We start from the raw sequence: 72,089 nt of genomic DNA, 5'->3' as shown, positions 1-72,089 counted from the left end.
TTGTAAAGCCCTAGCGTCATACTGAGGGCTTGGCAGAGGCGGAAAAGGGTTTCTGTTCCTGGGAACTGGCTGATCTCTGCAGCCATTTTTCTCTCCCTCTGTCACGAGCAGAAAAGAGGAACCCTTTTGTCCGCTTGCCAACCAGGACTGCGCCTGATAATACGGCGTCTTATTTTGAGAGGCGACCTAGGGTACATCCCCTTTTTTAAGGCAATACTTCCAAATGCCGTTTGGAATCCCTGACCACTTTACTGGTAGAATACAACGCACTTATACTTGATGCCAGTCGGCAAATATTCCGCTGTGCATCATGCATATATAGAAATGCATCTTTTAATTGCTCTATAGGCAATAATATACTGTCCTTATCTAGGATATCAATATTTCCAGTCAGGGAATCCGACCACGCCAACCCAGCACTGCACATCCAGGCTGAGGCGATTGCTGGTCGCAGTATAACACCAGTATGTGTGTAAATACATTTTAGGATACCCTCCTGCTTTTTATCAGCAGGATCCTTAAGGGCGGCCATCTCAAGAGAGGGTAGAGCCCTTGTTCTTACAAGCGTGTGAGCGCCTTATCCCCTGTAGGGGGTGTTTCCCAACGCACCCTAACCTCTGGCGGGAAAAGGTATACTGCCAATAACTTTTTAGAATTATCAATTGTCATCGGGGGGAAACCCACGCATCATCACACACCTCATTTTATTTTTCAGATTCAGGAAAACTACAGGAAGTTTTTCCTCACCAAACATAATACCCCTTTTTTGGTGGTATTCATATTATCAGAAAAGTTTAAACATTTTCCATTGCATCAATCATGCAATGTGTGGCCCTATTGGAAATCACGGTCGTCTCTTCACCGTCGACACAGGAGTCAGTATCCGTGTCGGCGTCTGTATCTGAGGTAACGGGCGCTTTAAAGCCCCTGTATGAGACGTCTGGACATGCACAAGCTGAGTAGCCGGCTGTCTCATGTCAACCACTGTCTTTTATACAAAGCTGACACTGTCACGCAATTTCAACAGTACATCCACTCAGGTGTCGACCCCCTAGGGGGTGACAACACTATTACAGACACTCTACTCCGTCTCCACATAATTTTTCTCCTCATACATGTCGACACCAACATACCGACACACAGCACACACACAGGGAATGCTCTGATAGAGGACAGGACCCACTAGCCCTTTGGGGAGACAGAGGGAGAGTTTGCCAGCACACACCAGAGCGCTATATATATACAGGGATAACCTTATACAGGTTGAGTATCCCTTATCCAAAATGCTTGGGACCAGAGGTATTTTGGATATTGGATTTTTCCGTATTTTGGAATAATTGCATACCATAATGAGATATCATGGTGATGGGACCTAAATCTAAGCACAGAATGCATTTATGTTTCATATACACCTTATACACACAGCCTGAGGGTCATTTAATACAATATTTTTTATAACTTTGTGCATTAAACAAAGTGTGTCTACATTCACACAATTCATTTATGTTTCATATACACACAGCCCGAAGGTCATTTTATACAATATTTTTAATAACTTTGTGTATTGAACAAAGTTTGTGTACATTGAGCCATCAAAAAACAAAGGTTTCACTATTTCACTCTCACTCAAAAAAGTCCGTATTTCGGAATATTTGGATATGGGATACTCAACCTGTATAAGTGTTTTTCCCTTTATAGCTGCTGTATTGTTTATACTGCGCCTAATTTGTGCCCCCCTCTCTTTTTTAACCCCTTTCTGTAGTGTAGTGACTGCAGGGGAGAGCCAGGGAGCTTCCCTCCAACTGAGCTGTGAGGGAAAATGGCGCCAGTGTGCTGAGGAGATAGGCTCCGCCCCTTTCTCGGCGTCCTTATCATCCGTTTTTTTATATGTTTTGGCAGGGGTTAAATGCATCCATATAGCCCAGGAGTTATATGTGATGCATTTATTTTAGCCATATAAGGTTTTAATCGATTTATTGCGTCTCAGGGCGCTGCCCCCCCAGCGCCCTGCACCCTCAGTGACCGGAGTGTGAAGTGTGCTGAGAGCAATGGCGCACAGCTGCGGTGCTGTGCGCTACCTTATCTGAAGACAGGATCGTCTTCTGCCGCCGATTTCACCGGACCTCTTCGCTCTTCTGGCTCTGTAAGGGGGCCGGCGGCGCGGCTCCGGGACCCATCCAGGCTGAACCTGTGATCGTCCCTCTGGAGCTAATGTCCAGTAGCCTAAGAAACCCGATCCACTCTGCACGCAGGTGAGTCCGTTTCTTCTCCCCTTAGTCCCACGATGCAGTGAGCCTGTTGCCAGCAGGTCTCACTGAAAATAATAAACCTAAACTAAAACTTTCACAAAGAGCTCAGGAGAGCCCCTAGTGTGCACCCTTCTCGTCGGGCACAGAAATCTAACTGGCTGGGGCTTGGGGGAGGGTCGTGGGGGGAGGAGCCGGTGCACACCGGCTAGTCCTAGGGCTTTCTTTAGATGTGCCCGGTCTCCTGCGGAGCCGCTGTTCCCCATGGTCCTTACGGAGTTCCCAGCATCCACTAGGACGTCAGAGAAATACTCCTTTAACTGTAAACTTATTCTTTTTACGTTATCTTTGTTGTACACATCTGTAAGAGGTACATCCTGATCTAATCCACAGTCAGCTAAAAATTGAGCTGCGTCGACATTGGAGGGTAAACATGCCCTCAGCAATACCTGCCAGTCTTTGTTATTGGGCTCTAAAGTGTTCCCTAGGTCTCTGATGTATTTCTGGCTAGCAACTAAATCTTTTCTAGGATCAGGGAATTCAGACACTATGGTTCTTAATTCCATTCGGGAAAATGGGCTGTACATGGCAATGTTCCTAACAGGTGTGATTCCTGTCGTGTCAGTTTTCCCATTTGGCACTGCTATTACCCTAACAGGATTAAGTCTACTAACATCACTCTGTGTAGGTTCTACAGCCTGTGGTGAAATGGTTTCAGCATAGTGTATGGTGCCGTACTTACCTGTAGATACGACCTCACCTATCCCTCCGCTAGGGGCTTTTGTTACTAATCTCGTGGGTGGAGCCGTGCCTACTGTTGTCTCTGCTATGGTGGCTGCTAGAGAGAGCGCTGATATTGTTTCCGATTCGTCCTCTTGATCACACTCCTGGGGAAAGTTCAAAACAGGGTACAACTTGCACGGGTTAATACTTGCATTAGTTAACTTATTAACATTTACACAGTTGCTAAGTGTTTGTTACACCCTAATGCGTCATTCTCCGCAACCAATTTCTCTCCTGATATGTATGGTGGCGGCGGGGCCGTCGCTATCAATTTCTTGATAGGATTAGATCCCGCCGCCAGAGCCAATCCTCTCTGTATTTCACCCTCCTGTTGCCATAACTGCAAATAATCATAATGTTGGATTCGTCTCTTTGTTGATTTAATGAGACATATCCTCCTCCTTAAATTTTGCAACACTTCTGGGCTAAAGCTACCTATTCTTGGGAATTTCTCCCCGTCATGCACTGTCATTCTCTCCCATTCATCACATAAAACCTCTGTATGTGAACCATATTTTTCACACATTACGTACCTTGCCAACCCGACTGGTCGGTTTACTGAATCAACCCGAACCGAGGTTGATCGCCCCCTTCCTGAACAATTGGCCCCCATAACTTGCAGGCGTTGCTTTCACCACCTCTGACCTTCAATCAGGGTCTTCAGCGAACCCTTACAAAAACCAAAATGTTCACGATAGGCTGACGGTGGCGGTTTACCGAGTACCCCACTCACTCGCCCACGCCGACCAATACGACCCACACACTGCCTTAGCGCTGGCGTACTCGACCCAGGGCCCCTATGAACCTCTATTTACTGGAACATGCGAGGGATATCCGCAGAACACTTACTCTTTCCAGTAACTATTGGTTGTTGGACAATTCCTGAGTGACCAGCGAACTTCCCTTCAGAAAATAAAAAAATAAGATTTTACTTACCGATAAATCTATTTCTCGTAGTCCGTAGTGGATGCTGGGGACTCCGTCAGGACCATGGGGATTAGCGGCTCCGCAGGAGACAGGGCACAAAACTAAAGCTTTAGGATCAGGTGGTGTGTACTGGCTCCTCCCCCTATGACCCTCCTCCAAGCCTCAGTTAGGATACTGTGCCCGGACGAGCGTACACAATAAGGAAGGATATTGAATCCCGGGTAAGACTCATACCAGCCACACCAATCACACCGTATAACTTGTGATCTGAACCCAGTTAACAGTATGACAAACGTAGGAGCCTCTGAACAGACGACTCACAACAATAACAACCCGATTTTTTTGTAACAACTATGTACAAGTATTGCAGACAATCCGCACTTGGGATGGGCGCCCAGCATCCACTACGGACTACGAGAAATAGATTTATCGGTAAGTAAAATCTTATTTTCTCTGACGTCCTAAGTGGATGCTGGGGACTTCGTCAGGACCATGGGGATTATACCAAAGCTCCCAAACGGGCGGGAGAGTGCGGATGACTCTGCAGCACCGAGTGAGAGAACTCCAGGTCCTCCTCAGCCAGGGTATCAAATTTGTAGAATTTTACAAACGTATTTGCTCCTGACCAAGTAGCAGCTCGGCAAAGTTGTAAAGCCGAGACCCCTCGGGCAGTCGCCCAAGATGAGCCCACCTTCCTTGTGGAATGGGCATTTATATATTTTGGCTGTGGCAGTCCTGCCACAGAATGTGCAAGCTGAATTGTACTACACATTCAACTAGCAATCGTCTGCTTAGAAGCAAGAGCACCCAGTTTTTTTTGGGTGCATACAGGATAACAGCAAGTCAGTTTTCCTGACTCCAGCCGTCCTGGAAATCTATATTTCCAGGGCCCTGACAACATCTAGCAACTTGGAGTCCTCCAAGTCTCTAGTAGCCGCAGGTACCACAATAAGCTGGTTCAGATGAAACGCTGACACCAACTTAGGGAGAAACTGGGGACGAGTCCGCAGCTCTGCCCTGTCCGAATGGACAATCAGATATGGGCTTTTGTGAGACAAAGCCGCCAATTCTGACACTCGCCTGGCCGAGGCCAGGGCCAACATCATGGTCACTTTCCATGTGAGATATTTCAAATCCACAGATTTGAGCGGTTTAAACCAACGTGATTTGAGGAATCCCAGGACTACGTTGAGATCCCACAGTGCCACTGGAGGCACAAAAGGGGGTTGTATATGCAGTACTCCCTTGTCAAATTTCTGGACTTCAGGAACTGAAGCCAATTCTTTCTGGAAGAAATCGACAGGGCCGAAATTTAAACCTTAATGGACCCCAATTTGAGGCCCATAGACACTCCTGTTTGCAGGAAATGCAGGAATCGACCGAGTTGAAATTTCTTCGTGGGGCCTTCCTGGCCTCACACCACGCAACATATTTTCGCCACATGTGGTGATAATGTTGTGCGGTCACCTCCTTCCTGGCTTTGACCAGGGTAGGAATGACCTCTTCCGGAATGCATTTTTCCCTTAGGATCCGGCGTTCAACCGCCATGCCGTCAAACGCAGCCGCGGTAAGTCTTGGAACAGACATGGTACTTACTGAAACAAGTCCCTTCTTATCGGCAGAGGCCCTGAGTCCTCTGTGAGCATCTCTTGAAGTTCCGGGTACCAAGTCCTTCTTGGCCCATCCGGAGCCACGAGTATAGTTCTTACTCCTCTACGTCTTATAATTCTCAGTACCTTTCGTATGAGAAGCAGAGGAGGGAACACATACACCGACTGGTACACCCCTGGTGTTACCAGAACGTCCACAGCTATTGCCTGAGGGTCTCTTGACCTGGCGCAATACCTGTCCAGTTTTTTGTTCAGGCGGGACGCCATCATGTCCACCTTTGGTCTTTCCCAACAGTGCACAATCATGTGGAAAAAACTTCTCGATGAAGTCCCCACTCTCCCGGGTGGAGGTCGTGCTGAGGAAGTCCGCTTCCCAGTTGTCCACTCCCGGAATGAAAACTGCTGACAGTGCTATCACATGATTTTCCGCCCAGCGAAGAATCCTTGCAGTTTCTGCCATTGTCCTCCTGCTTCTTGTGCCGCCCTGTCTGTTTACGTGGGCGACTGCCGTGATGTTGTCCCACTGGATCAATACCGGCTGACCTTGAAGCAGAGGTCTTGCTAAGCTTAGAGCATTGTAAATTGCTCTTAGCTCCAGTATATTTATGCGGAGAGAAGTCCCCAGACTTGATCACACTCCCTGGAAATTTTTTCCCTGTGTGACTGCTCCCCAGCCTTTCAAGCTGGAATCCGTGGTCACCAGGACCCAGTCCTGAATGCATAACTGTGGCCCTTTAGTAGATGAGCACTCTGCAGCCACCACAGAAGAGACACCCTTGTCCTTGGAGACAGGGTTATCCGCTGATGCATCTGAAGATGCGATCCGGACCATTTGTCCAGCAGATTCCACTGAAAAGTTCTTGCGTGAAATCTGCCGAATGGAATCGCTTCGTAAGAAGCCACCATTTTTCCCAGGACCCTTGTGCAATGATGCACTGACACTTTTCCTGGTTTTTGGAGGTTCCTGACTAGCTCGGATAACTCCCTGGCTTTCTCCTCCGAGAGAAACACCTTTTTCTGGACTGTGTCCAGAATCATCTCTAGGGACAGCAGACATGTCGTCAGAGACAGCTGCGATTTTGGAATATTTAGAATCCACCCGTGCTGTCGTAGAACTACTTGAGATAGTGCTACTCAGACCTCCAACTGTTCTCTGGACCTTGCCCTTATCAGGAGATCGTCCAAGTAAGGGATAATTAAGACGCCTTTTCTTTGAAGAAGAATCATCATTTCGGCCATTACCTTGGTAAAGACCCGGGGTGCCGTGGACAATCCAAACGGCAGCGTCTGAAACTGATAGTGACAGTTTTGTACCACGAACCTGAGGTACCCTTTGTGAGAAGGGCAAATTTGGACATGGAGGTAAGCATCCTTGATGTCCAGGGACACCATATAGTCCCCTTCTTCCTGGTTCGCTATCACTGCTCTGAGTGACTCCATTTAGAATAGGTCTCACCGAGCCGTCTGGCTTCAGTACCACAATATAGTGTGGAATAATACCCCTTTACTTGTTGTAGGAGGGGTACTTTGATTATCACCTGCTGGGAATACAGCTTGTGAATTGTTTCCAATACTGCCTCCCTGTCGGAGGTAGACGTTGGTAAAGCAAACTTCAGGAACCTGCGAGGGGGAGACGTCTCGAATTTCCAATCTGTACCCCTGGGATACTACTTGTAGGATCCAGGGGTCCACTTGCGAGTGAGCCCACTGCGTGCTGAAACTCTTGAGACGACCCCCAACCGCACCTGTTTTTACGGCCCCAGCGTCATGCTGAGGACTTGGCAGAAGCGGTGGAAGGCTTCTGTTCCTGGGAATGGGCTGCCTGCTGCAGTCTTCTTCCCTTACCTCTATCCCTGGGCAGATATTATGGGGACGAAAGGACTGAGGCTGAAAAGACTATGTCTTTTTCTGCTGAGATGTGACTTGGGGTAAAAAAGGTGGATTTTCTAGCTGTTGCCGTGGCCACCAGGTCCGATGGACCGACCCCAAATAACTCCTCCCCTTTATACGGCAATACTTCCATGTGCCGTTTGGAATCTGCATCACCTGACCACTGTCGTGTCCATAAACATCGTCTGGCAGATATGGACATCGCACTTACTCTTGATGCCAGAGTTTCGCATATATAGAAATGCATCTTTTAAATGCTCTATAGTCAATAAAATACTGTCCCTGTCAAGGGTATCAATATTTCCAGTCAGGGAATCCGACCAAGCCACCCCAGCGCTGCCCATCCAGGCTGAGGCGATCGCTGGTCGCAGTATAACACCAGTATGTGTGTATATACTTTTAGGATATTTTCCAACCTCCTATCAGTTGGCTCCTTGAGGGCGTCCGTATCTGGAGACGGTAACGCCACTTGTTTTTATAAGCGTGTGAGCGCCTTATCCACCCTAAGGTGTGTTTCCCAACGCGCCATAACTTCTGGCGGGAAAGGGTATACCGCCAATAATTTTCTATCGGGGGAAACCCACGCATCATCACACACTTCATTTAATTTATCTGATTCAGGAAAAACCACATGTAGTTTTTTCACACTCCACATAATACCCTTTTTTGTGGTACTTGTAGTATCAGAAATATGTAACATCTCCTTCATTGCCCTTAACAAGTAACGTGTGGCCCTAAAGGAAAATACGTTTGTTTCTTCACCGTCGACACTGGAGTCAGTGTCCGTGTCTGTGTCGACCGACTGAGGTAAAAAGGACGTTTTAACGCCCCTGACGGTGTTTTAGACGCCTGGACAGGTACTAATTGGTTTGCCGGCCGTCTCATGTCGTCAACCGACCTTGCAGCGTGTTGACATTATCACGTAATTCCTTAAATAAGCCATCCATTCCGGTGTCGACTCCCTAGAGAGTGACATCACCATTACTGGCAATTGCTCCGCCTCCTCACCAACATCGTCCTCATACATGTCGACACACAAGTACCGACACACAGCACACACACAGGGAATGCTCTGATAGAGGACAGGACCCCACTAGCCCTTTGGGGAGACAGAGGGAGAGTTTGCCAGCACACACCAAAAACACTATATTATACAGGGACAACCTTTATATAAGTGTTTTTCCCTTATAGCATTTTAATATATATATATACATATCGCCAAATAAGTGCCCCCCCTCTCTGTTTTAACCCTGTTTCTGTAGTGCAGTGCAGGGGAGAGCCTGGGAGCCTTCCCACCAGCATTTCTGTGAGGGAAAATGGCGCTGTGTGCTGAGGAGAATAGGCCCCGCCCCCTTTTCGGCGGGCTTCTTCTCCCGTTTTTCTGAGACCTGGCAGGGGTTAAATACATCCATATAGCCTCCAGGGGCTATATGTGATGTATTTTTAGCCAGAATAAGGTATTATACATTGCTGCCCAGGGCGCCCCCAGCAACGCCCTGCACCCTCCGTGACCGTTGGTGTGAAGTGTGTGACAACAATGGCGCACAGCTGCAGTGCTGTGCGCTACCTTCATGAAGACTGAAAAGCCTTCTGCCGCCGGTTTCTGGACCTTCAATCTTCAGCATCTGCAAGGGGGGTCGGCGGCGCGGCTCCGGGACGAACCCCAGGGTGAGACCTGTGTTCCGACTCCCTCTGGAGCTAATGGTGTCCAGTAGCCTAAGAAGCCAATCCATCCTGCACGCAGGTGAGTTGAACTTCTCTCCCCTAAGTCCCTCGATGCAGTGAGCCTGTTGCCAGCAGGACTCACTGAAAATAAGAAACCTAAAATCTTTTTCTAAGCAGCTCCTTAAGAGAGCCACCTAGATTGCACCCTGCTCGGACGGGCACAAAAACCTAACTGAGGCTTGGAGGAGGGTCATAGGGGGAGGAGCCAGTACACACCACCTGATCCTAAAGCTTTAGTTTTGTGCCCTGTCTCCTGCGGAGCCGCTAATCCCCATGGTCCTGACGGAGTCCCCAGCATCCACTTAGGACGTCAGAGAAATTACACAAATCACATCAGAGTGTACAAATAGTTTTTATGACCGGGTTCGTACACAAATGGTACTGGTCAGATTAACTAATGTACACAATTACGTGCGGTACAATCGTTCAGCACATAAGCAACTAATCTTATGTACTGAGCGACCAGTGGAATCGAAAATTTCGGCTGCGAATTCCTTCAGCCAGAGCTTTATTGGCCTATATGGGTTTTGCACCAACCCCCTGGGTTGTGCCCTTTTCTCTTATTTATGGCAGACTTCTTAGTCTGCTGTACCTGGACCTCCTGGTCTGTACCTCCTGGTCTGTAGTATGACCTCCTGGTCTACTATACTCTACTGCTCAAATTTTATATTTAACAAGGGATGCCTCCCTCGCCACCATGTACGACACTTACATGCATGTACCTCTGCGAGAACTCGACTTCTTGTGGTTCAACCTGGAAAATTGTATAAACTTATATATACAAAACACTCACTCACCACATGTACACTTTTGTTTCTATTTCTTTTTTCTGCGCAGAAATTTTCTTTAGACCAGATGTGTTGTGAATTTGGAGAAGGATCTGTTAATCTAAATTTCGGACACTAAAATAGACTTGCGCTACTTACCGCCTATTGCGCTATTTATCGCCTGTTGAAAATCAACACTATCGTGTGGCTTGAGTTACGTGGGCGTACCCAGACGCTCCGTTGCGTAATTTACGCTGCGTGCGTCGGCCTTTGAGTTGCGTACGCGAGTCTCACCCTTTGTTAGAGACACGTGTACGCAAAGCAAATATCCACCGTAACACAACTAACACGTTTATCAATGTAGATGATTCTCGATCGTCTACCGCGCAACACACCAATCTCTCCTTATACCTTAGGTAGAGTTGCGTGTGGGCTTTACACTTTAACTATGAAATAGCGACAAATCTCTCTTAGCACGTTTTATCAATTATAAAATGGCAAACAGGAGAGTGATATATGAAAATACACGAATGAAAAAGAAATGCAGATATGTGCCTGCGTGCGTACGCAAGACAGAAATAAACAGTTTTAAAAGACACTAGCGTGTTGTTCTTACCTCCGGTTCCGGATTCCTTCAGCACCCTTTACTAAGCGAAGCAGACGCTTATCCAAACAGCACTACGAGGAATATGACCTCCCGCCCTTTGCTGCTGGATAATGTCTGCTGAAATTACCTAGCAGAGATATGTGAAGGACAGGACGAGCCGCCAATTGATAAAGCTAAATATTTATCTTATTTAAAACCCTTTAAGAGGTCTAAGAACACTGTACGCTATTGACGTATGGAGTACCGTAAGGGTACGCACGTTGCGTAGCAATCGCTTAGCCGAGGTCGAGACGCTCAAGCGTCACGTTCGCTCACGGCCAAGAGATCACAGGCAGGCACACTATTGGCTGCCGACTAACGTAATGATTTGCTATAGCGATGCGAACGCTCGAGACCACGAGGAGATCACCAGCGGCGCAGACGCTCACAATGTTAAACCTTTGTAACTATACCATAAAACAGTGTATTATGCAGTGAACCTTGGTGCAGAGATTGAGTGTAGATGCAACACCGTGTAACCTTATTAACTTAAAAGCTGTTCGAGCGTCACCGACGCTCTGAGAATACTTAACACTATAAGAAATACACAAATACCGTGCTTAGGGTCTAACGCCTAATATGAATGTTATACTTGAAAAAGAATAATACAATTACAAGTCATACACTACAATATAACATAGACTAACTAACCAGATAACTACACAGTAAATACAATACAATACTATTACGTTTAAGAGAATACTAGAGAAAGAGAAGAGAGAGAGAGATATGGCCCATAATAACAAGAAAGACAATATGATTGCGGAGAAAACTTACGCACAAGGGGAACGATCGCATGCGCCTCTGGACATCCAGCTCCCGATTTTCAGCAATGAGAACCGTTGAAGAGTGAGCTGGATGTGATCGGCTTGTCTATTTATGCCCCACACACAATACAATTCAATGGTCCCTACAATCTCATTGTTCATTGGACACAGGAATTCCTCCTCGCATTATAACAAAAGGTCATAGGTTGATTCATACAGGTGGGCTGTGACGATTTCCAACTGCTCAGGTGGGTGGGGAACTGGGTTTCCCGCCGCATGGATAAGTAAGTGCAAATAATAGTAAATGGACATAAACTTCTTATGTCCATAACTATTCGCACGAGCGATTAATCCGCTTCAAACCAACACCGGAATATTGCTAATTAAATACTCTTCCGATGGATGCTAAACACCACTGTATTACTCCTGTCTGACCCTTTGTATCAAACAAAGAGGGATTTCTCTGTCCACGAACATGCTACATTAACTAAACTTTCAGATTCTATCAAAGGGATCATAATCTACAAAATACATTATATAGTGAAAATATGTAACGATTGAGTCGCACGCTACGAACACATGAACTCTACCGTAAATGCACATACTGCGCGCCCGCGGGTGCCCGCAACAGCGAGTATGCGCACACACGGGAGAGCGCACGCATGCGCAGCGCGGACCTGTATGAGGTGCAAATATGGCAGTGTGCATCGTGATATTTTTCTGACTTTGACATCTTCTATATGTATACATAATAAAACACATGATTCTAAACAACAGTGTGTCAATTAAAATGTAACTTTTAAACATACCCCCAAATATTTAATATTCCCATTATACTTTATACATCAAAAATGTGTAATTCTCATCAATTTGTATTTCTTAGAATTTTATATTAATGTTGATCAATAATTATACATATTAATTTGAATTCTCTAAATTTGATATATTTACCTTATACTATTATTTTTGAAATTAATTATACTTATGTTAATGTTTATTATAAAGTGGATTATGAACTTGTAAAATTTAATCTAACAGACTTGATTGTTGTTATGATAAATACTAAACACGGTGAACACACATCCTTCAATCCTCATAATCTATAATCCTGTTTTAATTTAAAAACATGTACAGTAATTGGAATTGATGTTCCATAATATACTGCTATATTCTAATTTCCACTAAACCCCATTCAATTCGACAGTGTCGTTTAGTCCATTCGGCATCATTGTATCTAGTTGAAAAATCCAGTATGCTTCACGTCTACATAAAGACCCATACCTATTCCCCCCCCGTTTAGTTGATGCAATTTGTTCTATGGCTAGCATGGTGACACCTTCAAATTTCCCTTTACAACACCGAGTTATATGATTCGATACTGGATGCTGTGCATTTTTTTCTTATATTTCGCCTATGTTCCATAAAACGCACATGCATAGTTCGTGTAGTCGCCTATGTTCCATAAAACGCACATGCATAGTTCGTGTATGTATACATATAGAAGATTACAAACATGCTGGTGACTCCACTAATTAAGGATAATCCCTGTATGGTTATGTCATGTTACATCATAATGCAATCTAAATCTGGATCGGATAACTCGTTGATATCTATAAAGAACTTTGGTTCTGGACTGGATCCTAGGCTGTGACTTGCGGCACACAATTTGGAACCATAAAGAGGCCTGACACGCAACGTATCACGCGTGAATCAATGAAACAGGAAGACGGAGGGACGGACCCGGCTTATAAGCCGGGTAATGACCGAGAGGCTCTATACACACTGAGGAAGCCGCCGAGGACACATGAAGGCGGAGAAACGCGTATGTGAAAACAAGTGAGTTTATAGCCGGCCGGCATATTCAATCATTCCAGGAAACGCTTGCTGCCTCCATTACATCATCTGTCTCAGTACCCGGTTGTCCGGACCCCAGTGCTAAGGGGGAATAAGGAGGGCTCTCCTTTATCTGAGCGAAATTACATCACAATATAGAGGCTGGTGCGGCACCTGGGGATAAAGAGAGGATCACAATATCAGCTTAATATAACAGCTTTGAGAATACCGTTGTGCTGATATTTGGACATTTTGATACCTGAACTCCCTTATATTTTACACAGAGACTGTTGTTATATTCCGCTGCTTAAAGGAAGGACAGAGTATATAAGATCCGTCCAAATATTGTGCTGTTATCTGCATCTTCAGGACAGCCCGGAACGATTTATTAATCTAAGTAATAATTCACTAATTTTTCTTCTTTAAACTAAACGGACATTATATGAGGCAATTTACAGTGCAGGGACACCTGCGAAGTTATAACTGTTATCAAAGCGGTTTCTCTTAATTAGTGGAGTATACCCCGTTGTGCATGAATATACATTTACAGGAGAGGAATTCTCGCTGTGCGCAATAATCATGTATTTTATACACACCAAATGTTTTATGTATTGACTGTATAATACAAGAAATCCGGCCGGTAATTGTATAATCTGTTTAATTTTATCTTTATCATTATTTTTATTTAATTTTATAAAAAATAAAATAGCTATAATTAAATGCTAAGCGCAGTTCCAAGTTGTTTTTTCTTAGTACCATGGGGATGTACCAAAGCTCCCAGTACGGGTGGGAAAGTGCTAATGTTCCTGCAGAACTGGCTGACCAAACTGAAGGTCGTCAGTAGCCAAGGTGTCAAACCTGTAAAACTTAGCAAACGTGTTTGCCCCTGACCAAGTAGCCGAGACACCCCGGGCAGCCGCCCAGGAAGAACCCACTTTCCTTGTAGAGTGGGCCTTTACCGAACTCGGTAACAGCAATCCTGCAGTGGAATAAGCGTGCTGAATGGTACCTCTGATCCAGCGCGCAATAGTCTGCTGAGAAGTAGGACCCCCAATCTTGTTGGGGTCATAGAGGACAAACAAAGATTCTGTTTTCCTTATCCGAGCCGTTCTTGCAACATAAGTCCTCAACGCTCTGACGACATCCAAGGACTTTGAAACGGCTGAGGTGTCAGAAGCCTTCGGCACCACAACAGGTTGGTTGATATGGAAATAAGACACAACCTTTGGAAGAAAATGATGACGAGTCCGCAGTTCAGCTCTATCCTTCATGAAAAATCAAATAAGGACTCTTGCGTGACAGAGCCCCTAATTCAGACACTCGTCTGCCTGAAGCCAAGGCCAACAGCATGACCACTTTCCAAGTGAGAAACTTCAACCCTACCTCTTGTAGAAGCTTAAACCAGTCCGATTTAAGGAACTGCAACACCACATTAAGATGCCGCAGAAGGCACAAAGGGAGGTTGGATGCGAAGAACCCCCTTCACGAACATCTGGACCTCAGGAAGGGAAGCCAACTGTTTCTGAAAGAAAATGGACAATGTCGAAATTTGGACCTTGATAGACCCTAATCTCAAGCCAGCATCTCCACCTGCCTGTAGAAATAGGAGAAGACGTCCTAATTTAAACTCAACTGCAGGAGACTTCTTGGATTCACACCAAGATACATATTTTCTCCAAATACAACGGTAATGTTTGGATGTTACCCCTCTCCTGGCCAGAATAAGTGTGGGAATGACTTCACTGGGAATACCCTTACGGGCTAGGATCTGGCGCTCAACAGCCATGCCGTCAAATGCAGCCGTGGTAAGTCTTGATAAACAAACGGCCCCTGCTGAAGCAGGTCCTCGCGAAGAGGAAGAGGCTGAGGATCTTCCAGTAATAACTCTTAAAGATCTGGATACCAAGCCCTCCTTGGCCAGTCTGGAGCAATGAGAATTGCTCGAACTCTTGTTCTTCTGATGATCTTGAGAACTTTTGGTATTAGTGGAAGTGGAGGGAACAGATACACAGACTGAAACACCCACTGAGTCACCAGTGCATCCACTGCTATTGCTTGTGGGTCTCTCGACCTGGAACAATATTTCTGAAGCTTCTCGTTGAGACGTGACGCCATCATATCTACTTGAGGAACGCCCCAACGATCTGCTACCTCTGCAAAGACTTCTGTGTGGAGGCCCCATTCTCCTGGATGGAGATCGTGTCTGCTGAGGAAGTCTGCTTCCCAGTTGTCCACTCCCAAAATGAAAATTGCCGACAAAGCTTTTGCATGTCTTTCTGCCCAGAGAAGTATCTTTGTCACCTCTGCCATTACCGCTCTGCTTTTTGTTCTGCCCTGGCAGTTTATGTAAGCTACTGCCGTTACATTGTCTGACTGGATCTGTATGGGACGACCTTGAAGAAGGTGTGCCGCTTGATGAATGCTGTTGTACACAGCTCTCAATTCCAGAATGTTTATGTGAAGGAGTACTTCTTGACTTGACCATCGTCCTTGGAAGCTTTCCCCTTGCGTGACTGCTCCCCAACTTCGGAGGCTTGCATCTGTGGTCACCAGGATCCAAGTCTGAATCACGAACCTGCGTCCCTCCAGGAGGTGAGAACTTTGAAGTCACCACAAGAGTGAAATACTGGCTTTTGTTGACAGGATTATCCTCCGGTGCATGTGTAGGTGCGATCCGGACCACTTGTCCAGTAGGTCCCATTGGAACACCCTGGCGTGGAATCAGCCAAATTGTAGAGCCTCGTAGGCCGCTACCATCTTCCCCAGCAGGCAGATGCGCTGATGAATCGATATGCGTGCTGGTTTTAAAACTTGTTTGACCATCCTCTGGATCTCCAGAGCCTTTTCCACCGGTAGGAATACTTTCTGTGCTTCCGTGTCCAATATCATTCCCAGAAATGATAACCTCATTGTGGGTTCCAATTGTGATTTTGGAAGGTTTATGATCCAACCGTGCTGTTGGAGCACCGTCAGGGAAAGTGCAATGTTCTGCACTAGTTTCTCCCTGGATCTCGCTTTTATGAGGAGATCGTCCAAGTATGGGAAGACTGACCCCTTTCTTGCGAACAAGAACCATCATCTCCGCCATCACCTTGGTGAATATTCTCGGAGGCATGGAGAGCCCGAAAGGCAATGTTTGGAACTGGTAGTAGCAGTCCTGCTCCGCAAACCTCAGGTATGCCTGATGCGGCGGGTAGATGGGAACATGTAAATAAGCATCTTTGATGTCCATCAATACCAGAAATTCCTTTTCCTCCAAGCTGGAGATCACCGCTCTCAGGGATTCCATCTTGAATTTGACCTTTTCAAATAAAGGTTCAGAGTCTTTAGGTTTAAAATCGGTCTGACCGAGCCATCCGGTTTCGGCACTACAAACAGGCTTGAATAAAACCCTTTTTCCTGTTGTGACACAGGAACTAAGGAAATTACGTTGTCTTGACATAATTTCTGTATTGCGTTCAGCACTGTTGCTCTGTCCTGAACAGAAGCCGGTAAGGCTGATTTGAAAAATCGGCATGGAGGGAAGGTCCTGAAATTCCAATTTGTACCCTTGGGATACTATCTGCAATACCCAATGATCCAGATCTGAGTGAACCCAGACCTGGCTGAAAGACAGTAGACGTGTGCCCCCACCCGATCGTACTCCCGCAGGGGAGCCCCAGCGTCATGCTGAAGTTTTAGCAGAAGTTGCTGTTGACTTCTGCTCCTGCGAGCCTGATGGTGTTGTAGATTTTTTACCTCTTCCTGCGAAGAAGGGGGTACCCTTTGCCTTTTTGGACTTGTTGGGCCGAAAGGATTGCATCGTATGAGAATGAAATCCTTTCCTAGGTGGAGCAGCTGCGGAAGGCAGAAATGCTGACTTGCCTGATGTAGTTGTTGAAATCATGGCATCCAGCTTGTCTCCAAAGAGGGCTTCTCCATTGTAAGGAAGCGCCTCAATATTCTTTTTTGATTCCGCATCAGCATTCCATTGGCGGATCCACAGCGCCCTGCGGGCTGAAATCGCCATAGCGGAAAATCTTGAACTCGGCAACCCAATATCCTTCATAGCTTCAACAAAGTAATTTGCCACATCTTTGATATGGCCGAGAGTTAGGACTATTTCATCCGTCAACTGTGTCTATGTTAACAAGCAAGTTGTCAGATCATTTTTCCACAGCGTTACCTACCCACGCACAAGCTATGGTGGGCTTGAGCACCTTTCCGTTAGTCGTATATATGGATTTTAGGGTTGTTTCTAATTTACGGTCAGCTGGATCTTTTAAAGAGGCTGAACCAGGGGCAGGCAAAACATGGGAATGTGTAGGTAAGCATCCTTGACGTCTAGAGACACCAAGAACTCCCCCTCCTCCAGAGCATACACCACCGCCCGCAGGGATGCCGTCTTGAATTTGAACACCAGCAGATACGGGTTCAGACTCAAGGTTTAAGATAGGGCGCACCGAACAGTCTGGTTTGGGAACGACAAAAAGTCTGAAGTAAAAACCCCTCTAGCGTAGTGGAGGTGGTACCGGAACCACCACCTCCGTCTGCAGAAGTTTTTGAATATCCTCTTGTAAGGTACAGTAACGCTTGCTCCAGGTAAAGCTGGTAAGCTGTGAGGAGGGAGCATTTGGAATTCCAGACGGTATACTTGGGAAATGAGGTCCCTTACCCAAGGTTCCCGGCAGGACTCCGCCCACGCGTAGGCGAAGTGTTAAAGGCGAGCACCTACCTGAAAATCGCCTTGCTGTTGGGCCCAACCGTCACGCGGATGGCTTTGCAGCAGGGGATCCGGTGGTCTGGTCCAGGGAGACAGCAGGTGTAGGTTTACGGGACTTACCACGAGATCATCTGGAAGTGGTGGAGACCCCAAGGCCCCTGACTCTGGGTCCTGTGTAAGAATGTCAAGCCGACGCAGATAGGTAGATTTACCCGCCGTTGCTTGGGAGATCCATTTATTTAATTTGTCCCCAAATAAGGCATCACCTGTAAAGGGAAGATTTTCTACACCCTTTTTGGAATTAGCATCTGCTGACCACTGACGTAACCACAAAGCTCTATGCACCGAAACAGCAAAAAGCCGTAGTGCGGCCATTAACCTTACACAACTCCTTAATAGCCTCGCTCATAAAATTTGCAGCATCTTGTATATGTTGCAGTAGAGTAACTACCTCATCCCGGGACAAATGGTCTAAACCGTCAATAACGTTATCAGACCATTTTACAATCACCCTGAAAATCCACCCACAAACAATCGTGGGGGGTTGAGAAGCGCCTGCCGCCATATAGACTGCCTTGTGCATGGTCTCAATCTTACGGTCAGCTGGCTCCTTTAGTGAAATAGCCCCTGGCACCTGCAGTACCAATTTCTTTGACAGTCTGGACACAGATGTATCGACTGACGGGGGGGTGGGGGGGTTCCCATATCTTCCTGTCCCCATCAGGAAAGGGCAAGGTAGTGAAAAACCTCTGGGGAATTTTACATTTATTATCAGGGTTTAACCATGCTTCCCTGGCCAGGGAGTTTAATCTTTAGACACAGGAAAAGTTGCTGAGGTCTTTGGTCTAACGTTAAAATATAATTCCTCATCCGCCTCAGATTCCAGATCTGGTATGTGAAGAACCTCTCTCACAGCAAATATGAGGGCCTCCACTCCTGGAGACAGAGAGCTGTCCTCATCCATATCATCATCATTATCTACATCAGGCTGATCAGAATCAGACTGGAGCACCTGTGGCGTTTATGTGAAATCACTAGATGGGGCTGAGAAGCCTTCTTGGTATCTGCTGCCTTTGTCACACAATCAATAGAATGCTTTAAAACCTCTTTTTTTACAGCAGCTAATTCTGAATTGACATTCTGAATCATGCTTGTGAAGGGGCAGTACAGATGGTGTAATGGTTAGCATTACTATCTCACAGCACTGAGGTCATGGGTTCGATTCCTACCATGGCCCAAACTGTGTGGAGTTTGTATATTCTCCCTATACATGCGTGGGTTTCCTCCGGGTACTCCGGTTTCCTCCCACAATCCAAAAATATACTGGTAGGTTAATTGGCTCTAAACAAAATTAACCCTAACGTGAGTGTGTGTGTGTGTGTGTGTGTACATGTGGTAGGGAATATAGATTGTAAGCTCCACTGGGGCAGGGACTCATGTGAATGTGCAAACATTCTCAGTAAAGCGCTGCAGAATATGTGTGCGCTAATTAAATAACTGGTAATAAATAATAAATAAGCTATCCAACCAGGCAGGTGCTTGTGAACGGTGTCCTTGTGGAGATAACGAATATTGTTCACACGAGTGACCCCGCTGAAGACTGTGTTGAGTTACAGGCAGTACATACAACCATGTCCACAGACATCCCTTACAAATGCAAAACGGCACAGTCCACTGACCAAAATCCTCCACACAGACCCTAGAAAGCTCCGGGCGTGACACTGAGGAGCAGACACCAGCACACAGAAAACACAAGTGTATGACCTGACAGTATGTGCAGCGGCACTACCACTGGCGTACTCCCCCCTGTCTATGACCCCCTGGAACCAGTACAGAGTCCTGTAGCAGAGTGGGTCTCTGGAGGAGCAGTGTGTACGCAACATTGACCCGCAGCAGGAAATAGCGCCGTCCCGCTCTGGGAAGCCCTGCCCCCTGTAATGGCGCACGGTCCCTGTTAAAGATTTATACTGGCAATGATCAGAACAAATCATTAGAAGTATGAAAACAGTACACACAAAGCCTTTTATGACAGTGAGCACTGTGGGGCATCTGCCCTTTGCCAGTTTGTCCGTGGCGGGCACCGCAGCTCTGGGCCCGTAACAGTCGTGCGACTTGCCGCCAATACTGCACCCAGGACCCCGGTGTAACACCACTGATCTTCGGCAACTGTTAGTATGTGTGCCCACTCCAGCAGCTAGCTGCCACCCCCTAACGATGTGTGATCAGTACCTCAGGAGCTCAGTGCCCCGTCAGATGGAATTACGAACCATTAACCCTCAAGAGGTTGGTTCGGTGCCCCCTCTAAGTCCCACGCTGCAGGGAGCCTGTAGCCAGCAGGTCTGCCTGAAAATAAAATACCTAACAATAAAGTCTTTAGAGAAACTCTGTAGAGCTCCCCTAGTGTGTGTCCAGTCACTCCTGGGCACAGAGTCTAACTGAGGTCTGGAGGAGGGGCATAGAGGGAGGAGCCAATTCACACCCATTCAAAGTTTTATAGTGTGCCCATGTCTCCTGCGGATCCCATCTATACCCCCATGGTCCTTACGGAGTCCCCAGCATCCTCTAGGACATCTGATAAATAAAAAGTAAAGAAAAAAATCTCTGGAGCTGCAGAGAAGTGCACCCGGCTCCTTTGGCACATTAGAGGAGGAGCCAGCACACACAATAAAAGGTTTTGAAGTGCCAGGCTCCAGTGGACCCGATCTATACCCCATGGTACTAAAGTACAAGACCCCAGTATCCACTAGGACGTAAGAGAAAAGTGGAATAGCCTCCCATCAGAGTTGGTAGAGGCTAAGACTGTAGAGCAAAAATGTTGAGATTACCTAAAGGATAAAAAAAAAAAAAAAAGGGGGCAGTCTAGATGGGCCAAGTGGTTCGTATCTGCCGTCAAATTCTATGTTTCTATGTGCTGCGATGGCAGTGTGGATTATGTGGCAGAGTAACAGGCAGCTACCAAAAAAAACAGGCATGTTGTGACCTTTCCAGGGTCATGTTGCAGCTCGCAACTGCATCGTCAGACGCAGTTTCACTATCAGGCCCACAGTGGCTCTATTTAATTGATTATCGTGCCCAATCTCCCGTTAAAGTGACAGGAGATCTTAGGGGCGATATTCAATTATTTCTGGTTTTCACGCTGATCGCACCCATAGAGGTTGGGTTTAGCCGTGTAAAGCAGCAAAACCTGACCAAAGTGCTGGGCGCGATCACAAAAAGTCCCATCTGAGAACAAACGCACCCCCGGGGAGTGAGAGCTGAAATGCAGACGTCAGCAGCCATCACACCCAAGTGGAGCTAAAGCTGAATAGCTCCGTTTGGGCGCCCTCTAGTGCCTACCGGCGTATAAACATTTGAATTCCGCCCCACGAGTGTAAGCAACTAGTATAATTTCCCAGTGCATGTGAGCAACGCATTCAGCATAATACTCTATACAATGTAAAAAAGAAAAACCCACACATCTATTTGCAATTTTACTTCTTAAATTTGTAGAAATACATTTAATTTACAGTTAACTTTACAGGAGAAATGTTCTTTAAATAAAATAAAAAAAATGACATACAAATTTTTATCTGAGAAAAAGGAATTTTCTTTTAACAAACTTTATATATATATATATATATATATATATATATATTTATTTATATCAGGATCTAGAATACGCACTCCTCTGGATTCTGAGGGCTGAAAACACCAAAGGGTTATGTTTTAAAATAAAATAACATTATTCTGTAACGCACACACATCGGAAGAGTGCTGAATGCACACATACAGAAGAGGGTCAATAAAAGATGAACAAGCATTAACTAGCTCTGATCAAATGGAAGCACTGAACAAGCAATAGGATGATCCTGCTGACTGAACGCAGTGGATGTAGTCATCGTGTTGGCCGAGTAGTCATGAGAATGCAGCCTAGCAATATATTAGGATCGATTGACGTCATTTGTCTCTAATAAATTGGTCAGCTGAATTCTCAATTATTTGTGCGTCCTAGCCAAATTGCTGTTTCCCCTATGTGGCGACAACAGGAGCTCTTGAAGTACCTAACAAGTGATTGGCCTTTAAAAACACAAGCGTTGGTTGGCAAGGTAAGTGAGACATTAGATTCTATGCGAATGTGTACGGACAAACTAGATGCAGCTTTGGATCACTCAGTCGGCTACATTAGCAATGGCCTATGATCTCCTGTACTTGTAGCATACTACATTAAGAAGTCTATGGGGACACAAAAGATCTCGCAAAAGGCGGCTAAGTCTCTGTGTCCTTGCATATGGAGAATAGGGTGCAAAAGCACACAATTGTCACCATCCCCCTTGTCCCCCCAAAACAATTCTATGAATATTGTGCAATCAGCAAAATCATAAGTATCAGCGATGTTCCATACTCAAGGTCTGACGGCCAATAAGACATCAGATAACATAAGCAGGTTTACAACATTAAGATTTCAGACTGTAACAGCCCTAAGGTCAGTGACAGTGTGCTGTGTTCTGAGGGGTGGGTACTTCATAAATATTCATGGATACGACACTGCCATCACCAAGACGTAGCTGGTCCTAGAACTCTCTGCAGGCGGCCCGAGAAAACGGGTAGATCTCTCTTTTCCAGTACTGTAAATGTCCAGAAGTAGCGCGAGCCAAGCAAACCAGTGCATTTAGCAAATGATATTAAAGAGAAAACATACTTTGAACCTGTACTCTGCTCAAAAGGCCCATTTTAGAAGACTGACCACAGGACCCCTCAAAGCGTTAGGTTTCTTTCTTCATGTGGAAATATAAAGCACATCCTATTTTGCAGTAATGAAAAGCAATTCCTGCACGGACCATGAGCCAATTGAAATGTTACGGTCTACACACGCTAATATTCAAACGTTATCTCGTCAGTCAGAGTCTGTAACTTACCAACAGCAGATTAAACCTAGTATTACACAAACACACACAGGGTCCTGCAGCAGGTAATTTCTTAAGACAGGGATGGACAAAATGTAGAATTCAGCATCATCAACAGAAAGGGCTCTGAAACGCATCAGCAGTTATCTGTAAGTACTTTGGCTGTCTGGCTACCAAGGTTTGTCCAGTCCTGCGCTACGTGGAATCCTATCACAGGACCAGCCAGTACAGCAATTCCGTATGAGTAGCAACAGGCAATTTGGGGAAGAGGCAGCAATTGGTGTTGGTCAAGTGTGCAGTGTGCCTAAAGAGCATCACCTTAAATGACTCCCAATCCTTACAAACCAACCTGATGTCTCAGCAATGGGTGAGTAACAAGGCCGCTACCAGCATAGAGGGGTCATCTCTTAAAGCTGCACCACCAGGATACTGACGTCATACAGGGGGGGGGAGGGAGAGACAAAAATTTGTTGTTAACCTACACCTGAACAAATGAGTTATGGGAAAACTGTTACATTGACGGTTCCCAGTGAACGGATAGGCTTCATGGGTGAGAATATTTCTCAGTAAGAAATCCTGTATAACTCCCTCACTCAGACACCATAACCAAACACTAATGCAGGTGTGGCAAAGTTCTACAATGAGTCCACCTGAGGCACAGATAAAGGCCAGATGGGAGATTCAAATTTAGCATTTAACCAAGGCACAAACAGCAAGCACATACCGTAATTGTAGGCATAGACACCCCATGGGGAGAAACAATGCTTTTCCCTGCAGAGACCAAACCTAGAGAGACCTGAAATGTGACATGCAAGAAACGAACACACCAGTGAAAGGTTCATGTGGACACTACAGGGTCACTCTAGTGCAAGAGAAGTGTTTACTACGAAGCAGAGAGGAAACCACACGTGGTCTTCATATATCAAGGGTTTATGCCCCATTCATGACCAGGACTTATGTTAATGTATCCGTTCATTTTTTTCTACACATTGGGGGGGCTTACTGTGGTCCAGGAGAAATGGCAGAAATTTTTTAAAACATGTTTTAGTCCTCAGCTTGGAATAAAGGGTAATCCGTGGGGCCGGGGCAGAAATGGAGACAGTTACACATTTCTGTGCAGGTGTATTACACAAAGGGTGAATGCACAAGTGTAGCTCAGGTAGGAAATAAAGGGGTTTCTGTTTTTTGCCTTTCATTGTTTTTGGGAGTTTTTAGCATGTTTAAATATGATCTGACCCGGGTGTGACAGATACCCTGTGCACTAACAAGATGAAATCTGGTGGCGTTAGAATCTGCCATCTACTAATAGGGGCAGGGAAGATCTGATCTGGACTTCATCTAGTGTCCATTCCAGCACCTGTCAACTCATGCAGTTCCTTCTTTCCTGACTGGGCTGTCGCTCTCTGCTCTGCTGCTTCTGACACACTCTGGTCTGTATCTCAGCATCTCAGACGATTGTGCGCTAGTAGCAACACAGCAGAGAGCGACAGCCCAGGCATGAAAGGAAATGCATGAGTTGCGACAAGTGCTGGAATGGCTACTAGATGTAGTCCAGATCAGATCTCCTCTGCAGCCTATCAATACATTGATCTGGTGAAACCAACCCACAGTACGTACATTTCCTGTTGCCAGTCAGCCAGCGGTTAAATGAAGGAATGCACACATCTAGAGTTTCCTGTCTGCATTACCCACATATATAGTCTTACAATGACTTAGCAGGATGATAATCCATACATGGTCAAAGGCAATACACAAGCGTTAAACTGGACTATACAAACACCCAATACAGCAGATATCAACTGCAACTTTTTGGCAAACTGTTGGGAAGATGAAAAGGGCGCTGCCTCTAAAACACACAAATAAATCCATTAATACACACATAATGGATACGGAAGAAAAAAAATTGAGCGGCTGACTGACTATCTTATTTTGCAAATGCGATTTATCTGAAAATGTCCATAATTCATAACAGATTGGAAACATTTTAATAGGACAGACCTAATGCGGCCATTGACTGAGGGAATCATTAGGTCGCTATTCTATCATTACTCCAGAAACCATACATCTAGCGTTGTAGACTTCCCTCCTGATTCATATGGTCATGCGTGCGACAGTGTTTGCATATAAAAAGGCCCTACTTCAGTAAAACAGAATTTAATTTGATCATTTACAGACAACTGGAGGCCATACAGAATAAAATAAATCTGCTTATATATTTTATTATTAGTGCTTATATTTGCTAGAAATAAAACGTCTGGATTTCTTTGTAGCATATTTAATCATCTGAAAAACATTAAAGACAAATCCTAACCCTTTTATATAAGTGGGACAAGAGGGCGCAAGGTGATGTGGCGAGCCGCCCCAGCCTCAGAATGGTGCAAGCAAGCACCGGTCGTCATCACAATCCTATAACACCTGTGACGTCTTCCTTCTCTAGTTTCTGGGACAGAAACAAAATAAAATAAGAAAACTGTGCTAAACAAAATATTAAAATATCCTAAACCAAACTGTCCCTTGCGAGGCGTTTCCCCCCCGTTTTATTACATACTGATCCTTTCCTTTAGTACGACCACGTACCGTCGCACAAGCTGCAGGGCTAACGGTTACCTGCTGGCTGTTCCTCTCTGGAACAGGCTATCGGGGGACCCCTGCTGGCATTAAGACTCCTGACCTCAGTTACACACCAGAAAAAAAAAAAAACCAGACTGGACAGTGAGAAAAAACTGGATCCAGAACACGTTGCATTGATTTAAAATGACAGAACTGAGCTGGGCCTTCAAATGCACATTTTAAGCCATGGATAGGAGGAAAACAAAAAAAGAAAACAAAACTGTTCCACAGTCCACCGACTGGGGACCAGAGTCTGTGGAGGGGGTTCGTCAATGTCGCCTCATTTTAACTTTTCGAGCCGGGCTTCCCTCATCCTCCCCCGTATCTGTATAGGTGTCCACGTAATCATAAGGTCTCCGCCAATAGTTCTCAGAACTGAAGTTGCTTCGTCTCCTTGGTTTTGGTAAAATGACAGATCTTCTGTTTTCTTCTTTATCCATTTCGAGAACGCGAGGTCTGTAGAGGAAGAGGAGGGAAGGAAAAGGCGGGTTTAGGCTAAGGGCAGATATTGTCACTGGAAAAACTCAATTTGCCTGTTATCCAACAGTAACTTAAAACGTGACCATACAGATGGCCGGTGACATGGCCGTTATATACGGTATTCTCAATGTAAGGAGATGTGACTCTCGCATTTCTGTTTATAAAACTTCTTAGGACTTTGAATGTTAGGGATTTTGGGTGGCATTGTTTATCATGCCCGATCTCCCATCTAAAGTGACAGGAGATCGTGGGGCGATAATCAACTGATTTTTTTATTCATCGTACTGATCGTGCCCAGACAGGTCGGGTTTAATCACATAAAATGGCCCAACCAAAGTGCTGGCCAAAAGAGCACAAAAGGGTAACTTTCAGCACATTTTGGCTCACCAGTACGGGGGGGGCTGCAAGCTGAAATGTGTCTCCCCACAGTTTATCGTGCCCAGTCACCCAGCAAATCAAACAACTCATACACAAACAAGTACGTGAATAATAGCTAAGAACAATGAGCACATTATAGAAAGGTTAGTATATCCCCGAAACACCCTCCGATTACATCAACAACCCCCCCCCCCCTCCCCAGCAGGGAGTTTCCCATGCCTTGATTGATATCAATGAGACCATATTTAGGATGCACCTTGCGACTATTATGAATGGCACTGCCATCCATGCCCTGGCCTATGTCGCCAAGATGAAAAAGTACTTATACACTTAGAATAAAGCCCCTCCAATGCAGTAAATTACTTTATGGATCAAAGGAGGCTAGCACTGTGTCTCTAATACAATCCCACACCGAGACCCGGAAGGCAGCTCCCCCCCCCCCCCCCCCTCCCATGTAAATGTTTGTTCTTGAGCATGCATTCTCATTGTCTGCTGTCACTGTGTCGACTGTTGGCTTTGTGTCGCTATTAGTGCTTATGTAAAAATCTGTATTAATAAAAGCAAATTAATTAAAAAAATATCTCAAACGAGGAAAAAACTCGTCAAACACCACACACCTGTCCAGGTAGTCACTCCAGTCACACTGTCTTCTCATGTGATTAACCTGTTTTATAATCTGACACCAGCAGCTGCCACATCAACATCGTAAAGAATGGGTGCGATGAGCACCGTATACATTTTTTTTTTTTTACTTTACATATAGCCAATACTTTTTTTACATTGATAAATCCATTACTAGTTTAAATATTGCAACTGTCACCTCTTGATTAACAAAAAACGTAATTGTTTTCACAGGTTATTAATGTGAATTAACAAGCCACCTACAGAGGCGCATCTCACAGAGGCCACTTACCGGTGAGCAGCGTCTGGGTCTGCCTTGCGATGGGGCCGCTTTGGTTTCAGGATGTGTTGTCTGTTGCTTCCAGCTAGTCGCTCAAGCTGGTAACCGCCACCGAGAGATTTTATCTCCAATCGCGGCGCCTCTGATCTTGTTCTGCGATATAAAATAAGACACACCTAGGACCAGTGCGCAAATACATACATACCCTCCTCAGGAGGGGACACTTTCAGCTATATTCAAGCCATCGCCTTGTGACATAATCAGTACTAAATCCCGCTGGATGGGATCCCGGTGGTCAAAATCCCGACGCCGGAATCCCGACCACACAATCCCAACAGGGGTGGCGAGCGGAACGCAGCCCCTTGCGGGCTCGCTTCGCTCGCCACACTATTATATTCTCCCTCTATGGGTGTCGTGGACACCCACGGAGGGAGAAAATGTCGGGATTGTGCCGGTCAGGATTCCGGCGTCTGTATTTCGACCGCCGGGATTCTGTCCGGCGGGATCTTGACCGCCTCCCCTTGTGACAGTGTAATACAGTTGTACAGCAGGGTCTATACGCGTACGTGCACAATAGGACTGAATGGCTTCCGTCTTACCTCTATTCATGAAGAGCGTGGTCCTAAATTAGTGATGCTGACCTATCACGTGAATGAACAGAGTTCTAACTATGTGTATAGCTTTCATCCAAACACATTTATTACCCCTCCCCCACCATGATATCAGACTGCTGCAACCAACCATGCATGGTTATTAATGAGTTTCTCAAATGTAACTATATACTAACATTCCTAATTCACCTGTCAACTCAACTTATCACCAACCACCACAGCTGGGCGCGCCTGCCAGCAGCTATTCCATTGTTTCATATGGGCACGCTATCATTTCCTCCCGCAGCCTCCAGAGGTGGCGAGCAGAAACATGCAAAGTGTCCCATTTGGGTGTCCATAGGGCAGTTATCACTTTCTGCGTCACTAGACCCGGTACTTCTGGGTGTGATAAAACAATGGGCGCGCAAACAATTGCATACCGCCCCATCTAAAGCGATATACATAATTATGGGCACCCATTAAATAAGTGAATAGTCCCTGCAAAGTGGCTAAACCTGTGCAAAGTATTAGGCGCCCTGCTGAAACGGCTGCATGGTGCGCCCAAAAGCCTGACTTGGGGTGGATTTTTACTTGACGCCTCAGGAGGGTGCCAGCAGAAATAATGGGTGCTCGCGGAACTCGTGCACACTGACAGAAACAATTGAGTAGTTCCCATCACTTTAGGCTGGAGCTGCGGGCACCCAAAAACAACTGATTTCCCCACTGTGCGTCTTCATTAAAACACTGCTGCCTTCTGATTTAACTCAGATTTGCTCTGGTTTGGGCATCAATAAAGGAGAGATCAACTTAATGCAAGAGAACAGTTCACGCTAAAGCATTCAACCCCTGTCCATTAGGACTATATTTTGCTTTAGTACAGTGTAACAGAATACAATACAAAAAAAGAGCTTGACATAGCAGAACATTGTTTTGCCTGGACACAGTATGTGGACCTCACGCACACGAATGTAGGATGTTTTGGATTAGAAAGCTGCTTTCCAAAATGTAACCATCCCCACACAAGATAGGTTTAAAATGAAAAGCTTGAAACCGCTGTTACTGATTTGGTATGTCAACCCCTTGTCAAAATCTAAAAAATATATATATTTACATACATATATATATATACATATACATATATATAAAAAAATAAAAAAAAATAAAAAAAAAAGAGAGCAAATACTCACTTTCTAAGTATTACAACAGCGCGTCTCTCCTTGATATCCTGCGGCCGAATGCAGTGTGTGATCTCATCAGCTGCATAACCACTGGAAGAAAAGACACCAGGTCAGTACCTTACAGCACAAGGGCTAAGTAATGTCCCAGCTTAACATCACTCTAAGGGTGGAATTCAAATGTTTGAAAAGTTGGTTGGGTATCTGTTTTTTCCTATTAGGAAAAAACAGACTCCCAACTGACTTTTCAAACATTTGAATCTCCCCCTTAGTGTTTTTGTTGTGTCACACCGCATGGTGAGCTCCTCATGGCAGGTACCACATGTAGACTGTAACCGCGGCAAATGGAAAGTCGGAAAGGCGATGCAGGCGGGTTAGATTACTCCCCCATTATTACATAGGCACTAATGCGTAGTAAGAACTGTCAGGGCGATATTCAAATGTTTCATCGGCGGCAGCCACTAGATTGCTTCGTTCAGGTGTGATCGGCTGCCAGCGCTGGCATTTCAGTGCACACCACCCCCCTGGTGGCAAGCAGAAATGACCCAACATGACTTCACGTCACGTCCAGTAGCGTGGTCGGGTTTAGCCGCTAACCAGACCTCTATGGCCGCGATATACGCAACAAAAAAAGATCAATTGAATATAGCCCCGTGATCTCACATCACTTTAGATGGGAGACAGAGTGTGACGTAACAATTGAATATCACCTCCAAATCTCTGGTGTGTATACAGTATTCGCTTCCAAACCCCCACAAATCAATATATAAATACAACTGTAACTGTCAGTATTTGTAATGTTTAAGCAATTCCAACTTCACTTCTAGCAGGGGATCTCAGCCACTATCCCAAGTACCAGTATCAGGTCATGTTTTGTGGATTTGACAGTGCAAGCAGGTGGGATAATTACGGACCCAGCAAAATAGATTTACTCACCTGAGCATGAAATCCACAAAACATGTCCTGCTGGTGATATTTGAGGATTAGGATTGAGAACCCTTGGTTTAGAAAGGTAATTAGACCTCGTTAGAATGGTCGCATTTATGTTCCGGGTTAACTCGATCTACTGAGCCGATTTTGCTGAAACCTTTACTACTCTATTTGGTATAGATCAAGAATTAATATAGTCTGCATATCATCCAACCTGTTCAAGGGGGGGCAAGCAGTTGACAGGATTGAGCGCAGGACCTTGGGGCGAGTGGTGTGCGAAGGTGCGCACACCGCTAATCTGTAATGTCGTCAGTAGCGCAAATGTCCTAGTTTCCTGTGCTCTCGGAGTCGAAACATGCCAGAGTCTGCAAAGAAGCTTCACACCAGTAATACTAAACTAATTCACACCAAGATTACTATAGAAATGTACTATAAGCATCTTGTTTGTAAAAAAAAAAAAAAGAACTACACTGTGTGTGTAGGGATACCTCGCTACAACTAACACACCTCAAATAAAAAAGTTGTGAGAAGCGACTTCAAGAGTTGAGGCCACGGAAAACAGTGAGTAACACATAAAAGGATAGCTCTATGCAGGCATACCCTTTAATTAATTTCCTTTTCACAAGAATTTCCTATTCTTTAAAAGTACACATTTAAAAACATAATAGGAAATTGGAGGAAGGAAAAAAACAGGAAAAAAATAAAAATAAAAAAAATCATCAAACAGCTAATCTGACAGTACGGAACTGGGGTGAAACATGGGCACGGTGGTGTCCTACTATAAATAGACTGGTAATCGGCAGTTTCAATCCTAACAGAAGGCAAAATGCAGCGCTAAGAACTACTGTACTCTGCAGTTGTCCTTACTAGCTCCTGATTAGGTCTAGATTCTCGGCAGAGTAAAAATACTCCTCTTCACATCTTTAAAGCTTATTTTAATCCAAAGCATTGTAGCTCATTAAGGGCAGTTTACTTAATGGTAAATAGTTATAAGAGGTTCATTACAGCTCATTGAAGCAGAAAAGTTATAATTTAGATATCAGACTTTGGGGGGGGGGGGATTCAATGGCAGACAGACAGCACTATCATAAATGGCGGCTAAGCACAGCACTTCTCGATGAATTAAGTCCCCCCCCCCCATAGGGTGTATGGAGTTTAGTGTATTCGTTGTATTTCACAGAAAAAGTATCCACAGAAAAAAATAACTTTTAAGGCACAGTCAATGGAGCTGATTCAATTGTTTGTCCCCCCACAACGGCTGCCACTAGATGGCACCCAACGGAGCAATTTAATTGTCACGGTTTGGGCGCTTAATCGGTACACACCCCTACCGACGCAATGTACCTGGTCTCTCTCCTGCTGCAGTCTGGTCACCTACTATCCAAGTGCTGGAGCGCACTCCACTCCTGGCTCCACCTCCGTTCCCTCAGTCACTCTGACGCACAATTCCCAGCTATGGACAAAGGGTCTTTCCAGAAATGTCCCACGTATGTGAAGGATTAGGGGCAACCACAAGCGCATTGTAACCAAAAACTGCCAGACAGCCAGGCCCACACTACACTGTAACCACTGCTTGACCCTCCTACACTGCTTCCAGCACTGACACATGGGGAGTTGCCTCCTCTTCCACGTCTGATTTGGTGATCTGTGCTGTTTGGATAGGAGAGCACTAATTTTGTGAAAACAAGCCCCTGAGAGCGCAGCACGATACTGTGATTGGTCTCATGTGATTTAATTTCTAAGTATAAATAGTAATTATGATAGTACAGATCTCTTAAGGTGGGTACACACTTAGCGATAAAGTTAACGTCGTCGCTCGGAATTCAATTCGGCATGTGGAATGTGAGTAAAAACTTACAATGAGGTCAAGACATGATGTACCATCCCAGAACTGCGCGGACTGTCGACGCAGAGAATTTTATTTACCCACCAAAGCCCCGATTCTCATATTCTGGGGCACTACTTGAAAACTAGGGCATACAATTATCATCTGACCTGAACATCCTGGAACTATTCTGCATGTAGAATACACCATAAGTTTGCAAGTTAGGCACATACTTCAAAGACAGTTATTGCTACAGTATTTCAGTGTACAATTTGTTAGGTCAATGCATGTACAGTATGCGATTAGGTGTACAGTCCTAACCCGGCTATTGACAGCATACTAGATAATTGGGAGTGTAAACATCACAGCAAACCATGCCAGTTATGCAGAGTTTGGGATGCTGGTGGGTGCAATGTGATTGACTCTAATATCTGTCAGCGGCTAATGCCATACAACCCAAAAAAAGCTAGGTGCGTCAGAGTGGGCGCCCTGTGGAACCCAGTGTACCTCGCAGAAAGTTAGTTAACAATGGTAAGTCTATCATAAAACTCTTTTTTTCTGCAGCGAAGTACACTGTGTTCCACAGGAAACCATTGGGGATGTCCTAAAGCAGTTCCTCATGGAATGGGACGTGCCCTAGCGGGTAAAAGAACCCGGCGCCAGAGTCTGACAGGACTGTATGCTCCCCCTTCTCATCAGATGAAACATCAGAGAGGTTAGTGGATTGTGAGGAAGAAGCAGCCTGCTTATACTCCTTTCACACTGCCAATGTCGGATCCCACCCGGGAATTGGAAACGGGTCCTTCCCGGGTGGGATCCGGCATTGGCAGCTGCTGCAGGCTTTCCCGACCAGGCAATATGTTGGGCGGGTTGCCATAGCACCAGGGGGGGCAGAGGCAGAGGTAGCGCAGGGAGATGAGCTCATCTCCGCACCACCTCTCCCTATCTAGTAAACGGGTCCCATCGACCCGGGAGCCCGTCTACGCAGCCACTGACCCGGTATTCAACCCGGGTATAACACTGCTTTATACCCGGGTTGAATTGCCAGGTCAGGCGACCCGGGATTTCGGCTATGCCCCTTTCACACCGCACGCCGACCCGGCAATATGCCGGGTCGATACCGGGTTATTTGTGCCATGTGAAAACGAGTTTTATGGTAAGAACTTACCTTTGTTAAAACGCTTACTGCGAGGTACACTGGGCTCCACAAGGATAGACATTGGGGTGTAGAGTAGGTGTAGAGTAGGATCTTGATCCGAAGCACCCACAGGCTCAAAAGCTTTGACCTTCTTCCCAAGATGCATAGCGCCGCCTCCTATATCACCCTGCCTCCGTGCACAGGAGCTCAGTTTTGTTAACCAGCCCAATGCAGTAGCAAGTAAAAGAGACGACAACTGCCAGTTGCCACAAACACCACACTCTCCCGACAGGAGAAGTGTCAGCGGCTAATGCCATACCAACCCAAAGAAGCTAAGTGCGTCAGGGTGGGCACCTTGTGGAGTCCAGTGTACCTCCCAGAAAGAGTTTTAACAAAGGTAAGTTCTTACCATAAAACTCGTTTTCTGCTGCGGGGTACACTGGGCTCCACAAGGAAAGACATTGGGGATGTCCTAAAGCAGTTCGTTATGGGAGGGGACGCACTGTAGCGGGCACAAGAACCCGACGTCCAAAGGAAGCATCCTGGGAAGGCATAGAACCTAATGAACGTGTTCACTGAGGACCACGTAGCCGCCATGCACAATTGTTCAAGGGTCGCACCACGGCGGGCCGCCCAAGAAGGTCCAACAGACCGAGTAGAATGAGCCGCAATGTGAGCAGGAACTGACAAACCAGCCCTCACATAAGCATGTGCAATCACCATTCTAATTCATCTGGCCAAAGTCTGCTTGTGAGCAGGCCAGCCCCGTTTGTGAAATCCAAACAGAATAAAGAGAAAATCAGATTTCCTAACAGAAGCAGGTCTCTTCACATCGATACGGAGAGCCCGTACCACATCCAAACACTGCTCTTTGGGAGACAGACCAGGAGAAACAAGTGCCGGAATGACAATCTCCTGGGTAAGGTGGAACAAAGAGACCACCTTAGGCAAATAAACGGTACGAGTACTAAGAACCGCTCGGCCACGGTGAAATATCAGATATGGGGATCTACAAGACAAGGCACCCAAATCCGACTTCTAGCTGAAGCAATAGCCAACAGAAACACCACCTTAAGGGAAAGCCAATTAAGATCAGCTGAACCAAGAGTTTCAAACAGAGACTCTTGTAACGCCTCCAAAACCACCTACAAGTCCCAAGGAGCCACAGGCGGGACCATAGGGAGGTTGGATACGCAACACACCCTGAGTAAAGGTATGCACATCAGGTAAGGTCGCAATTTTTCTCTGAAACCACACCGACAAGGCAGATATTTGAACCTTGAGGGAGGCCAGACGCTGGCCTAAGTCCAGGCCCTGCTGAAGAAAAGCCAACAACTTGGCTATACTAAACTTGGAAGCGTCATAATCGTTAGATGCACACCAAACAAAGTAAGAATGCCAGACCCTATAGTAAATCCGAGCCAAAGCCGGTTTCCGGGCCCGCAACATAGTTTGAATGACCGCCTCAGAAAACCCTTTAGCCCTTAAGACGGTAGCTTCAAGAGCCACGCCGTCAAAGACAGCCAGGCTAGGTCCTGGTAGACACAGGGGCCCTGAACGAGGAGGTCTGGGTGTCGTGGAAGTAGAATTGAACGCTCTGACGATAGGCCTTGCAGGTCTGAGAACCAGTACCGTCCAGGCCACGCTGTAGCTATGAGAAGCAGAATTCCTTTTTCTTGCTTGAACTGCCGAATTACCCTGGGCAGGAGTGACACCGGAGGGAACACGTACGGCAGCCGAAACCTCCACGGCACCGCCAGCGCATCCACGAATGCTGCTTGAGGATCCCTTATCCTTGCTTCGAAGACCGGAACCTTGTGATTGTGTCGAGACGCCATCAGATCTACGTCTGGAAGGCCCCACCTTTCCACTAGGAGTTGAAACACTTCTGGATGGAGGCCCCACTCGCCGGCATACACTTCCTGACGACTGAGAAAGTACGCTTCCCAATTCAGGACTCCCGGAATAAAGTATTGCCGATATGGCCGGTAGATGGCGTTCTGCCCACTGCAGAATCCGTGAGACTTCCTTTATTGCTAGGCGGTTTCGAGTGCCGCCTTGATGATTTATGTAAGCCACTGTGGTGGCATTGTCCGACTGTACTTGAACAGGACGGTTCTGAATTAAATGCTGGGCTAGGTTCAAGGCATTGAAGACCGCCCGCAACTCCAGAATATTGATCGAGAGGGACTCCTCCTTGGTCCACCGCCCCTGAAGGGAGTGTTGCTCCAGCACCGCGCCCCAACCTCTTAGACTGGCATCTGTCGTCAACAGGACCCAGTCGGATATCCAGAATGGACGGCCAATGCACAGTTGTTGGTCCCGGAGCCACCAGAGCAGCGACAGACGGACCTACGGAGTCAAGGAGATCATTTGAGACCTGATCCGGTGAGGCAGGCCGTCCCATTTGGCTAGAATCAGCCTCTGGAGAGGGTGAGAGTGAAATTGAGCGTACTCCACCATGTCGAATGCTGACACCATGAAGCCCAGCACATGCATCGCCGAATGTATCGACACTTGCGGACGACATAGGAAGCAACGAATCCTGTCCTGAAGTTTCAGGACTTTCTCCTGAGACAGGAACAACTGCTGGTTGTGAGTGTCCAATAGTGCTCCCAGATGCACCATGCTCTGAGCAGGGATCAGGGATGACTTCTTCCAGTTGATGAGCCACCCGTGGGCTTGCAGAAACCGAACCGTCACATCTAGATGACGCAGGAGAAGTTCTGGGGAATTTACCAGAATTAATAAGTCGTCGAAATACGGTAGTATCCTGACCCCTTGACGGCGGAGTACCACCGTCATCACCGCCATGACTTTTGTAAAGACTCACGGAGCCGTTGTTAAACCAAAAGGTAACGTCCGAAACTGGTAATGGCAGTTGCCAATCGCAAATCTCAGGTCTTGCTGATGAGACACTGCTATAGGAATATGCAGGTAAGCATCCTGTATATCCAGGGAGACCATGAAGTCCCCAGGTTCCAAGGCCAGAACTATAGAGCGAAGGGTTTCCATCCAGAACCTGGAAACCTTCACAAACCTGTTCAATGCCTTGAGGTTGAGAATGGGCCAGGAGGACCCATTCGGTTTCAGGACTAGAAACAGCGGAGAATAGTACCCCCGGCCCCTCTGCGCAAGAGGCACCTGTACTACGACTCCTGTATCCAGGAGGGTCTGTACCACCGAATGTAGAGTGTTTGCCTTTGTCTTGTCCAACGGGACATCTGTCTGGCAAAATCGATGAGGGGGTCGGTTTTTGAATGCTATGGCGTGACGACTTCCCGTACCCAGGCATCTGAAGTGGTCTTCAACCATTCCTGGGTATACCCTAGAAGCCAGCCCCCCCCACCCTGGGATCCCCCAGAGGGAGGCCCGCCCCGTAATGCGGCAGGCATATCTGTCTGGGAAGCTGGCTGACGGGCTGCCCAGGGTCTTTTGGGCTTAGGCTTACCAGGTTTGGAAGTGCGGTCCTGCTTGTTGTACGCCTGACCTTTTGCTTTACCTGAAGGACGAAAGGGCCGAAAGGAAGTACTTTTAGCCTTCGACACAGAAGGAGCAGTACTTGGCAGACAGGCAGTTTTGGCAGTAGCCAAGTCAGGCACAATCTTATTTAAATCCTCCCCAAACAGAATCTCTCCCTTAAAAGGGAGTACCTCCAGGGTTTTTCTAGAGTACAGATCCACAGACCAGGATCTCCACCACAATATCCGGCGAGCCAGGACTGACGTAGTAGAGGCCTTGGCTGCCAGGATACCGGCATCAGAAGCCGCCTCTTTAATATAACGAGAAGCTGTGACAATATAAGACAAGCATTGTCTAGCATGGTCAGAGGAGATTTCAGCATCTAACTCCAAGGCCCATGCTTCAATGGCCTCTGCAGCCCAAGTAGCTGCAAATAGTGGGCATTTGTGCAGCACCCTTTGGGGTGTAAATCGCTTTCAGACAACCCTCCACACGTTTATCCGTAGGCTCTTTTAGAGACGTGACGGTGGTGACCGGTAGAGCTGAGGAAACCACCATCCTAGCCACATGCGAATCCACTGGAGGAGGCGTTTCCCAATTCTTAGACAGCTCCGGCGCGAGGGGATAGCGAGCCAGCATCTTCTTTTGGAGGCACAAACTTCGTACCCGGGTTTTCCCAGGGTTCCTGACGTATCTCAATTAGGTGGTCAGAGTGAGGTAAAACTTGTTTAATCACCTTCTGACGCTTGAACCTATCTCGTTTCTTAGGAGGAACGGGCTCGGGATCATCCGTAATCTGTAAAATTAACTTAATAGCCTCCAAAAGATCAAGAACATCCACATGTGAACCACCCTCCCCATCAGCCGTATCTGAATCAGAACCTGTGGGGTCAGTGTAAGTGCCGTCTTCATCCGACGAGGTGTCAGTGACAGCAGTGGATTGTGAGGAGACAAGCGCTCGCTTAGAGGAACACCTTGGACGTAGGCGAGCACTTTTTAGAGTCAGGGACTGGTTCAACTTCTTTATTTGAGCAGATAAATCGTCCGCCCACGGCGGGTTAGCTGCAGAGACCACAAACGGTTGTACCGGCATTGGGGGTCCCATAGGGCGTGTTAGTTTATGAACTAGCGTATGCAGAAGCTTGGAAAAAGCGGCCCACGGTGGGTCATTATTTGCCCCCGTTGCCACCGTCCTACTGGGGGGCAAGGAGCCCCCAGAACCAGAGCCCAAAGCTGCTATATTCTCCTCATAGGTATCTGCGGCTTCAGCAACACCGGCAGTGTGTTCGGCCCCAGAACCGTTACCCTCAGAAGCAGACATTTTATAACTTGCAGTATCAGGTAACAGTACAATTTGTCAGCAGCACAATACCTCTAGCCCAAACCCCTGCGCAGTGTAGTCAGCACCAGCAGAGATAAAGGAGAGATATGGTGACTAAATCACAGAGAAAAATACGTAATACAGTATATCTTTGTGAAAATCCTATATTAGATAAAACCTGACGCACCAAGCCCCCTCAGGTTATAGAATATAGGGATAGCAGGTTGAGTGAAAGACACGAAATGGACACCACTCAGCTATCAAATGCACACACAGTCACAGTCTGTACAATGCAGAGGTTATTACTAACAATACTGCTGCACTGGACTAGCTTACACAACTATATAACAATAGATATAACAGTACACAGTAAGTACTGGATGTATATCACTGGGTAATTGTACTAGGAAACCCTGACTAAGTGCACTCTTTCTTAAGTATTCTACCTGCCTTTTTTAGTCAGTGTTAGTTAAGTGTCTTGTAAAGTCACAGCACTGACAACCAGGCGGCTTTACATAGGAGGATTTGCCCAAGCATTCCCAGGAACAGTGAGCTGAGGGATAATGGCGCCGCAGACACTGCCAGAGAGTGAGGGAGAGACAGATATGCAGCTCCAGGGCGGGAACATTTGCAGAAAATGGCGCCCTGGGTCTGGGGGAGGGGCTCCAGGTCTAAGCCTTATCCCCTTTGCTGGCAAAACCACCGGGTACTGCGGGCTACTTGTAAAAAAGGTTTAGAGAGAAAACCTGACCTGCACCCATGCCCTGGTGATCTAGTGGGATCGCCTGTACTGCCACAGTGTCCACCGCCAGCGCGCACGGCCCGCCTCCCACCGGCCGCGCCGGATCGCAATAAAGTGCGGGCCCCGCGAGCGGGACCCACTTACCTCCTCCCGAAGTGCGGCCACGCGATCCCGGAGAGCCCCAGCCGTGTGTGACTAACTTGGAAGAAAGCCGGAGCCTCCTGCTGTAGGTACCCGGCAACCAGGGCACGAGAGTGTACAGCGCCGCTGGGGGAGAGATGGAGCTGCAGCAGGCAATGTCTACTGACATCCAGCACAATCTGTGCCTCTGCTGCAGCCCTTGTAGTCTTTTATAGAGCTGCTGTGAGCAGCCCTTCCTGTAACATGCTTGCACTGCAAGCACCAACTACAAACTGAGCTCCTGTGCACGGAGGCGGGGTGATATAGGAGGCGGCGCTATGCATCTTGGGAAGAAGGTCAAAGCTTTTGAGCCTGTTGGTGCTTCGGATCAAGATCCTACTCTACACCCCAATGTCTATCCTTGTAGAGCCCAGTGTACCCCGCAGCAGAAAGGGGTATTAGAGGCTCCAGGAACACTGGAGTGACCTGGAGTAGATTTCTGTCTAACAAAAGACTGATTTAACTGCTGCAGCTGGCAGATTTACTATAGGGACAACTTGTGGCGGCAGTGGCACCGGAGGTCCCATAGGGGGTACTAAACGGTCCACCAGCATCCCCAGGAGGGTAGTGAACATAGCCCAAGGTGGCTCCATTGTAGTTACAGGAGCTGCAGGCTGACAGAGGTGTATGACATTTAGAACACAGACCATCACACAACACTTCCCCCTCAGGTAAACCTCTGGAGCATACCTTGCAATTTACAGGAGCCTCCACAGTTTCACTGCCCTCACTGTTAGACATTGTAATAAAGCAACAATCAGGCTATTAATACGATGACGTCAGACTGAGTACACAACCTGCGGACATAGGCCCTCATTCCGAGTTGATTGCTTGCTAGCTATTTTTTGCAGAGCAGCGATCAGATAGTCGCCGCCTCTAGGGGAGTGTATTTTCGCTTTGCAAGTGTGCGAACGCTTATGCAGCCAAGGGGGATGAAAACGTTAGCAGTTTCTGAGTAGGTCTGAACTTACTCAGCCCTTGCGATCACTTCAGCCTGTCCGGTCCCAGAATTGACGTCAGACACCCGCCCTGCAAACGCTTGGACACGCCTGCGTTTTCCCTACCACTCCCAGAAAACGGTCAGTTGACACCCATAAACGCCCTCTTCCTGTCAATGTCCTTGCGATCGGCTGTGCGAATGGATTCGTCGCTAGAAGCCTTACACAGCAACAATGCTGTTTGTACCCGTATGTATGTCGCGCATGCGCATTGCCGTACATACGCATGTGCAGTAGTATCCTGATCGCTGCGATGCGAAAATCTGCAGCGTGCGATCAACTCGGAATGACCCCCAAAGTACACAACCAGCGTAAGTACACAAACTTGTGAACTAAATCCTGTTGTAAGCGACTGTAACAGTAAAATATTCGTATAACGATAAGTACTGTGTACACTATATTATAGGACCCTGGCGCACCTAGTCCCTTTGGGTACAGAATATAGCGATAGCTACTTTAGATGGGATACACATGAGAGTGAAACCATACAGCAGATACAGGCACACAGTCACAGGCAATGCAGAGTTTATTATCTGTACTGGACTAGTAGTGTGTATATATATGAATCACAAAAAGCAATATAACCCTAGGGATTCATTTAACCCTCTAGGGGCCAATGTGCCTATCCTATCTATCCACTGTACCTCCCTTTGAAGTAAGTTTTTTCCTATCTCCCCCCCGGATTAAAGGAGGGATGTGGTCGATGATTCTACATTTAATGGCTGTTAAATTATGCCTGGCTTCAGCAAAATGTCGGGCTAGCGGTTGGTCGCTCGTTCCTTTACCAATAGCAGCTTTTATTGCGGAACGATGGAGCGCCATACGACATTTCGACGAAAGGTGCTAATAAAGTGCACCTGAAACGTTGAAAGCATGCAGCTGTAGCTGTGGAAATTATTTACAAAGCCGAGGAGTGCCTCTCAAAAATTGTGTTGCTGTACATTGTTCCCTAGAGGTTCGGAGGGGGCACCCAGGTACTATCTGTTACTGTTTTATGGAGTGCCGGTCAAAATTGCTGGAAAATATATATATATATATATATATATATATATATATATATATATATATATATATATATATATATATATATATATATATATATATATATATACACACACACACACATATACATACACATACAGCGCGATCCTAGACAGGAGGTATATATGCTGAGAATACTTCTGTAATAGGAACACTCTTTCTTAACGAACGCTGTCTGTAATAAGACATGTAGAATACTCAAGTGTCTGTAAAGTCTCAGCGCTATGTTGGGGCGGCTTTACAGGGGAGACCTTGCCCTGCAATCACAGAGACCAGCTGCATTTATGCTCAGAAGATGGCGCCCAGTGTCTCGGTCAGGAACAGAGAGAGAGTGTGAGGTAGCTCCAGGGTGGGAAATCTGCGAGGAGATGGCGCCCTGGGCCGGGGGACGGGCTACAGGTCAAGCGCCGGCTCACCTATGCTGTACCTCACAGCCGGTACTATGTAGCCTTGCCAATAGGGGCGCTAGTACACCAGACCTGTACTCCTATGCCCTGTCGGATATAGTGGGGTCCCTGCTCTGTGACAGTGTCCATGCCAGGGTCACAGTCCGTCTCCCTAGACTGTGATCAGGTACGCAATTTAGTGGCGGGTCCCACCTGGGGGACCCTCTACTCTACTCCCTTCGTAGCAGCCACACGAAGCAGGAGAGCGTCTGCGACCATGTGCCTAAGCGTCTCCGCCGCAAGTACCAGGGAACTGAGACACGGGAGTATGCGACGCCGCTTGCGAGGTGACGGAGACACAGCACTGAATGTCACCCTGACATAACAGTGCTGCGGCCCTTGAAGTCTTCTTAGCTTTTTCAAGCCTGCCCAGTGCAGCCCACCTGTTAGGTGACCTGCTGCCTGCAGGAACCACTCGAAACAGAGCTCTCAGTGCCTGGAAGCAGGGTTATAGAGGAGGCCCCATTGCATCCTGGGACAGTCAAAAGCTTTGCCTGATGTTGCCTCTGGATCAAGATCCCGCTCTACACCCCATTATTTTCCTGTGGAACACGGTGTACCCCGCTGCAGAAACATTGTTATATCAAATTATTTACTGGTTCTCAAACGCTTTTGGTACTCAAAGGAGCTATGTAATCCTAGAATACGAAGGGTGTTCAATAAGTTTCTATATGCATAAACAGTATTATATTTTACAAAGTGAACGTTACATTTTATATACTTGCATGCGCTCAAACCACTTTGTAAAGAAGCTGGACCAGTCTGAAGCAGATATCTCTTCTACAAGCTGGAAGGTGGTCTCCACTGCAGCTACCGGTTACTCAAAACTAATCCCACGTATCTTGCACTTGAATTTTGGGAACAAAAAGTCACTGTAGGGGGCCAGGGTTGGACTGGATGCGTTTATGGGCCAGAAAATCCACCACTTTCCTGGACTTGAAGGCAGGGGCACCATGAGCGCAAAATCTTGGATAGCGCATGGAAATGCTTCCAGCACTTGCGGCGCCATTGGTGGCGTACCAGACCCCATGAGGGTGCGCTGCTGCATGAGTGGTACGGTAGCTACATGACTAGTCTTGGCCATGCAGCACTCACATCAGAATTTCTGTGACAGCGCACCTCCAACTGGGGTCCACTGGGCCGACTGTTTGGTCTTGGAGTCGCAAGTGTAAATCCAGGATTCATCACCACTGATGATCTCCCAGATAGACATTGAGCGACCACCACCATCAAACCTGGTCAGCATGTTGCTGCACCAAGTCTCCCAAGCTGGGAAAGCCGACGGGGCACCCAGCATGCAGAAACCTTGCTTTCTGCAAACCACTCAAACACAAAGGTCCGTGATGGTGCATCCTCCCAAAAAGCAGCGCATAGTCAGTCAAAACTCTCCTGCTGTCGCAGGATAGGATATACTCTACCTATGCACTGCACAACCAGAAACTTATTGCACACCCCGTAGTAATACGTTATAGTCATGGACACCTACAAATCCGCAGCAACACAGTTGCCTTGCTGATATATGCATGTTAAATTGAGAGATATGCAAACTGTGGCACTCCAGCAACTGTGGAACTACACAACGGAGCAGCCTTCTGCTGAGAGCATGCTAGGGCATGTAGTTTCACAGCAGATGAAGTGCCACAGGTTGCATGCACCTGGTGTATGCAAAGCCAACTGGAATGCATTACATCCAGCATAAAGAGGATTTATGGTTTTCCTTTAATAGAGTTTACCTCATTGTAGCTGCCAATGCAAGCAGTGGAGGTCTTACGCCCGCAATGGAGCCCACACTGCCTAAATCAGGCATGGTCAACCTACGGCTCTTCAGCTGTTGCGAAACTACAAATCCCAGCATGCCATGCTATACTATTACTGTTAGGAAATACTAAAACTGTGGAAGAGCATGCTGTGATGTGTAGTTTCACAACAGCTGGAAAACCACAGGTAGGCCAGGCCTGGCCTAGATACTATTATTATTATCATCCTATATCTATATGGCGCCACAAGGGTCCCGCAGCGCCCAATTACAGAGTACATAAACAAATAATCAAAACAGGAAAACAGTTACTTACAGTTGACGACAATATAGGACAAGTACAGGGTAACTAAGCATAACTACATCAGCAGATGACACTGAAATAAGTACCAGGTGGCAGAAGACTGCGGGATTTGGGCAGTTGAAGATTAAAGTAAGAAAAAAGGATAAGCACGAGGGAAGAGGGCCCTACTGGTGAGAGCTTACATTCTAAAGGAGAGGGCTAGACAGACAGGGGTGACACAGACGGGGTACATAGAGAGCGTGGAACAGAGGGTTAGGATAAGATTTGGCTGGGTTTGGTGAAGAAGTGGTTCTGGAGAGCCCGTTTGTAGTTTTGTAAAGAGGTGGAGAGTCTGAGGGGGAGAGGAAGGGAATTCCAGAGAATTGGAGCAGCAGGTGAAAAATATTGGGAGGTAGGAGTGGGATACTACATTCTCAAGCACTGAATCAGACCAAAATGGTCACTTTCAGTAGGTAAAGGCAACAGGTACACTACAAAACCATTTATGCTCTTCTTTAAAATACTCTGTTGGCGACTTATTTAATGCAATTATAATAGATCTCAGTTATGTTTAGTGTCAGGAATGTGCCCCTTTAACAATGTATAGAGCACATGGGTGCTTGCTACAAGCAGATACATTGGAAAAAATTATATACATTATATACATATATATACACATATATATATATATATATATATATATATATATATATATATATATATATATATATAATAAGATTTTACTTACCGATAAATCTATTTCTCGTAGTCCGTAGTGGATGCTGGGGACTCCGTCAGGACCATGGGGATTAGCGGCTCCGCAGGAGACAGGGCACAAAAATAAAGCTTTAGGATCAGGTGGTGTGCACTGGCTCCTCCCCCTATGACCCTCCTCCAAGCCTCAGTTAGGATACTGTGCCCGGACGAGCGTACACAATAAGGAAGGATTTTGAATCCCGGGTAAGACTCATACCAGCCACACCGTACAACTTGTGATCTGAACCCAGTTAACAGTACGACAACGTAGGAGCCTCTGAACAGACGGCTCACAACAAGAACAACTCGATTTTTTTGTAACAATAACTATGTACAAGTATTGCAGACAATCCGCACTTGGGATGGGCGCCCAGCATCCACTACGGACTACGAGAAATAGATTTATCGGTAAGTAAAATCTTATTTTCTCTAACGTCCTAGTGGATGCTGGGGACTCCGTCAGGACCATGGGGATTATACCAAAGCTCCCAAACGGGCGGGAGAGTGCGGATGACTCTGCAGCACCGAATGAGAGAACTCCAGGTCCTCCTCAGCCAGGGTATCAAATTTGTAGAATTTTACAAACGTGTTCTCCCCCGACCACGTAGCTGCTCGGCAGAGTTGTAATGCCGAGACCCCTCGGGCAGCCGCCCAGGATGAGCCCACCTTCCTTGTGGAATGGGCCTTGACAGATTTAGGCTGTGGCAGGCCTGCCACAGAATGTGCAAGTTGAATTGTGCTACAAATCCAACGAGCAATCGTCTGCTTAGAAGCAGGAGCACCCAGCTTGTTGGGTGCATACAGTATAAACAGCGAGTCAGATTTTCTGACTCCAGCCGTCCTTGAAATATATATTTTCAATGCCCTGACAACGTCCAGCAACTTGGAATCCTCCAAATCGCTAGTAGCCGCAGGCACCACAATAGGCTGGTTCAGGTGAAACGCTGACACCACCTTAGGCAGAAAATGAGGACGCGTCCGCAGTTCTGCCCTGTCCGAATGGAAAATCAGATATGGGCTTTTATACGATAAAGCCGCCAATTCTGACACTCTCCTGGCTGAAGCCAGGGCCAGTAGCATGGTTACTTTCCATGTAAGATATTTCAAATCCGCCGATTTGAGTGGCTCAAACCAATGGGATTTGAGAAAATCCAAAACTACATTAAGGTCCCACGGAGCCACTGGGGGCACAACCGGGGGCTGTATATGTAGTACTCCTTTTACAAAAGTCTGGACTTCAGGAACTGAAGCCAATTCTTTCTGTAAGAAAATCGACAGGGCCGAAATTTGAACCTTAATGGACCCCAACTTGAGGCCCATAGACAATCCTGTTTGCAGGAAATGTAGGAATTGACCCAATTGAAATTCCTCCGTGGGGGCCTTCCTGGCCTCACACCACGCAACATATTTTCTCCAAATGCGGTGATAATGTTGTGCAGTCACCTCCTTCCTGGCTTTAACCAGTGTAGGAATGACCTCTTCTGGAATGCCTTTTTCCCTTAGAATTCGGCGTTCAACCGCCACGCCGTCAAACGCAGCCGCGGTAAGTCTTGGAATAGACACGGTCCCTGCTGAATCAGGTCCCGTCTTAGAGGTAGAGGCCACGGATTTTCCGTGAGCATCTCCTGAAGTTCCGGGTACCAAGTTCTTCTTGGCCAATCCGGAGCCACGAGTATCGTTCTTACTCCCCTTTGCCGTATAATTCTCAGTACTTTGGGTATGAGAGGCAGAGGAGGAAACACATACACTGACTGGAACACCCACGGTGTTACCAGAGCGTCCACAGCTATTGCCTGAGGGTCTCTTGACCTGGCGCAATACCTGTCCAGTTTTTTGTTGAGGCGAGACGCCATCATATCCACCTTTGGTTTTTCCCAACGGTTCACAATCATGTGGAAGACTTCTGGATGAAGTCCCCACTCTCCCGGGTGTAGATCGTGTCTGCTGAAGAAGTCTGCTTCCCAGTTGTCCACTCCCGGAATGAACACTGCTGACAGTGCTATCACATGATCTTCCGCCCAGCGAAGAATCCTTGCAGCTTCTGCCATTGCTCTCCTGCTTCTTGTGCCGCCCTGTCTGTTTACGTGGGCGACTGCCGTGATGTTGTCCGACTGGATCAACACCGGCTGACCCTGAAGCAGGGGTTTTGCCAGGCTTAGAGCATTGTAAATCGCTCTTAGCTCCAGTATATTTATGTGAAGAGACATCTCCAGGCTTGACCATACTCCCTGGAAGTTTCTTCCCTGTGTGACCGCTCCCCAGCCTCTCAGACTGGCATCCGTGGTCACCAGGACCCAGTCCTGTATGCCGAATCTGCGGCCTTCTAACAGATGAGCACTCTGCAACCACCACAGAAGAGACACCCTTGTCCGTGGCGATAAGGTTATCCGCTGATGCATCTGCAGATGCGATCCGGACCATTTGTCCAGCAGATCCCACTGAAAAGTTCGTGCGTGGAATCTGCCGAATGGGATTGCTTCGTAAGAAGCCACCATCTTTCCCAGGACTCTTGTGCATTGATGCACAGACACTTTTCCTGGTTTTAGGAGGTTCCTGACAAGTTCGGATAACTCCTTGGCTTTCTCCTCCGGAAGAAACACCTTTTTCTGAACCGTGTCCAGAATCATTCCCAGGAACAGCAGACGTGTTGTCGGGGTCAACTGAGATTTTGGAAAATTCAGAATCCACCCGTGTTGTTGCAGCACTACTTGGGTTAGTGCTACTCCGTCCTCCAGCTGTTCTCTGGACCTTGCCCTTATCAGGAGATCGTCCAAGTAAGGGATAATTAATACGCCTCTTCTTCGCAGAAGAATCATCATTTCGGCCATTACCTTGGTAAAGACCCGAGGTGCCGTGGACAATCCAAACGGCAGCGTCTGAAACTGATAATGACAGTTTTGCACCACGAACCTGAGGTACCCTTGATGTGAAGGGCAAATTGGGACATGCAGGTAAGCATCTTTTATGTCCAGGGACACCATAAAGTCCCCTTCTTCCAGATTCGCTATCACTGCTCTGAGTGATTCCATCTTGAACTTGAATTTTTGTATGTACAGGTTCAAAGATTTCAGATTTAGAAAAGGTCTTACCGAGCCGTCCGGCTTCGGTACCACAAATAGCGTGGAGTAATACCCCTTTTCCTGTTGTAGGAGGGGTACCTTGACTATCACCTGCTGAGAAAACAGCTTGTGAATGGCTTCCAATACCGTCGCCCTGTCTGAGGGAGACGTTGGCAAAGCAGACTTTAGGAACCGGCGAGGGGGAGACTTCTCGAATTCCAACCTGTAACCCTGAGATACTACCTGCAGGATCCAGGTGTCCACCTGTGAGCAAGCCCACTGCGCGCTGAAATTCTTGAGTCGACCCCCCACCGTTCCTGAGTCCGCTTGTAAAGCCCCAGCATCATGCTGAGGGCTTTGCAGAACCCGCGGAGGGCTTCTGTTCCTGGGAAGGAGCTGCTTGCTGCCCTCTCTTACCCTTTCCTCTGCCTCGGGGCAGATATGACTGTCCTTTTGCCCGCTTGTTCTTATAGGACCGAAAGGACTGCGGCTGAAAAGACGGTGTCTTTTTCTGTTGGGAGGGGGTCTGAGGTAAAAAGCTGGATTTCCCGGCAGTTGCCGTGGCCACCAAATCCGATAGACCGACGCCAAATAATTCCTCCCCTTTATACGGCAATACTTCCATATGCCGTTTGGAATCCGCATCACCTGACCACTGTCGTGTCCATAAACTTCTTCTGGCAGATATGGACATCGCACTTACTCTCGATGCCAGAGTGCAAATATCCCTCTGAGCATCTCGCATATAAAGAAAAGCATCCTTTAATTGCTCTAAAGTCTGTAAAAATAAGAATTTACTTACCGATAATTCTATTTCTCGGAGTCCGTAGTGGATGCTGGGGTTCCTGAAAGGACCATGGGGAATAGCGGCTCCGCAGGAGACAGGGCACAAAAAGTAAAGCTTTACGATCAGGTGGTGTGTACTGGCTCCTCCCCCTATGACCCTCCTCCAAGCCTCAGTTAGGTACTGTGCCCGGACGAGCGTACACAATAAGGAAGGATTTATGAATCCCGGGTAAGACTCATACCAGCCACACCAATCACACCGTACAACCTGTGATCTAAACCCAGTTAACAGTATGATAACAGCGGAGCCTCTGAAAAGATGGCTCACAACAATAATAACCCGATTTTTGTAACTATGTACAAGTAATGCAGATAATCCGCACTTGGGATGGGCGCCCAGCATCCACTACGGACTCCGAGAAATAGAATTATCGGTAAGTAAATTCTTATTTTCTCTATCGTCCTAGTGGATGCTGGGGTTCCTGAAAGGACCATGGGGATTATACCAAAGCTCCCAAATGGGCGGGAGAGTGCGGATGACTCTGCAGCACCGAATGAGAGAACTCCAGGTCCTCCTTAGCCAGGGTATCAAATTTGTAGAATTTTACAAACGTGTTCTCCCCCGACCACGTAGCCGCTCGGCAGAGTTGTAATGCCGAGACCCCTCGGGCAGCCGCCCAAGAAGAACCCACCTTCCTTGTGGAGTGGGCTTTTACCGATTTTGGCTGTGGCAGGCCTGCCACAGAATGTGCAAGCTGAATCGTACTACAAATCCAGCGAGCAATAGTCTGCTTAGACGCAGGAGCGCCCAACTTGTTGGGAGCATATAGTATAAACAGCGAGTCAGATTTCCTGACTCCAGCTGTCCTTGAAATGTATATTTTTAAAGCTCTGACAACGTCCAACAACTTGGAGTCCTCCAAGTCGCTTGTAGCCGCAGGCACTACAATAGGTTGGTTCAGATGAAATGCTGACACCACCTTAGGGAGAAAATGCGGACGAGTCCGCAGTTCTGCCCTGTCCGAATGGAAAATCAGATATGGGCTTTTGTAAGATAAAGCTGCCAGTTCTGACACTCTCCTGGCCGAAGCCAGGGCTAGTAGCATGGTCACTTTCCATGTGAGATATTTCAAATCCACAGTTTTTAGTGGTTCAAACCAATGAGATTTGAGAAAGTCCAAAACAACATTGAGATCCCACGGTGCCACTGGAGGCACCACAGGGGGCTGTATATGCAGCACTCCCTTAACAAAAGTCTGGACTTCAGGAACTGAAGCCAATTCTTTTTGGAAGAAAATCGACAGGGCCGAAATTTGAACCTTAATAGATCCCAATTTGAGACCCATAGACAATCCTGATTGCAGGAAATGTAGGAATCGACCCAGTTGAAATTCCTCCGTCGGAGCACTCCGATCCTCGCACCACGCAACATATTTTCGCCAAATGCGGTGATAATGTTGCGCGGTTACTTCCTTCCTTGCTTTAATCAAAGTAGGAATGACTTCTTCCGGCATGCCTTTTTCCTTTAGGATCCGGCGTTCAACCGCCATGCCGTCAAACGCAGCCGCGGTAAGTCTTGAAACAGACAGGGACCCTGCTGAAGCAAGTCCCTTCTCAGAGGTAGAGGCCACGGATCTTCCGTGATCATCTCTTGAAGTTCCGGGTACCAAGTCCTTCTTGGCCAATCCGGAACCACTAGTATCGTTCTTACGCCTCTTTGCCGTATAATTCTCAATACTTTTGGTATGAGAGGCAGAGGAGGAAACACATACACCGACTGGTACACCCAAGGCGTTACCAGCGCGTCCACAGCTATTGCCTGCGGATCTCTTGACCTGGCGCAATACCTGTCCAGTTTTTTGTTGAGGCGAGACGCCATCATGTCCACCATTGGTCTTTCCCAACGGGTTACCAGCATGTGGAAAACTTCTGGATGAAGTCCCCACTCTCCCGGGTGAAGGTCGTGTCTGCTGAGGAAGTCTGCTTCCCAGTTGTCCACTCCCGGGATGAACACTGCTGACAGTGCTATCACATGATTCTCTGCCCAGCGAAGAATCCTTGCAGCTTCTGCCATTGCACTCCTGCTTCTTGTGCCGCCCTGTCTGTTCACATGGGCGACTGCCGTGATGTTGTCCGACTGGATCAACACCGGTTTTCCTTGAAGCAGAGGTTCTGCCTGGCTTAGAGCATTGTAGATTGCTCTTAGTTCCAGAATGTTTATGTGAAGAGACGTTTCCAGGCTCGACCACACGCCCTGGAAGTTTCTTCCTTGTGTGACTGCTCCCCAGCCTCTCAGGCTGGCGTCCGTGGTCACCAGGATCCAATCCTGTATGCCGAATCTGCGGCCCTCCAATAGATGAGCACTCTGCAACCACCACAGAAGAGATACCCTTGTCCTTGGAGACAGGGTTATCCGCTGGTGCATCTGAAGATGCGACCCTGACCATTTGTCCAACAGATCCCTCTGGAAAATTCTTGCGTGGAATCTGCCGAATGGAATTGCTTCGTAAGAAGCCACCATTTTTCCCAGGACTCTTGTGCATTGATGTACAGACACCTTTCCTGGTTTTAGGAGGTTCCTGACAAGCTCGGATAACTCCTTGGCTTTTTCCTCCGGGAGAAAAACCTTTTTCTGAACCGTGTCCAGAATCATCCCTAGGAACAGCAGACGTGTTGTCGGAATTAACTGGGATTTTGGAATATTCAGAATCCACCCGTGCTGTTTTAGCACTTCTTGAGACAGTGCTAATCCCATCTCTAGCTGTTCTCTGGACCTTGCCCTTATTAGGAGATCGTCCAAGTATGGGATAATTAATACGCCTTTTCTTCGAAGAAGAATCATCATCTCGGCCATTACCTTGGTAAAGACCCGAGGTGCCGTGGACAATCCGAACGGCAGCGTCTGAAACTGATAGTGACAGTTCTGTACGACGAACCTGAGGTACCCCTGGTGTGAGGGGTAAATTGGAACGTGGAGATACGCATCCTTGATGTCCAAGGATACCATAAAATCCCCTTCTTCCAGGTTCGCTATCACTGCTCTGAGTGACTCCATCTTGAACTTGAACTTCTTTATGTACAGGTTCAAGGATTTCAGATTTAGAATAGGTCTTACCGAGCCATCCGGCTTCGGTACCACAAATAGAGTGGAATAATACCCCTTTCCTTGTTGTAAAAGGGGTACCTTGACTATCACCTGCTGAGAGTACAGCTTGTGAATGGCTTCCAAGACCGTCACCCTGTCGGAGGGGGACGTTGGTAAAGCAGACTTCAGGAAACGGCGAGGTGGATCCGTCTCTAGTTCCAACCTGTACCCCTGAGATATTATCTGCAGGATCCAGGGATCTACCTGCGAGTGAGCCCACTGCGCGCTGAAATTCTTGAGACGACCCCCCACCGCCCCCGAGTCCGCTTGAGAAGCCCCAGCGTCATGCTGAGGCTTTTGTAGAAGCGGGGGAGGGCTTCTGTTCCTGGGAAGGAGCTGCCTGTTGCTGTCTCTTCCCCCTTCCTCTGCCTCGTGGCAGATATGAATATCCCTTTGCTCTCTTGTTTTTAAAGGAACGAAAGGGCTGCGGTTGAAAAGTCGGTGTCTTTTTCTGTTGGGGAGTGACTTGAGGTAAAAAGGTGGATTTCCCGGCTGTAGCCGTGGCCACCAAATCCGATAGACCGACACCAAATAACTCCTCCCCTTTATACGGCAAAATCCTATCTGCTGGATCTTTAAGTGCGGCCGTCTCAGGAGAGGGTAACGCCACTTGTTTTGATAAGCGTGTGAGCGCCTTGTCCACCCTAGGAGGTGTTTCCCAGCGCGCCCTAACCTCTGGCGGGAAAGGGTATAAAGCCAATAACTTCTTTGAAATTAGCATTTTTTTTTATCGGGGGCAACCCACGCTTCATCACACACCTCATTTAATTCATCTGATTCAGGAAAAACTATAGGTAGTTTTTTCACACCCCACATGATACCCTGTTTTGTGGTACCTGTAGTATCAGCAATATGTAACGCCTCCTTCATTGCCAAAATCATATAACGTGTGGCCCTACTAGAAAATACGGTTGATTAGTCACCGTCGCCACTGGAATCAGTGCCTGTGTCTGGGTCTGTGTCGACCGACTGAGGCAAAGGGCGTTTTACAGCCCCTGACGGTGTTTGAGGCGCCTGGACAGGCACTAATTGATTGTCCGGCCGTCTCATGTCGTCAAACGACTGCTTTAGCGTGTTGACACTATCCCGTAATTCCATAAATAAAGGCATCCATTCTGGTGTCGACCCCCTAGGAGGTGACATCCCCATATTTGGCAATTGCTCCGCCTCCACACCAATATCGTCCTCATACATGTCGACACACACGTACCGACACACAGCAGACACACAGGGAATGCTCTTAACGAAGACAGGACCCCACTAGCCCTTTGGGGAGACCGAGGGAGAGTTTGCCAGCACACACCAAAAGCGCTATATATGACAGGGATAGCCTTATAATAAGTGCTCCCTGTATAGCTGCTTTAATAATATAGTTTTGCCACAATTTTGCCCCCCCTCTCTTGTTTTACCCTGTTTCTGTAGTGCAGTGCAGGGGAGAGCCTGGGAGCCTTCCTGACCAGCGGAGCTGTGTGAGGAAAATGGCGCTGTGTGCTGAGGAGATAGGCCCCGCCCCTTTTTCGGCGGGCTCGTCTCCCGCTCTTTAGTGGATTCTGGCAGGGGTTAAATATCTCCATATAGCCCCCGGAGGCTATATGTGAGGTATTTTTAGCCAAAAAAGGTTTTCATTTGCCTCCCAGGGCGCCCCCCTCCCAGCGCCCTGCACCCTCAGTGACTGCCGTGTGAAGTGTGCTGAGAGGAAAATGGCGCACAGCTGCAGTGCTGTGCGCTACCTTAAGAAGACTGAGGAGTCTTCTGCCGCCGATTCTGGACCTCTTCTCGTTTCAGCATCTGCAAGGGGGCCGGCGGCGAGGCTCCGGTGACCATCCAGGCTGTACCTGTGATCGTCCCTCTGGAGCTAATGTCCAGTAGCCAAGAAGCCAATCCATCCTGCACGCAGGTGAGTTCACTTCTTCTCCCCTAAGTCCCTCGTTGCAGTGATCCTGTTGCCAGCAGGACTCACTGTAAAATAAAAAACCTAAGCTAAACTTTTCTAAGCAGCTCTTTAGGAGAGCCACCTAGATTGCACCCTTCTCGGCCGGGCACAAAAATCTAACTGAGGCTTGGAGGAGGGTCATAGGGGGAGGAGCCAGTACACACCACCTGATCGTAAAGCTTTACTTTTTGTGCCCTGTCTCCTGCGGAGCCGCTATTCCCCATGGTCCTTTCAGGAACCCCAGCATCCACTAGGACGATAGAGAAATACTGTCCCTATCCAGGGTATCAATATTTTCAGTCAGGGAATCCGACCAGACCACCCCAGCACTGCACATCCAGGCTGAGGCGATGGCTGGTCGCAGTATAACACCAGTATGTGTGTATATACTTTTTAGGGTAGTTTCCAGCCTCCTATCAGCTGGATCCTTGAGGGCGGCCGTATCAGGAGACGGTAACGCCACTTGTTTTGATAAGCGTGTAAGCGCCTTATCCACCTTAGGGGGTGTTTCCCAGCGCGCCCTAACCTCTGGCGGGAAAGGGTATAATGCCAATAACTTTTTTGAAATTAGCACTTTTCTATCTGGGTTAACCCACGCTTCATCACATACATCATTCAATTCCTCTGATTCAGGAAAAACTACAGGTAGTTTTTTCACCCCCCACATAATACCCCTTTTTGTGGTACTTGTAGTATCAGAGATATGCAAAGCCTCCTTCATTGCCGTGATCATATAACGTGTGGCCCTACTGGAAAATACGTTTGTTTCTTCACCGTCGACACTAGATTCAGTGTCCGTGTCTGGGTCTGTGTCGCCGACTGAGGTAAAGGGCGTTTTACAGCCCCTGACGGTGTCTGAGACGCCTGGGCAGGTACTAACTGGTTTGCCGGCCGTCTCATGTCGTCAACTGATTTTTGTAATGTGCTGACATTATCACGTAATTCCATAAACAAAGCCATCCATTCCGGTGTCGACTCCCAGGGGGGTGACATCACCATTACCGGCAATTGCTCTGCCTCCACACCAACATCGTCCTCATACATGTCGACACACACGTACCGACACACAGCAGACACACAGGGAATGCTCTATTGAAGACAGGACCCCACTAGCCCTTTGGGGAGACAGAGGGAGAGTTTGCCAGCACACACCCAAGCGCTATAATATATATGGGAACAACCCTATATAAGTGTTGTATCCTTATAGCAGCTTAAATATAGTAATATCGCCAAAAAAAGTGCCCCCCCTCTCTGTTTTACCCTGTTTCTGTAGTGCAGTGCAGGGGAGAGTCCTGGGAGCCTTCCTCACAGCGGAGCTGAGCAGGAAAATGGCGCTGTGTGCTGAGGAGAATAAGCCCCGCCCCCTATTTCGGCGGGCTCTTCTCCGGAGTTTGTGAGATCTGGCAGGGGTTAAATACATCCATATAGCCTCAAGGGCTATATGTGATGTATTTTTAGCCATAAAAAGTATTATACATTGCTGCCCAGGGCGCCCCCCCAGCGCCCTGCACCCTCCGTGACCGCTGTGTGAAGTGTGCTGACAACAATGGCGCACAGCTGCAGTGCTGTGCGCTACCTCAGGAAGACTGAAAAGTCTTCTGCCGCCTGCTTCTGGACCTCTTCCATCTTCGGCATCTGCAAGGGGGGTCGGCGGCGCGGCGTCGGGACCGGACTCCATGGCTGGGCCTGTGTTCGATCCCTCTGGAGCTAATGGTGTCCAGTAGCCTAAGAAGCCAATCCATCCTGCACGCAGGTGAGTTGACTTCTCTCCCCTAAGTCCCTCGATGCAGTGAGCCTGTTGCCAGCAGGACTCACTGAAAAAAAAAAACCTAAAAACTTTTTCTAAGCAGCTCTTTAGGAGAGCCACCTAGATTGCACCCTGCTCGGACGGGCACAAAAACCTAACTGAGGCTTGGAGGAGGGTCATAGGGGGAGGAGCCAGTGCACACCACCTGATCCTAAAGCTTTATTTTTGTGCCCATGGTCCTGACGGAGTCCCCAGCATCCACTAGGACGTTAGAGAAATATATATATATATATATATATATATATATATATATATATATATATATATATATATATATATATATATACATATACACACACATATAACCATCCACTATAGACTGTATCATAAACAGACACTACTGACAGTGACTATGCAAAAGCCCGCACGGCTTCCATGGAAAAAGAGAATACTATTTCACAGCTCCTAATTTCCTATTACGGACAGGAAACGCAAGGAGTGCTTCCCAAATTGGAAACCCTGCTTGGGTGGTCACGTGTGTCTCCATGAGCAAGACTCGGCTTTCCCTAAGGTTATGCAGCAGAACTCAACCAGATAAACAAGAAACTAAATACTCAGAATAGTTTGGAATTTTATTTTGAAGGCGGCTGTTAACTTGTAAGAAGAGAGAATCTGGCGTTAATTTCACAAAAACGAATATAATGTCACAAACATATTTAATAGAAGCATCACTTGGTTTGGATTCTTTCCTTTATAAAAACAAAAGGGAAAAAAATTTGACAGTAATTAATAAGCAGGGGTCAGCAAAGCTCAAGTGACACCCCACAGTATGGGGAGGGGGGATATATCTGGACAAGCAACGGGCGTCACATGCGCTAACTGTGGCTTAATCTATAAATCTTTAAAGTCCGTAATTCAGCATTTACAGACCTTTCATGTCTGCTACCAACAGATCTCCTGAGCATAAAGTCTAGGATTGCGTTGGGGGGGGGGGGGGGGAATTGTAAAAAAAAAAAAAAAAATCTCACTCTGATATACTCTCTGGTTGTACTAGGGGGAAGAAGAAATTATAATCCCCAGCTCACAAACGAATTACTATGCCCTAATTGGATTACTAATGCTAATAAGGTTATTCCACACAAAGGCAAGTGGCCAGTAATATAACCTGTCAGAATAACAGCACTGTAATGACATGGTAAGCGATCTCTTGGAAAGCAGCCCTTGTGAATGGCTCCCCAAGACAGAAACTCAAACTGCAAGAGACCTGCGCACAACTTTGTTTTGTGCGTCACAGAGCTGTATTGCCATTTCTAGCACATTCTATTGCAAATCTCTCTAACCTACAGGAAGAGAAAAAATAAGAATTTACTCACCGGTAATTCTATTTCTCGTAGTCCGTAGTGGATGCTGGGTACTCCATAAGGACCATGGGGAATAGACGGGCTCCGCAGGACACTGGGCACTCTAAAAGAAAGATTAGGTACTATCTGGTGTGCACTGGCTCCTCCCTCTATGCCCCTCCTCCAGACCTCAGTTAGGGAAACTGTGCCCGGAAGAGCTGACACTACAAGGAAAGGATTTGGAATCCAGGGTAAGACTCATACCAGCCACACCGTACAACTCGTGATAACTATACCCAGTTAACAGTATGAATAACAACTGAGCCTCACTGAACAGATAGCTCATAACAATAACCCTTTAGTTAAGCAATAACTATATACAAGTATTGCAGACAATCAGCACTTGGGACGGGCTCCCAGCATCCACTACGGACTACGAGAAATAGATTTACCGGTGAGTAAATTCTTATTTTCTCTGACGTCCTAGTGGATGCTGGGTACTCCGTAAGGACCATGGGGATTATACCAAAGCTCCCAAACGGGCGGGAGAGTGCGGATGACTCTGCAGCACCGAATGAGCAAACTCAAGGTCCTCCTCAGCCAGGGTATCAAACTTGTAGAATTTTGCAAACGTGTTTGATCCCGACCAGGTAGCAGCTCGGCAAAGTTGTAAAACAGAGACCCCTCGGGCAGCCGCCCAAGAAGAGCCCACCTTCCTCGTGGGATGGGCTTTGACGGATTTAGGATGCGGCAGTCCAGCCGCAGAATGTGCAAGTTGAATCGTGCAACAGATCCAGCGAGCAATAGTTTGCTTAGAAGCAGGAGCACCCAGCTTGTTGGGTGCATGCAGGATAAACAGCGAGTCAGTTTTTCTGACTCTAGCCGTCCTGGAAACATAGATTTTCATGGCCCGGACTACGTCCAGCAACTTGGAAGCCTCCAAGTCCCGAGTAGCCGCAGGCACCACAATAGGTTGGTTCAAATGAAACGCTGATACCACCTTAGGGAGAAATTCGAGACGAGTCCTCAATTCTGCCCTGTCCATATGGAAGATCAGATATGGGATTTTACATGACAAAGCCGCCAATTCTGACACACGCCTAGCCGAAGCCAAGGCCAAAAGCATGACCACTTTCCACGTGAGATATTTCAACTCCACGGTCTGAAGTGGCTCAAACCAATGTGATTTTAGGAAATCCAACACAACGTTGAGATCCCAAGGTGCCACTGGGGGCACAAAAGGGGGCTGAATATGCAGCACTCCCTTAACAAACGTCTGAACTTCAGGCAGTGAAGCCAGTTCTTTTTGAAAGAAAATAGACAGGGCCGAAATCTGGACTTTAATGGATCCCAATTTTAGGCCCATAGTCACTCCTGACTGTAGGAAGTGCAGAAATCGACCCAGCTGAAATTCTTCTGTTGGGGCCTTCATAGCCTCACACCAAGCAACATATTTTCGCCATGGGGGTCATTCCGAGTTGTTCGCTCGTTATTTTTGTCTCGCAATGGAGCGATTAGTCGCTAATGCGCATGCGCAATGTCCGCAGTGCGACTGCGCCAAGTAAATTTGCTATGCAGTTAGGTATTTTACTCACGGCATTACGAGGTTTTTTCTTCGTTCTGGTGATCGTAATGTGATTGACAGGAAGTGGGTGTTTCTGGGCGGAAACTGTCCGTTTTATGGGTGTGTGCGAAAAAACGATACCGTTTCTGGGAAAAACGCGGGAGTGGCTGGAGAAACGGAGGAGCGTCTGGGCGAACGCTGGGTGTGTTTGTGACGTCAAACCAGGTACGAAAATGACTGAACTGATCGCAGATGCCGAGTAAGTCTGGAGCTACTCAGAAAACTGCTAAGAAGTGTTTATTCGCAATTCTGCTAATCTTTCGTTCGCAATTTTGATAAGCTAAGATTCACTCCCAGTAGGCGGCGGCTTAGCATGTGCAAAGCTGCTAAAAGCAGCTTGCGAGCGAACAACTCGGAATGACCCCCCATATGCGATGATAATGTTTTGCTGTCACATCCTTCCTAGCTTTTATCAGCGTAGGAATGACTTCAACCGGAATGCCCTTTTCCATCAGGATCCGGCGTTCAACCGCCATGCCGTCAAACGCAGCCGCGGTAAGTCTTGGAACAGACAGGGCCCCTGCTGCAGCAGGTCCTGTCTGAGAGGCAGAGGCCAAGGGTCCTCTGAGATCATCTCTTGTAGTTCTGGGTACCAAGTCCTTCTTGGCCAATCCGGAACGATGAGTATAGTTCTTACTCCTCTCTTTCTTACTATCCTCAGTACCTTGGGTATGAGAGGAAGAGCAGGGAACACATAAACCGACTGGTACACCCACGGTGTCACTAGTGCGTCCACAGCTATCGCCTGAGGGTCCCTTGACCTGGTGCAATATCTTTTTAGCTTTTTGTTGAGGCGGGACGCCATCATGTCCACCTGTGGCCTTTCCCAACGATTTACAATCAGCTGGAAGACTTCTGGATGAAGTCCCCACTCTCCCGGGTGGAGGTCGTGCCTGCTGAGGAAGTCTGCTTCCCAGTTGTCCACTCCCGGAATGAACACTGCTGACAGTGCTATCACGTGATTTTCCGCCCATCGGAGAATCCTTGTGGCTTCTGCCATCGCCATCCTGCTTCTTGTGCCGCCCTGTCGGTTTACATGGGCGACCGCCGTGATGTTGTCTGACTGAATCAGCACCGGCTGGTTTTGAAGCAGGGGTCTTGCCTGACTTAGGGCATTGTAAATGGCCCTTAGTTCCAGAATATTTATGTGTAGGTAAGCTTCCTGACTCGACCATTGTCCTTGGAAGTTTCTTCCCTGAGTGACTGCCCCCCAACCTCGGAGGCTTGCATCCGTGGTCACCAGGACCCAGACCTGTATGCCGAATCTGTGGCCCTCGAGTAGATGAGCACTCCGCAGCTACCACAGCAGAGACACCCTGGCCCTCGGGGACAGGGTGATCAGCCGATGCATCTGAAGATGCGATCCGGACCACTTGTCTAACAGATCCCACTGAAAGATCCGTGCATGGAATCTGACGAGTGGAATTGCCTCGTAAGAAGCTACCATCTTTCCCAGGACTCGCGTGCAGTGATGCACCGACACCTGTTTTGGTTTTAGGAGGTCTCTGACCAGAGATGACAACTCCTTGGCCTTCTCCTCCGGGAGAAACACCTTCTTCTGTTCTGTGTCCAGAATCATACCCAGGAACAGCAGACGCGTCGTAGGAACCAGCTGCGACTTCGGGATATTCAGAATCCAGCCGTGCTGTTGTAGCACTTCCTGAGACAGTGCTACTCCGACCAACAACTGCTCCCTGGACCTCGCCTTTATAAGGAGATCGTCCAAGTACGGGATAATTATAACTCCCATCTTTCGAAGGAGTATCATCATTTCGGCCATTACTTTGGTAAATACCCTCGGTGCCGTGGACAGACCAAACGGCAACGTCTGGAATTGGTAATGGCAGTCCTGTACCACAAAACGGAGGTACACCTGGTGAGGTGGGTAAATGGGGACATGTAGGTAAGCATCCTTGATGTCCAGTGATACCATGTAATCCCCCTCTTCCAGGCTTGCAAAAACCGCCCTGAGCGATTCCATTTTGAACTTGAACTTCCTTATATAAGTGTTCAAGGATTTCAAATTTAGAATGGGTCTCACCGAACTGTCTGGTTTCGGTACCACAAACATTGTGGAATAGTAACCCCGTCTCTGTTGAAGGAGGGGGACTTTTATTATCACCTGCTGGAGGTACAGCTTGTGAATTGCCGCCAGTACTACCTCCCTGTCCTGGGGAGTAGCTGGCAAGGCTGATTTGAGGTAACGGCGAGGGGGAGACGTCTCGAATTCCAGCTTGTATCCCTGAGATACCACTTGTAGAACCCAGAGATCCACCTGTGAGCGAACCCACCGGTTGCTGAAGTTCCGGAGACGGGCCCCCACCGCACCTGGCTCCACCAGTGGAGCCCCAGCGTCATGCGGTGGACTTAGTGGAAGCAGGGGAGGATTTTTGTTCTTGGGAACTGGCTGTATGGTGCAGCTTTTTCCCTCTACCCCTGCCTCTAGGCAGAAAGGACGCGCCTTTAACCCGCTTGCCTTTTTGGGGCCGAAAGGACTGTACCTGATAATACGGTGCTTTCTTAGGCTGTAAGGGAACCTGAGGTAAAAATGTCGACTTCCCAGCTGTTGCTGTGGAAACGAGGTCCGAGAGACCATCCCCAAACAATTCCTCACCCTTGTAAGGCAAAACCTCCATGTGCCTTTTAGAATCCGCATCACCTGTCCACTGCCGAGTCCATAATACTCTCCTGGCAGAAATGGACATTGCATTAATTCTAGATGCCAGCCGGCAAATATCCCTCTGTGCATCTCTCATATATAAGACGACGTCTTTAATATGCTCTATGGTTAGCAAAATCGTATCCCTGTCGAGGGTATCAATATTTTCTGACAGGGTATCGGACCAAGCTGCTGCAGCACTACACTACACATCCAAGCTGAAGCAATTGCAGGTCTCAGTATAGTACCTGAGTGTGTATATACAGACTTCAGGATAGCCTCCTGCTTTCTATCCGCAGGCTCCTTTAAGGCGGCCGTATCCTGAGACGGCAGTGCCACCTTTTTTGACAAGCGTGTGAGCACCTTATCCACCCTCGGGGATGTCTCCCAACGTAACCTGTCCTCTGGCGGGAAAGGGTACGCCATCAGTAACTTTTTAGAAATCACTAGTTTCTTATCGGGGGAAGCCCACGCTTCTTCACACACTTCATTCAACTCATCTGATGGGGGAAAAACCACTGGTTGCTTTTTCTCCCCAAACATAATACCCTTTTTTGTGGTACCTGGGTTAATGTCAGAAATGTGCAACACATTTTTCATTGCCGTAATCATGCAACGGATGGCCCTAGTGGAATGTACATTAGTCTCGTCCTCGTCGACACTGGAGTCAGACTCTGTGTCGACATCTGTGTCTGCCATCTGAGGTAGCGGGCGTTTTTGAGCCCCTGATGGCCTTTGAGACGCCTGGGCAGGCACTGGCTGAGAAGCCGGCTGTCCCACAGCTGTTATGTCATCGAACCTTTTATGCAAGGAGTTGACACTGTCGTGTAAAACCTTCCACGTATCCATCCACTCTGGTGTCGACCCCGCAGGGGGTGACATCACATTTATCGGCACCTGCTCCGCCTCCACATAAGCCTCCTCATCAAACATGTCGACACAGCCGTACCGACACACCGCACACACACAGGGAATGCTCTGAGGACAGGATCCCACAAAGTCCTTTGGGGAGACAGAGAGAGAGTATGCCAGCACACACCACAGCGCTATATAATCAGGGATTTACACTACCACAAAGTGATTTTTCCCTATAGCTGCTATTCATATACAGTTTTGCGCCTAAATTTAGTGCCCCCCCTCTCTTTTTTACCCTTTGAGCCTGGAAACTGCAGGGGAGAGCCTGGGGAGCTGTCTTCCAGCGGAGCTGTGAAGAGGAAATGGCGCCAGTGTGCTGAGGGAGATAGCCCCGCCCCCATTTCTCGGCAGACTTCTCCCGCTCTTATATTTATATTATGGCGGGGGATTTTTGCACATATATAGTTTTTTAGACTATATTATGTGCTGTTTGCCAATGTAACGTACTCTAATTGCAGCCCAGGGCGCCCCCCCCCCCCAGCGCCCTGCACCCATCAGTGACCGGAGTATGTGGTGTGCATAGGGAGCAATGGCGCACAGCTGCAGTGCTGTGCGCTACCTTAATGAAGACCGGAGTCTTCAGCCGCCGATTTCCAGGATGTTCTTCTTGCTTCTAACTCTGCAAGGGGGACGGCGGCGCGGCTCCGGGATCGGACGACCGAGGCTGGGCCTGTGTTCGATCCCTCTGGAGCTAATGGTGTCCAGTAGCCTAGAAGCCCAAGCTAGCTGCAAGCAGGTAGGTTCGCTTCTCTCCCCTAAGTCCCTCGTAGCAGTGAGTCTGTTGCCAGCAGATCTCACTGAAAATAAAAAACCTAACAAATACTTTCTTTACTAGAAGCTCAGGAGAGCCCCTAGTGTGCAACCAGCTCGAGCCGGGCACAGATTCTAACTGGGGTCTGGAGGAGGGGCATAGAGGTAGGAGCCAGTGCACACCAGATAGTACCTAATCTTTCTTTTAGAGTGCCCAGTCTCCTGCGGAGCCCGTCTATTCCCCATGGTCCTTACGGAGTACCCAGCATCCACTAGGACGTCAGAGAAAAGAAAAACTGGGCCCATAAACTGATCCCAGTATTTGGGAAATAATTCACATCAGCCAGGCAGCTAACAGCTAAGCTACTGACACTCAGCCTTGGCTTACTACATGCGTAAGACACCCAGTTGAAGGCTGGAGCATGACGGTTGGTGCAGTTGCACCCATAGAATGTAGAGTGACTTCTCACTGCAATATGCTGCACCTCTGCTAGGCCTAATACAGTGACTCAGACACTTCAGCAGACAAGACAAGGAATGTGATTCACAACATACTTATATGATGTGTGACAACATAGCTATGTTCTAAAATAGATTGTAAAGCATTAAAAGAAACCTCCGCATTGGCTGAAGATTGCAGAACAAGTTGGATACAGGTAATGCAAGCTTACCAAAACTGAAAAAGTCGGTGCTGCAGCCAAACTGACAGAACCCCAGCAAACATACTTCTCCTGAAATTATAGGTCAAATGTGCGCAGCTTTTGCCAAACTATATTTCTCATTTAATGCCCAAGTCGCAAGGTCTGTGAAAGTATAGTGCCGGCACCTGTGAAGCCTAAACCAACCCAATAACACTTAATAAAGCATAATACAAACCACCAAACTTTAATGTCCTAATTCAATATAAAAAAGGATCTACAGATGTAAAAAACTATCTACATTCTCTATGTTTAGCGTAACTTATTCTCTGTTATTAATCTTTTACTCCTCAATGAGGGCATGCTTGGGGGTTGGTAACGGGTTGCTGGCGGTCAGCATACCGACTGTGGGAGCCCAGCAGCAGAACGCAGGCGGGGGAGGGGACCTTGCGAGCTTGGCGGCCCTGTGTCGGCATTCCATTGGGCGGCATTGTGATCGTTCGGGATTCCGGCGTTGGCATGGTGACCGCCAGGATCCAGAGCGTCAGTCACATCACTGCATTCCCATGCTTGGACACGGAGTCCCACAAAAGCTTGATCGCTACAAATTGCTTATGTCTCCTATACAGCTTATAGGGGTTTACTGAAAATAGTCCTAGAATCAAAACAAATGTATAGACACATACATACATACACATATATATATATATATATATATATACACACACACACATATACACACACATATACACACACGTATACACTCCTCCACTGGCGGCACTCAAAGGCTTTTCCACAAAAAAAACGACACAGAGAGAGAGAGAGTTCAGCAGAAACCTCTCGTTAGTCCTATAGACAAATATACAGAATTCAAATTCTGTACAATGGACGAAATGGGTCACTCTGAAACACCACAATGTATTTGCCAACAAAGCAAACTTTCTGGAAAACTTGCTAAGTCGGCACTATCATAAATGGCCAATACGCGAATAACCACGGTACATTTTGGCTATTCCCAGCTGCGCACATATTAGCCGATAATGCAAGCTTCTTCCTGTACCTCTTAGAGGTACCAAGTAAAACTTGTGATGTCGGTAGACGATATACCACTGTGGCTTGTAATTAATTCCACCATAGATCTCTACCAAGACCCCGAGCACACACAAATGTTCTCCTGAATACTCTTAAGCCCCATACACATTGGCCGCCCGATCCCCGTGGATGCAGATATCGGTGGCGGCAGGGAGGGGGCCACATCGGCAAGTGCATACACACAGCTATCATTAACGAGGACCTCCCTCGTCTGTACATGTTCAGACGCGGGTAGGGGTCATTAATGATGCACGAGAGCGCACATCGTTAACGACATTTAGTGTACACACTGGTCGAGATTGTGAAAGGTCTTGCTCAGATCGGACCTTCTGAGCCAGATCTTTCATTTTCTCATCTCGTGTGTATGGGGCTTACTGGAAGAAGACACAAAATGTTTCCATCCACTTTCAGACATGGGGGGGACGCAACTGTTTTTGGGCTCCCGTAAGCAATGGTCGAAAATTCAATTGCTTTGCCGACGGGCTCCATTTATTACTGCTCGCCCGATCCTGAAGTGGCAAGCAAAAATCCGCCCAACGTTGGGCTTTTGGACACCCAGTACTTTGTATGGATTTAGCCCCTTTATGCTTCTATGGCCGGTGCATTTGCGCACAATATAAGCAAAAAGAAATGGGCGCCCCTGGCACTCAAACTTATCAGAAAAAAAAAAAAAACAATCTAATACCTCCCGACAGGTGCCCAAAAATAATTGCATTCCACCCTATATACAGTAAATGAATGAAGAACAAATCTTTGTGGCAGAGAACCTAAAACAAATGAGTAACGCAACAATAAATGATTTCTCTCTGCCTGTTATTATGAAATACACAGTTCGGTAGAACAATTAGCTTAAATATTTTCTAACAATCATTAAATATGCAGTAAACAGGAAAAACTGACGGCAGATATACTTTTATACACTGATCAGCCAGGACTAAGTTTATTAAAGAGTGTAAGGGACCAACATGAAACTCCGGTGATTAAATAACCAGTCTCGCAACTATACTACAATTTGCCTATAGCAGCAATAACTGGCTTATCCCAGACATTATACAATTTGCCTATAGCAAGAAATGACTGGTTTATCCCAGACATTCTATAATTTGCCTATGGCAACAAATGACTGGCTTATTATTATTATATCTCAATAAAAAACAGGTTATAGTACATTTCGCTACATATTATAAGGAACTAGGGCCACAAAGCCCATCTCCTCACTAAATAGTCATGTATTCCCCCTACACCTAAACTAGGCTGCAGGAAGGGAGGGTTAGGTAAGGCTGCAAGAAGGATGAGGGGGGTCTGATATGGGGGGGGGGGGGGGGGGATCAGGTTTAGGATTTGGGGAAGGGGATGTTAGGCACCACTGGGGAGGGTTAGGGGGGCCATTAGGGGTATTCTGGCATATTAATCCCAACCTCCCTTGCTAAAGCCATGCGACACACTACACCCCTTGCTGGTAACATTATGTGGCACATCACCCTACCCCAATCCTATGGCTAATGTCATGCAGCCCACCAACCCCCAAGGCAAATTGTATGCCACACTGCCTCTATTAAACCCTCCTCTCTCTAATGCGATAGAGCCCAAATCCCCATCCACTTTTTAAAGCCAGGGATCCCATACCCTCATCTTGCTAATGCCAAGGATCCCATACCAGAATACCTCCCCTCCTCTCTAATGCCCAGTTGCCATACCCTCCCTTGCTAAAGCCCAGGATGCCATAACACCAGACCCCCCACCAGCTACGCCTGGGATCCCTTTCACTTCCCCCGGCTAATGACCAGGGTCCCATACCCTCCCCATTCCAAGGATCCCATACCCTTCCCACTGCTAATGCCAGGGGACCCATATCCTCCCCATGCCCAGAATCCAAAAGGCCCCCCCCCCCATACCCATTAACGCCTGGGATCCCATACCTTCAATGGCGCCGGTGGGCAATGTACTATAACCTCCCCATGATCTTGTACTCTCTCCCCCGCTAATGCCAGGGATCCCATACCGTCCCCCTAATGTCAGGGATCACATACTCTCCCCCCTGCTACCAACGTGCAGCACGTAGGGCACAGATGGGCAATGTCCTGGCCCGGCGCGTAGGGCCGCTCGCCACGGGACCGGAGCGCGGACGGAAGTGGGCCGCCTCTCTCCCGCAGCGCATCGCATGTTCGCTGGGCACCCGGTGCTAAATCATTCGTAGACGACCTGATTCTGGGTCAGGGTTTCGTGCGTAGCAGAGCAGCTCCCTCGCTGCGATCTATTGAAAGACAGATGGGCAATGTCCTATAACCTCCCCATGTCCTGTATCCCGCACACACTCCCTGCTAATGCCAAGGGTCCCATATCCTCTACATGCCAAGTACCCCATACACTCCGCCCTGCTAATGCCCGGGTTCCTGCATCCTCTCCCTGCTAATGCCGTGCAGCCCGGAGGCCACAGATGGGCAATGTCCTATACCAGTGATGGGGAACCTTTGGCACTCCAGCTGTTCCCCATCTCTGTAATCTATACCCTCTCTATAACCAACACCATGCTGCCCGTACAGCACCGACGGCCAATGCCCTATACCCTCTCCATACCCAGTCTCCCACACCCTCTATACCTTCCCCATGCCCATTATCCCGTGCCCCTGCCCACCCCCCTGCTAACACCTTGCAGCCTGTAGGGCACAGATGGGCAATGCCCTATACCATGGTACATCAAACTGCTGCCTTTCAACTCCTGCAGAACTACACATCCCAGCATGCCCTGCCTCAGTTTTAAGATGCCTTAAAAGCAAAACTGTCAGGGCATGCTGGGATGTGTAGTTCCACAACAGCTGGAGGGCCGCAGGTTGAAGACCCATGTCCTATACCCACCACATGCCCCCGTGCCCTCCCCCCTTACCTGAGCAGGGTGACGCTGCCCCGGCGCACCGGCAGTAAGAGCACGGGCTCGGACACCCGGATGGGCTTGAACTGGAACTTGCAGCCGAAGCAGAGCGCCGAGTCGCTGAAGAAGGACACGGAGACGATCGGCCGCTCGAAGATGTGGATGGGGTCCACGTGCGAGACGATGCAGCCGCCGGGCTGGTAGTCGTTGATGACGGCGCTGTTGACGAAGCCCTCGGGGATGAGGCGGCGCTCCACCAGGCGGCGGATCACCAGATCGTGCACCCAGGCCGGGATCTCGTCCACCTCGCCCTTCGGATAGAGGCGCTCCTGGCCCGGGCCGCGCTTCTGCAGCTGGGCGCCGTACGTGTAGCCCTCCCCGAAGAAGTACTTGTTGCGGAGCGGGGCCCGGTCCACCGTGTGCTCCCGGTACAGGCCCTTATCCGCCCGGGACACCACCTCGTCTATGCGGGCCTCGATGCGGGAGCACTCCTCCGGGGAGAAGAGCCGGAGCTGGCGGATGCCGCTGCGCACCTTGCGGGCCTCCTCCTCCTCGGCCTCCTCCTGCGGCTCGGACCCGGCGGCCGCCGCCGCTACTGTTACTGCAGCCGCTTCCTCCTCCTCCTCCTCCGTGTCCGAGGCAGGCAGCTTCCGCTTCTTCGCGGCGGGCTCCTTCGGGGAGTCCCGGTACAGGGACTGCAGCTTCTCCCGCAGGTCGGTGTAGCCGCTGGCGGACATGGCTGCTGGCTCACCCGGGGCTGGAGGAGACGTGCATGGCCGGGGGGTGGGGGAGCTGGGTCCGCTGCCTTCCCTCACGGCCGGCGGGGAGATAGAGAGAGAGAGAGCGCGGAGGATCCCGCTGCGCAAGCACCGTCCGACAGGCCTGAGGTGAGCCCGGCTGCGGTTGGCCCAGCGACGCGTCAATCACGCAGGAGGGCGGGGCGACGGGGTGACGATGCAGCCGCCGCCAGGACTCGGGGATGTCAGCCTGGCCGCACTTATGCCTGTCCCCGCACTAAGGTACAATGTCACCGCTGCGCGAATGTCGGGGTATGGGGCGCCGGGGGGCGGGTGAGCACAGACGAGGAAAGTGTCCTTAGTGTCCCTGACGCTTGCTCAGAGGTATAAGAAATTACCTAGTTTGTTTAAGGCGCCGGGGGCACCTATTGTTTTGGGGCTTCAGTTTAGTGTCGACGTGACTAGAGTAACGTTTACCTGCCACGGTTTGGACTGGGAGTACAAAGATGGCTGCCAGGATAATGTGCCAAGTTAATGGCTGACAGCCTGGAAGCTCCGCCCACAGATCACCTGTGTGAGCCTGCCTATATATGTGACATGACTTTATGAGTGTATGAGAAGGCAGTAGACTCATGTTGCTGTCTTATTAATAACAGTGGGGGAAAAGTGACTAGATAGATAGATAGGTATGTGTGTGTGTAACGGCTGGGGCGTGATGCAGTGCCTGCTGCCGTGCAGGTGTCGTCACACTGCTTACCTGTGGCCGCTCTTGTCACATACAGTACGCGGAAGCGTCATGGAACCCAACCTCCCAAATCCATCCAATACGCGGACACCTTCTCTCAACAACGGTCGACGGGTAGTCTAAAGAAAAGGAACGTACCAATTAAGACGTATCAACCCTCTCTCTCTCAAGAGCGGGGCATGTCAGGGGTAGCGGCGACCTTCACCGGCTGGGTGGAAGGCCATCACTGGCCAGAGGCCTTAGCTACCCAATTTTCACACACTCGCATTCTCGCGCGAAGTGTAATGGAGGGGGTTCTCACGTCCGTGAGCAAACCCCTAACCGGTATACGGGGGACGATAACAATCGGACACAGAGCAATACTCACTCCTGACTCACTGGTCACCTTGATCGACGCACTTCTCTGCTTCTGTAGGGGCAAGAAGAACAGCCTCCCTAACTGCAGGCTTCTCTAACAGCTAACAACTAATTACAGCCTAATTACGCCTGCCTGAACAAATTAACGGTAACAACTGAGACTGCTGGTTCTAATCCAAACTAACAGAGATCAGACTATCAAGACACAATCACAATACAACAAGTCAGTTGGAATAACACCCCGGCACAATAAGTTAACCCCGAGTGACCAACTTCACTTACCGGTTACTGGGCGTTGGGTACTTCTCCCCCCTCCTTACTGTGGAAGCGAATGGGGTTCTGTTATGGACAGCCGTCCTCTCCAGACTAACGGGAAGTTGAGGCGCGTGGGACGGGAACGTTACTCCACACTCACTCCAATCCCTTACACTGTACACCACGTGGAACCAGCCGGTTCCTTACACCCGACCAGACGTGAGTTCTCTGGGAGCTGCTGTACGGACCTTCTTCCAGCAGAACCCATCCGGGCCGGTTCTGTACACTACAATCCCAGATCCTATGGAATACCGGGGGGAGGCGCAGGCCGGTGGCCTGGGTGAGGCTCAGGCCGGGGGCCTGGAGCTGTGGCGCAGGCCGGGGGCCTGGAGCTGTGGCGCAGGCCGGAGGCCTGGAGCTGTGGCGCGGGCCGGAGGCTTGGGTTGCGGGCACAGGCCGGATGGCCTGGGTTGCGGGCACAGGCCGGATGGCCTGGGTTGCGGGCACAGGCTGGATGTCCCCGCTGGTCTAGTGCCTGTCCCTGGTGCTCTAGGGAGGAATTAAAGGTAAGTAAAGGTGGCCCAAGGCCGCCTACCCGTCACGGTGGGAGAGGCTCTTTTGCTTCCCTCACGCTGCAGCGCTCTCCACCGGACTTCCGCTCCTGGGCGTCTTCCATCGCCGAGTCTCCCTCTGGCGTCTTCCTCTTCTTTTCCGCTGTCACTGCCTCCGCCGTCGTCGCCTCCGCCGCCGCTGTTTCTTCTTCTGGAGCTCTTCGTCTGTCCACGTCCGGTGCCCGACTGAGCTCTCCCACTATGCAGCGTCTCTTATATGACGCTGGGAGAGGGTGGAGCTATGATGCGGCAAGCCGCGGCCTTTCTCCATTGGCTGCCAGTTTGCGAGCCCCGAATGGTTCGCACTTGGCGCGCCATTCAAATTTCCGCAACGCGATTGGAGGGGCTTGAATCCTAACGTATGCAAGTCCCTTCATGCCGGAAACCCGCTGCCGCGCCGGAGGAGAATTGGGAGCAGCACTCTCCACATGTGTGCGCTCGCTTAATATTAGTCATGACATAACTGGAGCACTTATTCCCCACTAAATATTCTCATCACGGTCTATAGTTGAGCAGACACAGAGTGACTGATGGCCTGATAGATTTGCTTTCCAGAAAAGTAGGAGACTGGATTCGTTCCTAGGTCCGGGTGAAACATGTCAGCCTATAAGGCCATTATTTCGCATTTATTTCAGCTCCTGATTTTCCAGTTGCAAAGCGGCACAGAGTTTGCCGATTCTATATAAGAACGTTTTAATCAAACGTCAATGAGAGTGTTTATTAAAGCTTTTCTCTGACGTCCTAGTGGATGCTGGGGACTCCGTAAGGACCATGGGGAATAGACGGCTTCGCAGGAGACTGGGCACATCTAAAGAAAGATTTAGGACTATCTGGTGTGCACTGGCTCCTCCCCCTATGACCCTCCTCCAAGCCTCAGTTAGATTTCTGTGCCCGGCTGAGCTGGATGCACACTAGGGGCTCTCCTGAGCTCCTAGAAGAAAGTATAGTTTAGGTTTTTTATTTTCAGTGAGACCTGCTGGCAACAGGCTCACTGCAACGAGGGACTAAGGGGAGAAGAAGCGAACCTACCTAAGTGGTGGTAGCTTGGGCTTCTTAGGCTACTGGACACCATTAGCTCCAGAGGGATCGAACACAGGACCCGACCTCGTCGTCCGTTCCCGGAGCCGCGCCGCCGTCCCCCTTACAGAGCCAGAAACAAGAAGGTGGTCCGGAAAATCGGCGGCTGAAGACTTCTGTCTTCTCCAAGGTAGCGCACAGCACTGCAGCTGTGCGCCATTGCTCCTCATGCACACCACACACTGCGGTCACTGATGGGTGCAGGGCGCTAGGGGGGGCTCCCTGAGCAGCAATAATAACACCTTGGCTGGCAAAACTAACACCATATATAGCCCCAGAGGCTATATAGGTGTATATTAACCCCTGCCAGAAACGATAAAATAGCGGGAGAAAGCCCGCCGAAAAAGGGGCGGAGCCAACTCCCTCAGCACACTGGCGCCATTATTCCCTCACAGCTTCGCTGAAAGGAAGCTCCCTGGCTCTCCCCTGCAGTCCTGCACTACAGAAAGGGTAAAAAAGAGAGGGGGGGCACAATTTAGGCGCAATATATATATAATATATAGGCAGCTATAGGGGAAAACACTCTGTATAGTGATATCCCTGTGTTATATAGCGCCCTGGTGTGTGCTGGCATACTCTCCCTCTGTCTCCCCAAAGGGCTTTGTGGGGTCCTGTCCTCTGTAAGAGCATTCCCTGTGTGTCTGCTGTGTGTCGGTACTGCTGTGTCGACATGTATGATGAGGATAATGATGTGGAGGCGGAGCAAATGCCTGTGAATGTGATGTCACCCCCTGCGGGGTCGACACCAGTGTGGATGGACGTATGGATGGAATTACGTGACAGTGTCAGCTCCTTACATAAAAGGTTTGACGACATAGGACAGCCGGCTACTCAGCTTGTGCCTGTCCAAGCGTCTCAAATGTCATCAGGGGCTATAAAACGCCCGCTACCTCAGATGACAGATACAGATGTCGACACGGATACCGACTCCAGTGTCGACGATGATGAGACGAGTGTACCCTCCAATAGATCCACCCGTTATATGATTGAGGCTATGAAAAATGTATTACACATTTCTGATGATACCCCAGGTACCACAAAAAAGGGTATTATGTTTGGTGAGAAAAAACTACCTGTAGTTTTTCCTGCATCTGACGAATTAAATGAGGTGTGTGAGGAAGCGTGGTCTTCCCCAGATAAGAAATTGATCATTTCTAAACGGTTAATGGCTGCGTACCCTTTCCCGCCAGAGGATTGGTCACGCTGGGAAACACCCCCTAGGGTAGATAAAGCGCTGACACGCTTATCAAAGAAGGTGGCACTACCGTCTCCGGATACGGCCGCCCTAAAAGAACCTGCTGATAGAAAGCAGGAAAGTACCCTAAAAGCTATATACACACACACTGGCATTATATTGAGACCCGCTATTGCATCAGCTTGGATGTGCAGTGCTGCTGCTGCGTGGTCAGACTCCCTGTCGGAAAACATTGATACCATGGATAGGGACAATATTTTGCTAACGATTGACCATATTAAAGACGCGGTCTTATACATGCGTGATGCACAGAGGGATATTTGCCGGCTGGCATCAAAAATAAGCGCTATGTCCATTGCCGCCAGACGGGGGTTATGGACTAGGCAATGGTCAGGTGATGCCGACTCCAAGCGGCACATGGAAGTTTTACCCTATAAAGGGGTGGAACTTTTTGGGGACGGTCTTTCAGACCTCGTTTCCACAGCTACTGCTGGGAAATCGACTTTTTTGCCACAGGCTACCCCACAGCAAAAGAAAGCACCGTATTATCAGGTACAGTCCTTTCGGCCCCAGAAAAATAAGCGGGCTAGAGGCTCATCCTTTCTGCCGAGGGGCAGAGGAAGGGGGAAAAAGCTGCAGCGCACAGCTAGTTCCCAGGAGCAAAAGTCCTCCCCTGCGTCCGGTAAGTCCACAGCATGACGCTGGGGCTGCTCAGGCGGAATCGGGAACGGTGGGGGCGCGTCTCAGGTTTTTCAGCACACAGT

At 48.1% G+C, this 72,089-nt stretch overlaps 1 protein-coding gene across 1 annotated transcript; it reads right to left on the bottom strand.

The window, feature by feature from the left end:
• Positions 1-24,917: 24,917 nt before the first annotated feature.
• On the bottom strand, positions 24,918-67,272 carry ALKBH5 (alkB homolog 5, RNA demethylase). Its single transcript, XM_063934856.1, has 4 exons — positions 66,364-67,272; positions 28,926-29,006; positions 27,161-27,301; positions 24,918-25,845 (listed from the first exon to the last, which is right to left on the bottom strand). The coding sequence occupies exons 1-4, from the start codon at positions 67,083-67,085 to the stop codon at positions 25,659-25,661; spliced, it is 1,131 nt and encodes a 376-aa protein (XP_063790926.1). The 5' UTR covers positions 67,086-67,272; the 3' UTR covers positions 24,918-25,658.
• Between the last annotated feature and the right edge of the window lie 4,817 nt (positions 67,273-72,089).

Source organism: Pseudophryne corroboree, chromosome 7, assembly GCF_028390025.1.
Source record: "Pseudophryne corroboree isolate aPseCor3 chromosome 7, aPseCor3.hap2, whole genome shotgun sequence".
NCBI lineage: Eukaryota > Metazoa > Chordata > Amphibia > Anura > Myobatrachidae > Pseudophryne > Pseudophryne corroboree.
The sequence above is the reverse complement of the archived record's forward strand: the minus strand, read 5'-3'. Positions and strand labels throughout refer to the sequence as shown.

Excerpts from the sequence above, each read along its gene's own strand:
- ALKBH5 (XM_063934856.1), bottom strand. The coding sequence starts at position 67,085 with ATGTCCGCCAGCGGCTACACCGACCTGCGGGAGAAGCTGCAGTCCCTG. Across the intron at positions 27,302-28,925 it reads GCTGTTGTAATACTTAGAAA|AACAAGATCAGAGGCGCCGC; the intron begins GTGAGTATTTGC and ends TTTATATCGCAG. Across the intron at positions 25,846-27,160 it reads GACCCAGACGCTGCTCACCG|ACCTCGCGTTCTCGAAATGG; the intron begins GTAAGTGGCCTC and ends CTTCCTCTACAG.